We start from the raw sequence: 72,089 nt of genomic DNA on the forward strand, positions 1-72,089 counted from the left end.
CAAGACTCAAATTACTTTTTGCCTCCCAGGCAGGAAGTGACCTATACTCATCCTGCAGCATCTAGAACTGGCAGGTTGGGGTCTGGGTGGGCGGGTGACTCTCATTGCCCCATGCCAGGATGGGGAACACTGAAAGCAGTGGGTCTGCACGTCGTGCAGCTTCTGGGAATGACTTTCCTGCCAGAGACAGGTGGGCTTGATAAGTATGGGAATACTGCTTATTGGGGAGAAATTTTCTTTAAATAAATTGGAAAAAAAAAAAGGAAAAATTTGAAGTCAGTGTGTTTCTCTTGTCTGCAAGATGCCCCTGAGCTTTTGTGTCTGTTTGGCTGCAATCTCCTGGTTTCTTTGTTGTCGGAGCGCGTTTCACTCTCGTGTCAAAGTGTGTCAACTCCAACCTTTCCCTCCGCAATGCTGGCACCCCTCCAGCCCCCCAGCCACTGCCTCAGCCAGCCACAACACCCCCTGCACGGTCAGCAGGCACCTCCTCCCCCTCAGCACAGGCAGAAAGGTAATTAAAACTGTTTAGGTATTTTTGTTGTTGTTGTTGCTGTTCCTTTCTGAGGCTCAACAGCATAAATGTGACTTCTGCTCAATTAAGCCCTGCGATAAAAATAAAAGGAAAGAAGGTCTTAGAGCAGTTCTTTATTTCTCCACATTAAAACTGGAGTCTGAGATTTACTGAGACCCCCTCCCACCATCCTCATTGAAGGAAACCTTCAAATAAATCTTCAAATAGAGATGTCTCCAGCCGAAATGACCATTATTATCCACAAGCAGGCGTACATATATATATATACACATACACACACATATATATCAATGCATATATACACATGCACACATACCTATATATAAACCCCAAATCTGTTTGTGCCTATTCCTGCTAATGCTAAGGGTACATTCCTCCCCATTACAACAGCATTTGCACATTTATAGGAGGAATAAAGAAGGAAAAGAAAAAAGATGCATGATACATGTGGAGGAGCCTTTCCTCTGCCATTCAGAGAAAGAAGAACTAAAAGGATTATAAAAGTTCAGATTAAAATGATATAAAATCTAGCATTTGGCTCCAACACTAGTGCCTTGGTCCTCTGTAGCTAATCTGTATGCACTCTGTGACCTCCTCGCAGCGAACCCTGCTAAATATATTATTCCCACGGGGGCTTTCACTGCTGCTTGGTGTCAGAAATCAATATGTATGAGGCGCGTGGATGGGAATTTCTAATAGATCTGCCTGGCCCTGTGCTGCTTTTCAATATCTGCCTTGGACTATTAGTGCCGGCTCGGTGCCTGTGAAATAACCGAGATAATCTTTTAAGGTGCACTGTTAAGGTGGAACCTAAATGTTGCCGTTTCAATTAAAACAAAAAATATATATAGATAGATAAATCAGTCAGCATTGTGCATAACCTTGTGTGTAGCCCGATTATAAACAATGATGGGAATTAAAGTATTAAGGAGAGCATGCTAATGTCTAGATTTCTGAGGAAGAGCTTTAGTTTCTTTCTCATTTTTTTATTAACAGAAAATTGCATGGATTCACGGGAGGAGGGGGGAGGAATTAAAAGTGGAGGGAATGAGGGATGGCACATTGTCTGTGCAATCGCCTCCATGCCGGTGGAGCGGTGGAGGTGAAGGAGCGCGATCGCTGTGTTACTGCAGATAATGCACCCATTTTACCTCAGCAGCACCAGGCTGTGCCTCTGCAATGCTCTCCATTTTAGACGGGTTGGGTTTGTGCACGGTGGAGTTGTTGCCTGAGTGATCCTGCGTGGGTTTTTGGGGGGGTTGTTGGGTTTTCTCGATGATGCGGAGAGACTTTCTCAGTTATTTGCATTCTTGCCCCCGGCTGTGGCTTTCCCTGACTCTTCTGAGGGTGCTGAAGATGGGCAGGGGTGCACAGATTGAGGGGTGCCCCAGCAGCCCCCACCCCTAGGGCAGGGTGTCCCCCCATGCAGGCAGGCAGTGGAGTGAGGCTCAGGTCTGGGAGCCAGCTGAGGGAAGGCTGCATCCTGCTCTTTCATTCTCCTCCTCACTCTTTGTTTTCAGCTGAATGCACAGAGGAAGCTGCCTCAGCTCAGTGCACAGAGGTGCGGCCATAAAAGCAATAACTGGCTAAAGGACTGCTTGCTCTCCCTTTTTTTCCCCTTTTTATTAGGGGAAAGGTAATCACTAATCCATGCATCTGCTCCCCCAGCTTTACGGGCGGCCAGGCTGAGTTCAGCCCTGTGCTGGAGATGACAAGTGGAGAGTCACCACCCCAGAGGATCCGTTTTAGTCATGTTTAGCTCCGCTGCCCTTGCGAGGTTGTCACCCTACCAGAGGTTGAAGAACTGGTGCACAGCCCTGGTATTTTCCTTTCCCCCTCTCTCCTCCTTGCACACTTCACTTAGCATGGCCCAATCCACCTGACAACTCTCCAAAGTGCCCTCGGCTGTTTGTCTGGCTTGAGCTGGAGGCAGCGGGGGCAGGGCAGCAGCCCACCATTAAGGATGTGGGTCTGGGGAGAAGCATAGGGAGAAATCTCTAACCTAGGAGTGCTCACACTGTGTCAGGCCTGTCCATCAGGATGAAAGCAAAAGGGTCCAAAAGGAGGTTTTACGCATTCGAATTTCACAGCAACCCCTTGAAATGAGAGGAAGAAGGAATTGGATCCGTTTCGTTCTGTTTTACGTAATAACTGTGCTTTTCTCTACAGGTGCCATGACCCTGCAGGATGCAGCCCTGCTCCCAGAAAGAGAAAACCATCAGTGTTACTTGAGAAATATGAACATGGCTTTTCTGACACTTTTCTGCTTCAGATTCTGGTTAACCATTAGTGTGGTGCACAGACATAAAGTTAAAAAAAAAAACCAAAAACAAAAACCCCCAGACAAAAAAAATACTCTGTGTGGTTTTTGGAGCTTATTGTTTTGTTTGTTTTCTTTTCTTATGCTCAGCCATAAATAAGTCACAAATCTCTCTAGTCCCTGAAAAATTTTGCCTGAATATACTCCTGCCCCACGCACTGTATATAAATAGATTAGAGCAGCAAAGCTCAATTCTAGATTTAAAAATCCACCTGCAAAGATTGCAGGTATTTACACCCAGGGAGTGGCTTTCTAGCAGCTCCTCTGGAAAACAGGACCAGGCAGGGATATGTGCACATCTCAGCTCTGCTGCCTAAGGTCCTGGTCCAGCATGGACACAACAGTGTTGAAGGCCATGGGAACTGAATTCCAGGTGTGTAGTTTGGATTAATTATTCCTTGTATCTGGGAAAATACAAATGTTTATAAAGGGCTCCACCATGGCTGGTGGTTTTATCCCAGATGCTGAGATCCAGCTCACTCTGTGCCTCAGCTTCTCACAGTATTTATAATACAAACACTTCTAATCTAAGGAATGCAATTCCCAACAGTTTAATAGGGCTGAAGTTCCCTTCCCGCCTCCCCTTTCCCAACCCATCAATTAGGTAGGTATATGTGAAAACAAACAACCTATGTGTTTTCTGCATCTCTGAGGAGGTGTAATGGTGCAAAGTGCTGGTTATGTGCATTTACTAAGGGGAAAAGGGGAGCAGAGTGGGTCTTTGCAAACAGCAGGTTTGGTTTTTCCATGAATGCTGGAAAAGAGCAGCTTTCAGCAGCACAGTCAGTGCTGGAGAAGGAAAAGGCAGGGATTGCACGCATGCTACAGCTTTGCAGAGTGGCCATGGTTGTTGCCAACAGCAGGAGGGGTGAGAATGAGATCCAGAACCTAACCCTGATGCCCCACATGTGGCAGGCATCAGGCTGTAACCCAGAAAAATTCCCCTCCCTGAGTGTGAAAATCCCTCATCGCTGTTTTCCTGATCCATTTAGTCTCCTGTCTTTATATTAATGGCAGCAGAGTAAGCCATGGGAGTCCATTATGGTGCACAGCTGATAGTCACTTTTAGTTTGCTTTGCTTTAGTCCATGCTGACCACCAGAGCTCAACTACAGACCTGAGTCCATATTTAAACAAAAGGATTCCTTTAATACATTTTTAAAATCCAGGAGGTTGCACACCTCCAGTTCTCAAAGAGGCCTCCAAAGCAGCAAAAATCCATCTGGGGCTCCACCAAGCCAGTGAGTGACACATGAAGCACCCCTCCTTGGTCTTCTGTGTAACTCGTGGTGTAAAATATCACCAAGGTGTAAAATCACGTGTGCACGTATCAAAGCAGCGTGTGAGCCATTACTGACAAAATCACTGGAGCTGTTAGGGGCAGCAGGCTGCAGAAGATGGACCAGCTGCTCCTCAGCTTGCCACTATCCCATGCCGTGTTCACACCATGCAGCACCAGGACAAACGCTCGCTGAGGCAGAGCGCTGCTTGGTCTGACCTTTTGCCACGACCTCTGCCTTATTGCCTCACAAACCACATCTGCAAAGATGGGATTTGACAATAAGTGTCACGTCTCTTCCATCCTAAAGGCAAATAAATGTCCCTTTCGATCGTGGCTGTCACACGCCACTCATGGCTGAGTGACACCCCAGCCCAGCAAATTACTCCTACCCTGCCAGCTGCCAGCATCGGAAGTGCAGCTGGTTTGGAGACACTCCTGGATAAAGGCAGAACCAGCAGTAACCCCAGACTACAGGTCCACCCTGCAGTACTCATATGCAATGTAGATACACCATCAGCACCCAAGTAAAGAAATTGCTTTTGCAGTAAGCACGGCCTTTTTGAAGGGGGGCATTCCACAGCCACGCTGTGAAGGGAAACACAGTTAAATCAGCTCAGGAGAAACCAGCTGGTGGTTGTAAGGAAAGTCACACCAGTGCAGGCAGATCAGCCCCCTGGTGCTCTCTCTCTACACAGGTTGATAGTTCCGCACCTGGAGAGGTTTTTGGCCCTTTCCACTGCAGGGAGGGGCACAGGCACACTCCACCTGCAGCTCGGCTGGCAACCACAGCAACCAGTGCCCAAGGGTCTGGGAAGGGACTGGGAGAGGCTGCTGGTATGTGACCATGGCCTATGCAAAGACAGCAACTCCTGTTTGGATCCTGATCTGCCAATGAAGCTGGAAGTCAAGCCCATGTTGTAGATGAGGCATCAGTGTAGGAGGCAGCCACCCCCCAGAGCAACCCCGTTTATAGTGGCACAGATTTGGGCTTTCCTTGCATGTCCTGGGGGAAAAAAGCTACCACTTCCCGGTGGATGTTGAGATCCTTTTTCCACTCTGTTCCAAGGAGCTCCCACCACACCACTTGAACACCATGGCAGACCCCTGAATTGCTCCTCTGGTGTCCTACTGAGGTGCTGCCTATGCCTCTGTGGGCCAAGCACGAGCCAGAGTAAAAACAGGCTTGAAAGCTGTTTGTGACAGGTGTCCATTAGAGTATGAATGGAGAAAAATGTCATCCAAACCTGAAACAAAGAGCCCAGAGCAACTCCCGATAGTGCAGAGCCCTGGGGTCAGTGCAGGCATTGTGTCACACTGCTTCTGTCCTATGCCAGGCCCATGGCCTGAGCAGGGCATGTCCTGGAAATCTGGCCATGTGCCTTGCACTGCCAGACTCCTCAGACACTGGGAAGGGCGATGAGGAGCAGGTTCCTCCCATGAAGGGCTAGGGAGAGGCAAATGCAGTGTGGGAGGAGAGACCAGCAGGGGCTGCGGGCAGGGCCAAGAGCCCAGGTGCACCCATGGGGTCACGGCCATGCTTCTTCCTCTACACACACCCAGACAGCACCTGCTGGGCTTTTTCCCTCTCCTGTTTCCTCTCCTTGCAGTGCTGCCACCTCCCTCCAATGAAGAGGCGGGGGACAGCACATTTCCCAGCACAGCAAGTGATGCTTGCATTTGATAAGGGGTGCTCTCAGGGTTGTATTTTTAATATCTGTCTACCCCTCCAGAGTTGTAGCACCTTTATTTGTGGAAGTGCATGTTTTAAGCAGTGTTTCAGCACTCTTTTTCCTGGCTAAAGCAGCTAAAGCACCCTCACCCAAAGCTCTCGGTCCCTGCCACAGCTCCGGCAGCGCTGGCGATCCTGACCCGAGCCTGGGTTTCCCGTTAAAAACCTCCTGGGAACAGCTTCTCCCAGGCAGAGCCCGGAGGGAGCCGCAGGCACCGCGGCGCCGGGGCTGGGCTCCCCCTGCTCCCGGGCCTCTCGGGAGCCAAAGCAATTCATCTCAGCCTTTCTCGGCAAATTACTCTGTGACCACACAACGCGAGCCGGCCATTCAGGCTGAGCCCGGGCCGTGCATTATCCAGAGGGCGAATCCCGCTGAGCCTGGCATCGCAGCGGCGCTCCCGCAGCTCGCCTCGCCTCTCAGAAGGCAGCTCTCAAGAGCTGCTACTGTGGCAAAGGCAAAACTCCATCCAGTGGAAAGCAGGAAAATTTTACGTCTCCCAACTCCCCCCAAAAATGATGAGCGCAGGTGCTGCCACACTTGCATTCGCTCCCAGCTGCTCCAGCTGCAAGCTGGAGGTGCCTGCTGAAATATCCCAGGAAGGGGCTTCCTGCATGGCTACACTATTGGTGCATGGGTTTCCACCTCGCTCTGACCTGAGCAAGGCCAGATCTCATGGAGTTGCTCAGCTGCACTAATCAAGGTCTGTTTTCCCTCTTTTTCTCCCCATAAGGAAGTAGGGGTTATGGAGCCATTCAGTGGGAAGGGAAGGGAAGGGAAGGGAAGGGAAGGGAAGGGAAGGGAAGGGAAGGGAAGGGAAGGGAAGGGAAGGGAAGGGAAGGGAAGGGAAGGAGGGGAGAGAAAAAGGAATTGGAACAGAGCCAAATCACATGGCATGTCTTTAACGAAATAAAAAGTAGAGTTAGACTAACAAACCTAATCTCCAGCCCAGCACTGCCTAGGGGCAACAGCAGAGATGGTGTTTGGGCTGTGCCTGGTGTGCTTGGGCTGGCTGGGACACAGAGGCTGCTGCAGATGTACCCTACCTGCAGTCCTGTGCAGCAATGCATGCCCACATGCTGTGCCTGGTGTGCTTGGGCTGGCTGGGACACAGAGGCAGCTGCAGGCGTACCCTACCTGCAGTCCTGTGCAGCAATGCATGCCCACAGTTCTGACCCTGCTCCTCTGCCTGGGGATGTCCCTGGCCCCAGGCTCCAGGAGCAGAGATGCCCCATCTGTACAGACCAGAACAGCCCAGCAGAGCAGCCCCTGCCCTTCCCAGGCACGCCAGGAGCCAGCCAGGAGCTACATTTAGTGACCCCATAAGGCAGTCCTCCTGGGCATGCTTCAGCCCAGAGGGGCAGTTTCTCCTTTCAGCCCCTGGGCTGCACCAGGGATGCTCAGCTCCTGTGGTTACCTCAGGTGAAAGCAAAATTACCAACCCCTTCTCCCATCTCCTCTCCAGTTCCTGTAAGAGGTTTTGGCAGCCCAGTTAGGACACAGCCTTGAGCAGCCTGCTACTGTTTTCCGTGGCTATTGGCAGCTCTGGTACCCAGCTCAGTCATGACCTATGGGAATGTGGCAGTGGTGGCATTAGGCACAGGCATGTCCCTGGTAGGCTCAGATGGGGAAAGGCTTTGCTCCCTGAGACTGTCCTCTCCTGCAAAAGTGGCAAACACACAAGTGGTAACAAAAGCATTCAAGGGAAAGGCATTGTAAAAAGGGAATTCAGAAGACAAATATCATGTTCTGGGCTGAAAACAAAAAGCATTTCCCAGTGCAAGTTCCCCATTCCCATCTCCCCGCAGATGAAGCCTGCCACTTCCCAGCCACCTCCCCACTCATTTGCAGGCAGAAGTGGGGGAAAGCAAGCAACACTCTGCATTTAGAGTAATCTAAGAAAAATGCCAACCTGCCACAGCCAGACAAGATTGCTTTTTCATGGCTCTGGATTCCAGACTGTGCCAATTTGATGCTCAGAGCCTGAAGGACCACTGAGGCTTGGCACAGCTCAGTGCAGCCACTGCAGCAAGAGGAGATGCTCATCCAGCAGCCACAGCCAAGCACAACATCCCCAGGTGCCAAAAGCCACGAGTTTTGTCTCCTGCACCTGCAGAGGGGCAGGAGCAGACCCCAGTTCCACAGGTGTGGTAGTGGCAGCAGAACGCACTTGACACCCCCAAAAGAATAATGTGGGGGAAGAGCAAAGAAAAATTCTCCCTTTAGTGGAACAGACACCAGGAATTCCAACGCCCACTTTGCTTAAGGGAAAGATATTTGAAGGAGCAGCAACAATGCACAGGAGGAAGAACCACGGTGCTGTACATCCTACATCTTGTGCAGATTGCTGCCAAATTGGTGGAAAAGTGACACATCCCAGGCAGAACAAAAACTTTAAAATAATAATTAATGAATTATTACTGACAATTGGAAAAAAACCCCAGTGGCTTATACAAATGAACGCTGGCTTCTGGAGTTTCTAGCAACATAAATATTTAAACACCTCCCTTGTTTTAACATAAAGCAGAAGAGAAATGCAGCAATCGCAGTGGGAGCAGCGAAGTGTCAGAGCAGCAGCGTGGAGTGTTGGATCAAAACACGGCAGAGACTCGCACCCCATCAGCAGGGAGTGGGGAGGGGGACACCCCACCCCCCGGAATGACACTGCAAAGGGAACACCATCACTCCCAGCGCATTCCTATGAACAACAACCTTGGATATAACCTGCCTCTGTGCTCAGCACACCACACCAGGAAGCTGACAAACTGGGTTGCTGGTTTTTTTCAGTGGAGCCAGAGACAGAAATTGCAGCCTTCACAGTGCAAGTGCCAGGACAGCATCTCTTCTGCCTGCTCCTTGGGGCACAGTTTGGCATCTCTGGGAAGCATTTTGGCTGGCAGTGCCACAGCCAGCCACCTCCCTTGCCCAGCTTTTCCTTGCCATCATAAAAGTGGTATTTTATGCTAAGGGGATGCACATCCAAAAATCCCCGACCCACCCCTGCTGCTTCCAGCCTTGCTGGTAGAAAACCAGACTGAGTCTCCCCACACAGCACAGCAGAATTAACACCCTTCTCACTCCCTCCTTTAGCCCTAGCAAAGCTGGTGGCAACATCTGCAGTTTGCATCACCCAGAGTGCCTATTACAAGGTCCCATTTTTGGCAGTTCATAGCTTTACTCATACCTTTAATCCTGCATGCTGAAATCTTTTGGGCTCTGCCTCCAGCTCAATGCCTGCCTTGAGCTAGGTGTGCTCTCAAATTCCTAGCAAAACCAACTCAGCTGTTTCCAAGAAAATAATTAGAGAAAAAAATGGCTGAGACCTGGCTTTCTTTAATCTCTTTTCCAGAACCCTCACTGCGGCCAGAGAAAGTTTGGGATGTGCCAGTGATGGATCAAGCACATGTCTTACTCTCTGCCCCTCAGAAGTCCCCCTAGATTTTCTCAGCACCAGCATTTTAGGGCATATGTAACCTACATATCCACTGCTATCATTGCAATCTGCATCAGCTTCCTGACCCTGCCACACTGGGGATGTAAAAAGTCCAACATTGACTGCTTCAGCCCAGTGTCTGCTAGTGGAACCCAATGGCACAAGCAGAAGAGCAGCAGCCCACACACTTGCTGGGGCACCACTCCACACACCAAGCACCTACCTTGCAGGTGCTCCAGCCTCCAGGAGCTCAAGCCTACATGCAGTTGCAGCCACATCACCTTCCCAGGACACAAAGCACAGAGCTGGGGACTGCTGGCAGGAACCACAGCATCTGCCATATCTGCCTTCCTCTAGGGAAGAGAGGGGTTAAAAGAAGGAAATACAGGGGAAAGGGGAACAAAGAATGGGAAAGAAAGAGTGAGCAAATTAGCTTTTTCCTCTGCCTTGCTGGGGAGCTGCAGTTTTCTCTGGCTGCTGCAATTCTAGCTTATGTTATTGAAGTAAGATGTGCTGGGTCACAAGAGGAAAAAGAAAATCATCAGCTAATAATCCTGCTTGTCCTTCATCTCTGTGGTGAGACTGCCTCAGGATCATCCCCATCTTCTAAAAGTCACTCTTTCCAGCAGAACTAGGAAAAGCAGGGGCCAGAGCAGTGGTCCCCAAAGATCCCGGTCTAGGACAGCTGTGCCACTGGCAGGGTCACTGTACACGGGGGCTGGGTCCTGTCCAGTCCAGCTGTGCCATTCAGTGACACTTGATCTCACTGCTTGCATTCAAGGCCTGAAAGCTGACAAAACATGAGCCCTCCTTCTGCTCTTAAATTCCCATTTGCTCTTCGGTGAGATTAAGATTACCTGTGTGGCTGGGCCTCCAGCGGACTGAAAAATACAATTTTTATGCACAATGCTTGTGATACACTTTAGATGAACATATGGAAAGGATGACGATTTCTTTACAGAGAGGACTACATGTAGTTGTGTGCAGACATCAGGCCAACCTATTTTACCTTTGCTGCCTCTCTCTGCACAAGGTGCCATTCCATCCCAATGGCCTCCTTGCAGAGACCATGTAAAGGGTTATCAATTACTGCCAGCTTCCTCATCTACTGAGATGTCTTAAACAGCTACGACACGAGAATCCGTGTTCCTTCTGTGTACTACACTCAGTATTGCCCAGCTGTTTGAGCTTGAACTAACCACTGAAAAAAGAAAATACTCCACCACCTGCAGAGTCATTTCTGACCAGACATTTGCCAGGCACAGCAGGTCAGGGAGCATCAGAGCCCAGGAGCGTGAGAGGATGCTGGCCCTGGCCCCGTGTGTGCTGGGAGGTCGCCTGGCCACGCGTGCTCCAGCTGTGCCCGCGCCGGCACGCAGCCTGCAATGAGCATCACCCGGCCACAGCCACTGAGCCACACTGGAGGCAAATGCTCTGCTTAATTGGTCTCAGCTGGAAGCTGCCCTGTGCATGTCAGCGTGTTTAAGAAAGCAGGTCTACAGGAGAGAAGACACCAGAGTAACCAATTAAAGGAAAAAAAAACGATTTCACTTCCCCCTCTTTCCCAGCCCTAAGCCCTGGAAGTTTGTTTTATTTTTAAGAAGGAGTGTTTCTCACTGTTAATGAAATCAACTTGAGAATAAGGTTTTGCTGTTGATATTTCCAAGTCTAGTACTGACAGCATTTGTGGAGATAGTTACAGAGACCTGGTTAAGTCAAGTCAAGGTTTGCACCTTTATTTCTTCTTTTTTGTTATGTGTGGTTTTGGGCTTTTTTCTTAAAAAAGTGGAAAGAAGTTACACCAGGAAACTCTTCAACCAGTTCAAATCCAAGTTTATTAGCCTGTAAAAGTCTGTTTCCACACAGTAATCATAATAAATGAATGAATGTTTATGGAGCGTAGCATAAAAATATATGGAGTCAGCCATAGGTTGGAGTTTATGATTGCTCACAAAAATTAATCAGCAGATCACATGGTATTGCATCAGAAAGGCAAATCAGTCCTAGGAATGCAAACAATCAGGATAAAAAGGCAAAACAAGTAAGAGCAGAGTATCAGAAAGCAATAATTAGTTCACAGTTCCTAGTGTGGGTGACAAATTTTGCTAGATCAGGTTATTTAATCACTGACTCTCCAACAAAAAGTTGAAAACCAGTTGTAATAATTTTGCATTAATCTCGGTCAACATATCAGCTGCTCAAATTCACGATCAATCTCTAGATATGACCATTAAAATGTAGGCTTGTAAGAAGATACTAGGTATACTCAACAGCCCTGCTCCTTCTCCTGCAGCCTGGTGGCCACCAACCCTCACAGCTATAAACCAAAAGCTAACATGAGACAAGTGGGTTGAGATGTTCTAGTCCCTGTCTGGACATGTAAAAACCTTCTCTCTTCCTAAAAACCTCCAGCATGCTACAGGCTGCTCAGTTCTGGGGAAGTTCACCTCTCTGCTGGGCATAGCAAGCCTGACCCCCTGCATGGGAAGGGTGTTGGACACCTGCCATAAATCTGTGTGTGTCACACACACCAGGGAGAGGGCACTGGGAACATCCCCCATGGCTCCTGTCTGCTTTAGTGCTGATGTTCTGTAGGATTGTGACCAATTGCCAAGCTGAGGTATGGACTCTGCTCACAAGCTACATCCAATGCAGAGAGACCCCTGTTAGGAGATTTGAGAAAGCACCAGGAGTTTCTGACCTAGACTAACTCTTCTGTCTCTACCCAAAGGAAAATGTCTAGCCAAAAAGAGATGTATTTCTTCTAATGCTTTGGCCTTTCCTGAAGAAGTGCAGAGGGTTAGTCTTATTAACTCCATAAAGAGAGCAGACTTAAAAGAGCAAGGGAAGAAAGGTAGTTTCTTCTCAAATGTAGGATGCTTATACACATCATAAACCAAGCTGGGGAGAACTGCACCGAATAATTAATCCAGGCTCTGGCTGACATCATGACACCTGCAGATCCTTCTACCAGAATTCTGAATTATTTTCTATCAGAGATCCTTGACTCTGCAAGTCAAGGCTATATAGGCCAATCAACCCACTGCCACAGCATCTTCTGTTATAGGGAAGTCATATTACACTAAGAAGCACCTTCAGAGTTGGTTGGGAAATTAACCCATTAAGGCTGACTTCTAAAACCTGTTTTTCAGGAATGGGTGGTAGCATGACAAATTCTTCCTGATTATTACATTACCAATAATGTGACAATCCTTTAATATCATCTGAGAACTTAGAAAAGCTGAGAAAATCTTCCAGAACATCACAGCTTCTTTAGGCAATCTAGACCATTGCCTTGCAAGAATAACATTTTGCTACCTGCATTTCCTTTATTCTGTCTGCCTAGAGCAAAACGGCTCTGCTGAAGCACCCAGTGACCCAGCTGAGTGTATCCACCCTAAAAACCAAACATCAAACCAAGACAAACCTACAGGAGGAGCAGATCCTGCAGCACTTCATCTTTCCTCAGATAGATACAGTGGTTTCAAAGATCATTGTAGGTTCTGCAGTTATTACTGAGAAGAAGAATAATTCCTTTCCTTTATAGATTTTGGGGCCATCTATCCATGCTCAGTGCACACTGGTAACTGAGTAGATCCTTACAGTGAAGTAAGATCAAACTTATAACCAAGCCTCCTATATAATATCCTCCAATTCCACAAGCTATCTGGTAAAGCCCCTGGGAACATGGGGAAGACTGGAGCCTCCCAGAAGGCACACTGCCCTGTATCACTAGACTGTTCATAATTTCAGACTTGTTCCTTGGAAATATATAAGAGAGCATTGACATGGCTAGTGGCAAAACCAAATTGAGCCCAACATAGCCTAGAAAAACTGAGTTTCCACACAAAAGGGTATTTTCCTTTCTTTAATAGGCTCAGTAATAAGTTTGTCAGCTTTGGCTTTGAAGAATTACCTGCTTCTTGACCGGGTTTTTACTTCTAGTTGCTTAGTTTTGTTGTTTGGGGTTTTGTTTGTTTGTTTGTTTGTTTGTTTGTTTGTTTTTAATTAAAAAACAAAAGCTATAAAAAACCTAGAAGTAGTTTTAAACTGCAAGGCTCATATCTGGGGCAAGTATTTCTTCAGAGCTGAGGGACGTTTTTCATTCAGACCAGTATAAAACAACACTTGAGGGGAAAAAATGTTGAAAGAGAAAGCATTAAAAGAATAGGAACTCAGAGACCTCTTCCTGCTTCCAAATCGACCGTCTCATGAAATGAGTGTATTTCCTCCCTGTGAATTCTATATTTAATCCAGAGAGATCACTGAGTATGCCTGAGCAACCTGGCAGCCCTTTTCCTCCTCTTCAAACAGACCTCAAGATTCACTCTTGTCTAATGAGTGGTCTACGTCTCCCAAGAACATATATCCTTATGGATTTTGATGAGAGCAGGCAGGATCAGTGGAAAATCCACTTCTATTCCTTTTTCTTTTGTTGCTTTCTTGAAAAAACAAAAGGATACACCAAGGCTCCCCCTGGAAAATCAGCTGGCATTGAAAGCATCTCACAGACTAAAGGACCTACCTCATTTTTCAAACTCGTTCAAAATTCTGTTTTGGCACCTAAGAGCTGACTTTCTGTTGATTAAAGGAATATTCACAGAAAAATGACGTTCCAAATTTCACCAAAATCAGATGATGTGCCTGTCACAAACCTTCCCACCTATCTGAAGTTGCTTCAATGCTGGCAAGTAGTATGGGGAAACAAAATGTCAAGAGGAAAACATTTCCTTAGCTATGTATTTGAGTTTTGAGACAGGTAGAGAGCTGAACTTTGAACTGAGAAGCAGTAAAACAGAAAGGAAGATAATGTTCTCATTCTCTCACAAACCATATTTGTAATTCCAAGTACTTCAACAGCAATGGGATGATCTATCATCAGGACTACTGTTTGTTGCAAGAGCTACAGATGAGATTTCACCTTTGCAGGCTTCTCCATACAAAGCTAACTGCTAATTTATCACACCACCCTCACTAGTCCACTCTTTTTATACAACACAGGTCTGCACTAATGGGTTTAAGGCTTTCTGTAATCAGTCTTGCTCTTACTTCACTAACCTTTCATAGCCTCAAAATCTCAAAGTAACATTCCTAGTCGAAGAAAAGGCAGTATTTTTTTCTGCTATTTTGAAAAATCCAGAGTACGATGTTACCTTCAGTTATACAACTTATGGGGTTTCCATCAATTGCCAATTGAGAAGGAATAAGCTCGGTGGCTATTGTACCATCACTTCATAAGCATTCATTCCCACACGCAAGACTGAGGTCAGCATTTGGACCTTCTCGCTCATTTTGAGGGTTCTTTTGTAAAAGAGGTTTTCTTTGTTTAAGATCCCACAAACAGGACCTGTTTATGGAAAAAGAGAGATATTTTGAATACTAAAGTCCTTTATTCAACAACACAGAAATATCACAAAAAACAACTTTACTGGGCAAATTGAATGTTTTTATACAGTTTTGTACATGCCCCATAAGTGATTATTTTTTCATAAATACACTGTTTTCCAAAACTGTTTTTTCCATAATTGCACAAGCATACATACACCTTACACAAATATCTATTAGAAAATTTAATAGATAACTGCACAGTTCAGAAATAGGAGAACACTGTGAAAGGAGTACATTTCTGTGGCCCATGTTTCTGAAAATACCCTCCTAGTTCCCTGCAATTGTGAAAATGGAGTACTTTCTAACATAGGAGCTGTCTTTAGTTCACAAAGAATACAGTAGAGCTCAGCGTGAAACTGCCAAATTTAATAAAAACAAAATCTGAAACATTTAGCTGTTACATGAGAACCCACTGTTTGATATCACTATGCATCTAACCATGATCAAAGACCTACTACTGCTTTTTGCTGAATGCATTCGACCCTGAATGGTATGTTCATTTAACTACTTTCTTTCTTCATTATTTGATTACAGATTTAGCCCGTTTAAAGACTTTACATTCTTCAACATTAATTGTAGGACTTACATACCAGGGGGTCTGTACAAAAGGGAGTATTTTCTCTCATAGGGAGGGTCTGTTATTAATTGACAGAACGGGTATACGTGCCTCCCTTTCAAGCTTACTATTTTTCATAAGTTTATCTGGGGTATGCCAAAAATGCTTCCACTAGGCTTAGCACTCACTCACTCACATCTAGAAGACAGAGTTCTGCTTTTTTTTTTTGCCCACACCCTTTATTTTTTTTTTACTTTTCACTGTGAGAATGAAGAATGGAGAATAATACAAATTTTCACACTGGAAAATAGTATTGGACCTTGTGAAAAGCACAAATTTGGTAATTAGAACTTGACAATAATCCGATTGACAAATATGTATATAAATGGGGAGGGTGGGGAGGGCAGTGGGGAGAGACAGGCCAGAAAATGGATTTCCTTCTTCAAACATCACTAATTAAAATGCTCTATGCACACTACATCATACTAAATACTGTTTCAGCAGAATCGAAAAACCTGATGGTGCAAAGGAACACATCTGAAATGAAAACTGTAAGGGTAAATCAAAGAAAAATCACCTCTGGTTCATTTTCAATAATTAACAGGTATGCTTGTTTGTGTGTTTAACAATTTTGGATTGACATGTAAAACACCACAATTACAATATACAGATCCAGCAGTTCTTTAAAACAAAATAACAAAATGAAAAAAAGGAACCACAACAAGACATGCAACATTAGGGTATTAGACAGTAAGTACATTGCTATGAGTATCTTTGTACACCTAATGTAGCCTGAACTTAACTTTGCCTCTGCTTCTGTAAGAGCAATGAGAGTTTTCCAAAGAGCAAGGCAAGCTTACCAACCAGATGTGCAAATAAGGCTTCAGTTTGTAAGTCAATCAGCACTTTGGTAGAGAAGACCTTGCAGAGCTCATATTGGTCTAATGATCAGTAACAGAGGCCCCTAACCAAAAAGTCTCCAACACAAAGAAAAAAATCCATACATGGCTGCCCTACAAACAGACACAAAGCTCACTGAATGGGCATTGGATGAGTATACAAACTGTATACTCAAACTGAGGATCTCACAAACTGTAAGAGGGGCACCATGACAGAAGCATTTTAAGCGTGACATTCCACCTCTGAAGCCATGTATGTGATGTCGTACGACACAAGGACACAGACACATCCACTGACCCTAAGCTGAGGATGCAGGTGTAAGCCCAGCCCAACTGTGCCCTCCAGTTACCCTGGTTCACCCACGCTCTGCCTGGTCCTGCTGACACACACATGTGACTTCAGGAGGTTTCTCTGCCTCCATCCCCTGGTCTTCACTTTCTGGGCTGTTCCCGACACCTACCAGCCCTCACTTGCCAAAGCTGGCATCTTCCCCACCTGCACAGGTCCCACACTGGAGCATTCCCAACCCATCCCTCGTGCTTCACCAAGTAAGTGGGACCAGGGGCCAAAGGGTGAAGTACTTAGCAAAAACCTGAAGAAAGTGCTGAAACAGTAGGAGATTTACATGTGCTGTGCAACATTAACTGGTTATATCCATGCCCAGCACCTTGTTTGTGAAACTACTGGTAGGTCTCTCTCGTATAAAATTATAAATCTATCAAATACATGGCACAACAGCATTCACTTACTTTGGTGGCATGGCCTTCTCACTCGTGAGTGGTATGACAAAGCCAAGTGATAAAAAGTAATGATCGACTGATAGCAAATATCTCTAAGTAAAGAATAGTCCTTATTTTTTATGGCATGTCAGCTATATCCCTCTGTGTGCTGCCTTTCCATGGAGTAGACATTTCTTCCATACAGCTAGAACAGGAAGAACAGCAAAGCATTTTTGTAAGGGCTTAAGGGACCAGTCATTCAGCAAAGCCGAGATCAGTGAACCAAGAAACGTGTGGGGAGAAGTGGTCTTTTTTTAAAAGCATTAAAAAAAAACTTTTTATACTGCAGAAATATTCAGGCTCTCAAATGAGCACAAGTGCAAGTGAGACCTAAACCAGTCCAACTGTCAAAACTCACTTAACTGTGAAGAGCTCCACCAGAACCAAAAATATGGCATTCCACTTTATAAACTATTTACTCCATTGACTGAAAATGTTACATAAGATCTTGTAGGTGAAGGGTAATTAAGCTGAGTCATCATTTTTCCTAAGGTCCCATACTCTGGTTTGTATCCTAGAAGAACCTTTATTTAAATGACTAGTTTTGCACATTTGCCTATGCTGGGCACAGTGAAAAATGAGTCAGACACCAGACAGCATTTTTGGAGAGATACCCCTCTGTAAAGCTCCTTTGGAAGCAATGCAAATGCACAAACCACTATTCTAATATAGTGCTTGAAAGATTAATTTTAAGTGTTACGTCTGCCCCTCTCACAACACCACAACAGAAGGTAATTGCTAGATGCATCACAATCTTTTTATCTTGGAAAACTTGGCATCAAGTCTCTATGGAAGGATGCATGGTAAAACAGTGCTGCTGTTGCTGCTGCTGCTGCTAAACAACTAGCAAAATAATAGTTAAAGCCAGAATTTATTGCTCCGGATTCAATTTGCAGAACCACACTGTTGTGTACAAACTGTTTATCTCCATTGATGCTCAGACATGATTGTCTCCTTGTGTCTAAACACACAAAATACAAGCGGCTATCTGTACAGTTTACAGTACTGAAACACATATATTTGAAAATGAAGTATAGATATGTTACTTTTCAAAGATACATGACTTTATAGCAGGGGTTTACCCAAACTTTTTTTTTTTACAGCCACTTTAAAAATAGACAACAACTTCACTAGTATAGCTAAGTTACATCAAAGAAAGAATCGGTGTACTGAATGTGAAGAAGCTGGCCAATTCCCCAGGCTCACAGGTTTTTGTCTTTTGCTTTTGAGGAAACCCCTATACATAAATGAAAATAGTATCTGAGTATATTCTTCAATGGTGGACTAAGCAGTTTCTTAAAACAAGACTTTAGCTTGCCATTCACTTCGGACTGCCTTGAAAATAAGATACACTACTGCTTAAAAGAACCATCGGAATGCTTCAGCGCTGGGAACAGGTGTTCTCTAAAAAAAAAGCAAGAAAACAAGTTAAGCTTTCTTTTGTGGCATTGGCATACTCGAGTTCTAGTTGTTCTTTTCCTTTACATTTTAGGCATACTTTCAGTTATCTAGGAACAACACGATGCCTCCCATTGCTTGACAATTAATAGAAACATCCTTCTCCAAACACACACCATTTTAGGATCACACGCAATACATCCTACTCAGTATGTAACACACCTAACACGCTGACTTCTCCTTAGTTTGTTAACAAGGTAGTCATGAAAATGTAAACATTTCTAGAAAAAATATCTGGAAAACAGACAATACTTTTAGAATAACCACAGGGTTGTACAATGGTTCCTGCCTTGAGCCGGCATACTGGCCATGCAGTTATGGCTTGGTGGGTTTTTGGGTTAAACAGACGCTTTGGCAAGACCATGCTCAAGACAGGGGAGTAGCAAAGGCCCTGCTCTGTCACTCAGAAAGTGTGCTGTGTCTGCAGACACCTCAGGAGGAGAGGTGGCATTTTCAAACCTCACCTTGTTCCACATTTAGGTTGCAATGCAGAAAGAACTGAAAACACATCCATTACTTCGTTCCAGTGGGGGAATCACTGTGCTGATTTAGGGGTGCTGCCCAGGACCGCCCCTGTCCTTTCTTTCACACACGTGCAGGACCTTGGCTTACACAGAAACAGTCCTGTGTAAAGAGAGCTACTGCCCCTCTCCTTCCCCCACCTGCTGCACCCTGAAAATGATACCCACTTGCACCCAGGTGCCTCCATACACATTTGAGTAGCAGCAAATTCCCTTCACAGCTTTAAAGTACAAACTACATGGAGGCTGAAGGGACTGAGCCTGCAAGGGCTGTGTCATTTCTGTGAGGAACTTCTCATCCTCAATTTCCTTCAGTCAAAAGATGATGAAAGCACCCTTGAACCCATGCATCTGGACCCCCATCTCTCTCCTCCAGAATTAATGACTGCCCTGTCCAGGGAGGGGAGAGTGACACTAACCCTAACATGACACTCTATCAGTCTGTCCCAGCTTACAAGTATTTGTTTCATTAAGAACTACCCACAAAACAGTAGTGTTACATCTGAAAAAAAAAATCTCCTAAAAGCAAAACTCTTGAAATTTTCAAATGAATATTTGTAACAAAGTTCTCACAGATGTTGCTGGTGCACATTTAAGTACATGTCTCTTTCTGAAAGAGTTCTTTCTTTTTTTTGTTTCAGGGAAGACCTTTTTAATGTTTTCCTAGTTTTGCCATAAAAATCCAACAGACCATGGATCCTGCAGTGTACACGTGCATTGTACTTAATGTCACAATATTACTTTCTGAATTCCAGGGAACTGCTCATTAGTATAGCATGTATTTTTTGTTGAATAATTAGCCAAGTTTAAGATAAACAGGCTCAAGCAGTACACAGCTTCTCTTTTTGTAAAAGCTGTATGAAAGGGGAGCTGTTATTGTTATGTTTATTGCTTCAGCACTTGGAAATACCAGAGATCAAAATAATTCTGCTGTATTATCAGAACTCTGACCTGTTGTCAATTCAATATCCACTCCCCCTCCACAAATGTTACACTTCAATAAATCATCTGAAAATTAACTTCCAAGGACAATGAGCTGATGTGTTGAATACAACCACCTTGACTAGTGTGAGTCCTCTTTGTGTTGATGGCGCAAAAGTAGGAATTGCTCATATCCATCCTTACCAGTCCCCGCTCTGCCCATTTACATGAGGTGAGCATGAGCACAAGTAGTGACAGAGCACGGCAGCCCTCACACCCAGGCACACTGAGGAGAGTTAATGCAATTTCTACACCATCCACAGCAGTCTGTGTGGGCTGTAAGATGGCTGCTGAGAGCGAGGTTTACAGATTTATAATTTATAAAGAGCTTGGCTGCAGAGGAGGCTGGAGTTCAGAATGGCAGGAAACAATCATATGACGAAATTGACCTCAAAAGAACAGTCAAACATGCAAACATATTAAACTCAATACATTGTCTTCACTCGAAAACTAAATGTAATATTCTGCTGTGGGTCCATCTGCCTGAACACAAAACCCCAGCTAGACAGAGAGATTTAAAGACATAGTGACTGAGACGGCTTTTATTTATTTTCTTGCCACATCAGGTTGAGTTACTGTCAGACGTTGTCATATCAGCTGGAAGTAAAGGTGTAATGTCTGATTAAAAGGTCATTCAGACCTTTAAATGCACAGAACAGTATTTTTGAAGGGCAAGGCTGTGGTTTAATATCTGTGCTTTTGAAAAACTGCAAGATAAGGAATTTTTGCATCTCTGTACCAAGTTCTAATTAAAGATATACATTTACAATTAAATATCCATTGTGCTAACTACCAATTTGGGAATGAATTACTAATCCACCCTTAAACAAAAAAAAAAGAAAAAAAAAAAAAAAAAAAAGAAATCTTTTAAAACTGAACAGCTAGATCAAGTTAAATCCTAACCAGTATATGCAATGAAATCCATAGATTTCACCACTCCAAGGATCAAGGTTATTTGCAGACAAAGAGAGACCCTGCAGCCCATTTAGAGGTTCAGCACACCAACACACAAGTTTAAGTGCAATGACCATCTACGGCTTGGCTGTGTAAACCCAGCACTCCCAGCTGAGGCATCACACTCTTGGCAAGATTACAGCGCATTTCTGGATCCCTGTGCTGCCGGTGGGGAATGGTTATCCTGAGTGACAGGAAAGACCGATCCCCCTGGAAGCCTGAGGAGGGGTGGTGAGGAGCAGAACCAGAGTTGATCAGTGTGGTTTTGCTGTAAAAGCCTTCACTGCTCATGCCAGTGCAAATGCTGACAAACTGCAGCCTTGCTCTCAGGAGGATGCTCAGAAACCTGCAGCCCTGGCTTCTCCATGCACGTAATGCCATAAAGCATGGCACTGGAGAGGATTTATCCCCACATAAACCCGGGATGAAATGTCCTCCACACTTTCAAACTTTCTATTCTGCTCCCTATGTGCCAGCTTTCACTGCAGAAGAAGTAGCTCGAATATTTGAAATCTGAAAATCTAATTATTGCCTAGAAAAATGAGTTTCATATAGGGAACCAAGCATTTTTGGAAAAAAGAGGTAAAAAACAGGCAATGGAAACCAACAGAAAATCTCCTCAATTAAGCAGAAAAATGATACCTATGTATCTGTCTGGATGCTCCTCAGGGAAATGTAAAAGCAGACCCTGGCTGTACACAACACATAAAAAACGGCATGCTGGCAGGAGCTGTAAATTCCTCACCAAAGTCCGTTTCATCACTTGTATTTTCACAGCAACAGCATTCAGTAAAGAATGATGCCTCCCACTGCCCTCTGAGGTGACCAACTGAAGGAGGCATGGGATGCCAGACAGCGGGATTTGCTCATCCAAGGCCTGCCTGCTTGCCCAGCCCAGCCCTTGGTGAGCTCAAGCCTACCCCACCTGCCAGAGAATCCTCTCTCCTCGGCTCTCTGAGTCTTACATCCACCTGAAAGGTGTGATACAGATACAAGGAATCAGGAAAGTTGGCCGCACTTGCTTGGAGTGCTGCTGCTGCTAGGGTGCAGGAAAAATTCAGAGCTATCCAAGACTCACTGTAAGTCACCTGTATTACTATTTTCTACAAGGCTAGGGAATCATTTGAGGTGAACTGCATTCAGAAATAAAATAGAATAATAAAATATATCAGAGCACTACACGATTATGACCTAATACTTTACCAATGTTAAAGATATTGCATTATGTAAGAATCCTTTGATGTTTGATCCATGAGCAAAAATCCTGCTCTCATTGAAGTAAACTCATATGTTGGCTAGAGCAAGTTATTAGCCAGATGTGGCACTCCTCACTCCTCTTGAGGAGCCCTGGAAACAATCCAGCTCAACAGAGGCTCTTTGGGAAGTCTACAGCACCTGAGCTATGTCCAACACAATCTTGACTGCCTGGTGGTCTTTACAGAGACCTATCCAACCACAGAAAAACACAGTGCATTAATGAATCAGAAATTCACATGGCAAATGACATGAAACTAGTGGATTTCTCAAAGCAGAGGGACTGATGCTAGCAACACAGGGAAAAGTGAGCTTATCAAGACCTGCAGGAAACCCAACATGATCTTCTCAAGCTGGAGAACAATCCCTCCTTGAAATGCCTTGCACAAGAGGAGCAGTTTGGCCCGGTAAGTTATATACACATATATACACACATGTATATGTGTGTGTCTATGTATATCTCAATACATCTATATATATTGAGAAAGAGATATATGGTCAGATATAGAGAAATCTGGTGCTCTGTGGTGGCCAAAACAATTCAGCTGAAAAGTCCTGGCCACTGCATGAAATACAATTTGAATCCATCAGCAGCCTGGCCCAACAAACACTGACCACCACTGGCCATAAACCAGTGCCTGTATGCTTTCCTTACACTTGTGTGAATGCAGGCTATGCACCTCATCAGTCTCACAGAGCCCACAAGACTGCCAGCAGGAAAGGAAACTGGCCTTTACTTCATGTCACACCTTGTATTTCTAGTGCCACAAGCTAATTCAGGTGTCTGACAGTCACCCTGGAAATGACACCAGCATTGCTCATACATAAACAATACAGACTCTGGTGCAAATCAAAACTCACTTTGCCTCCCCAGTTTTCCTCTCTGGGAAGACTCTTCCCCACACAAGAGCTGGGCTCAGAGCACACAGGGCGGTACAGGCACAGTCTCATTGCTGGAATGGAGCTGTCTTACACTGTGATGGGCTAAAGCCCAGCAGAGGGATATGGTCTCCTGACCTGCAGGGCACTGTAAGATTATAGAATGATTTGGATCAGAAGGGCCCTTATAGATCACCTCCAACTCTCCTGCTATGGGCAGGGACACCACTCACTGCACCAGGTGTCTCAGATCCCCATCCAACTCAGCTTTGAACACTGTCAGGGATGAGGCATCCACAGCTTCCCTGGACAGCCTGTTCCAGTGCCTCACCACCCTCAACATAAGGCATTTCTTCCTAATATGTAATCTAAACCTACCTTCCTTCAGTCTAAAGCCATTTCTCCTTTTCCTACCACTACATGCCCCTGTAGAAAGTCCCTCTCCAGTTTTTTTGAAGGCTCCCTCTAGGTACTGGAAAGATAACCATCTCCTGAACTACAGAGCATCAGCATCTCCTGACACACAGGATGGCAGGTGGAAGATGTCATCTGTCCTGCACCAGCCTGTTCTGCCACTGGCAAATGCAGTCTGGACAGCATCTCCACTCCTTACTTGCCTAAATGCTAAGCCACCCTGAGAGGAAAGCAGCCTTTCAAAGTATCTGCGGCCCACTTTGTTCCGCTCATAAATATACATTACCTACAGCAATGACTTTGGGGAAAACCTCATGATGCTCAGATCCAGCTCACACAGTCTCCTTGAATGTTTTTCTTCAGGCAAGGAGGCTTAGGGGCAAGAAACTAGTGTGTGAACTGCATCCCCTAGAAATGCAGAAGGAAAAAGCAGAACCCAGCATGTGGCACGTTTCTCCCAGCTGCTCTGCTGCCTGTCCTGGAGGCATGCCAGGGACCCACCACGCTGACCCAGCACCGAAGGGCCAGCTGTGGCTGCAGCAGGATGCGGGGATGAGGCTTTGGCACATGTGCACACCAGCTGGCCCAGGGGAGCTCACACTCCTGGCATCCGCCCACCCAGCCACAGGCCCACGGGAGGGATGTGCTGGCCCTGCTCTGGACGAGGTGTGAAACAGTCCACGAAGCTGCCGCTCCCCACAGCTGCCAAAATCCCTGGCTGCCCACCAACGCTATGCTCCTGCTTGCTGCACAAGTTATCAGGCAGTAACAGATGTCCTCTAATAACAAGCTTATTATTGGACTTAGCAGATAAAAAGGGACATGTACGCTGGGGCAGAAGTTTGGTGGTGAGCTTTCTTCCACAGCCCACCTTAAAACATCTCTTCCCATACCTGAGCTACAGGCCTGTCTCCCTTCATACCAAGGATGAGATTTAACATTCATTTTAAAAGTCAGCTTTATTTCCTCCAAGAGGACATGCATCTGCGTGCTGGCAGTTATTTTTCCACTTGCACTGCATATCTCTCAGGCTGTATTGGAGACAAACCAGATTTAGAACATACCAGATTAGGAAAACTCATTTGACTTTCTCTGCCGCCCGCTCCACTGAGTGAAAAGTAAACCTTTGCTACAGGACACTGCAAGTAGAAATTTTTAAAATGTACTCCTAAGTCAGGGTCATGGTTTGAAAACCCAGCTCTTCTCAAATAGCTCAGAGGTAACCTCAGGAGATTTCAGTGGAGTCAGCTGGGGAATAAAGCATTTGTGCCAACGGCCACGGAGACCTGCCACTGTACAGCCGGATCCTGCCACTTGGACTTGACATCAGCAGCAGGCCATAGCTCCCCAGCCAAATCAATAGGATTAGTCAGAGAAGTAATGTGTTTCTCCATGGGAGAAAAAAGGAGCAAAACTATCCCTCATTTACATTCACTGCACACCACAGTTTATTTTATATATTAACTTTTTTTTTCACTATATAGATGAGATCAAATTTGGGAGAATAGGGTCCTGATCTGAAAAAATGTGTAATGCCATTGGGGAAAACAGACGGCAACCACAGATCAGAAATCGTAAGGAATCCGGACTAATGCTGTCAAAGCGAAAACAGCTAGTCCCAGGAAATGTTAGTGATGGAGCCCCACTCCGTGCCAGTGAGCATCACCTTCATCTAAGGAGAGCAGCTCCCATGCTCCACCATGGGCCTCAGCACCCCCAGGGGCCAGCCAGAGTCACTAAAGAACTGCAGGGGTGCACAGAGGGTACCAGCACATGGCACACGGATGGAGGCAGAGCCCTGGAAGGAACACACCTCCTCTGCCCATCCCTTGCCAGGCTGGTGTAGCTGCCTGTGGATGCCTTCCAGCACACTCCTTCCCTTGTGCCAGCACAGCCCTTTTGGCCAGCGAGCCGAGGGATGGAGCCAAGTCTCCACCTCTGCCGTCTCGCTCGCTCCCGAGGGGAGCAGGCTTGGCCGCGGGCTTCCCCGAGCCTGGCATGCCACAGGCAGGCTGGCAGCGGGGCCAGCGGGCCGGAACTCCTCCTGTCACCTGTCACCTGTCACCTGCCACCCTGCCCTGGGCTCCAGCTGGCCACACTGGCTCGGCCGGGCTCCTCATGGCTTCCTGCCAAAGGAACACTCCAGAGGTTTGGCTTTTCGGGTGAGGGTTAGGGTTAGACATCTCGCTGTCAAAGGGATTCACGTTTCCTTCCTGATTTCTACATCTCTCTCGAGCAGTTCATGCAGTTCATTCACTTTTTCAGCTAGCCCTGTACCTGAGGCTGGAGCTGCTAAGTCTGCTGGAGTGCCTACTCAGCTTATGTGACTAATTTCGCCTTTTTCCATTTATTATTTGCATTCCAGCAGCATATGAAGGCCTCGTGCAAGGATGAGGGATTGTTTCTGCTGGTTCTGCCTGCCTGGCCTCTCGATCAGTAGGTCTGGCCTGTCTCCTGCTTTTTCAGGGAAGGGCTCATATAAGCTTTAGGAGTGTTACTTCAGAGCCAAAGATGACACTAAGGAGGTCAGAAAAGATGTCACTCAGTGCTCCCATACTGACTGTGGGAATTAATATCAATAGTCAAATGCCTTATTAGCAGAAAGCTCTGTTACTGACAAAAGTTTTAGAGAGAAATTCTTGGATACAGGTTTGTTACCACCATGCAACATAAAACCCAAGACTCTACAATGCACAGGACACTAAAAATGAAATATCCACACCAGTGCTCAGCTTCTGCTTTTGCTAGGACCTGTCTGGTTACTTCTGCTGACTTCTCTGGCAGACATTATCAACTAGAAGTGTGCCTGCCTACTGCAATGGATGTACCACGTGCACACACCTCCCCCTCTCTCACACATACACTGCCATTCACCTTCTCCCTAATCAAATCACTGTGAAGACCATCCATCAGCCCCTATCATTTATCCTTCCCAGACACACCAGCTCACAAAACAGAATTATTCTTGTTAACATTCATTCCATTAATGAGAAATCCCTGCTGGTTCATCATCCAGTGGTACAAGCCTTTGCACTCACAGGCTGACATCTCTATCATCCTCCAAACTGCTGCCCTGGGGTACAGTAATCTCTTACAGACTGGTCTCCAAGCAGAGGAGAGGCACGTTTCTTAGTACCAAACCTAAATTTAAATCTCTTTCCCTTTGAGCTGCTGGGGATTCAGTATCTTTTTCTCCTGCATGGAACCTAAAATCAGCTATGATGCCTCATTGGTTAGCTAACTGCTTCTGTCCTTTGGGATTTTTCATATGCTGTTGATAAAAGAGCCAGTGAAAAATATATCCATTAAATTCTTGGTCTCTGCTTGCTTATTTCTTTTTCTGCAAAGCTTGCAAAAAAAAAAAAAAAAAAAAGGAAGGAGAAATACAGAAATACATCACTTAAATGCAGCACTTGATACCTGAGCTGAGGAAGTATAACCAGCCAATGCCTAAGACCCATCACAGGTGCCAGCTTGGCTCTCTTGTAGCCAAGCATCAAGGTGAGCACCATGCATTGTATGACCTGATGCAGGAAGAGGAGCAGCAACACTCTCATACACCAGGTCACCACAATTCCTGACTGGTGAGGGAGACATTAATACATTGTAAATGGTTTTGAATCCCATTCTTTCCCAAGTGTGTCTTCTGAAATTTGCAAGGATGACAATTAAGACCCATCTCAGTAATTATTTTCATGACGCGGTGACCTCCACTGGACTTTGACCTCCAATTTACTCTACATCAGCTTCCAAGCAACCAGCCAAGCATTTTACCACCTCCCAGAGCTCAGATGAACTGGTGATGTAGAGGGAATGGATTTTACATCATTACTAAGATGGTGTAACTGAGTCCTCCCTCACCCCCTGCCATGTGGGTCACACAACCCTTCCAAATGTATTTTTCTCCTGTTTTGTTTGCTTTAAAATTAAAAGCCTTTTTTTACTAGTACTACTCGCTTTGGAGATCACATATTTAAAAATGTATATCCTCTGTATATTCCTTGCCTCTCCTTTTCTGTTTCCAGCATCTTTGATTACTCTCACTCTGCCCTCCTTGTAGCTTCTACACAGACACTTCTCTTCCAAGCCTGTAACTGCCAAGGCTGCTGCACCCAATCTCCAATCTCCCATCACAGTTAGGATGTGTAGGACAGATGTCACTGAACTGCACTTGTTGTGGGGTATTTTTTTCATTACAATGGGGCAATTTCTTTCTGTTAACATTGTGCCAGACTGATACGCTGTCAGCATGCTCCAGCTTTCCTAGGAAACACAGTACACACCACCAAGGAAACCTTTAAGACCAAGAAGTCCTCGTGCAAGAAATCATCATTTTCAGCCTCTCCTTTGCAAGCTTCCCCTCTCTCTTTCATATCTGTTGGCTTTTCTGTGTGTATGCTTTTCTCATTTTCTTACCCCTTGAACAACTTGTTTGGAAGACAAGACTCCACCCATACCAAAAGCTCGCCCTGATATCGAAATTCTCTCCACAAACTCCAGGCAATTTTTCAAAATTAATTTAAAAAACTGGCTTATGATATCCACAAGCCCTGCTTACCCTCATCAAGGTTCCCTTCAGCTCTGTGAAATCTTGGCCTTCCCCTGCAGAAGTTTTGGGAAGATGGTTACTGGTGAGCTCTTCAATTGCCTCACCTGAATACTAATTTATTACTCATAGCAGCAAATACACCTCATGCTCTTCTCAGCAAGGGGAATGTCACTGCATCTTCAGCCCTACCACTGCACCCTTCAGTGCTCAGTCTGTCCCATGGTAACTGAGTCACCCCTGTGGAGGAGCAGGCACCCCCTCACTGAGGCTTCAGACATTAAAACCAACCCTCAGCCACTATGGATTTCTCCTCTGTTTGAGCACTCTGCAGCTCTTCTTTCCTTCTCTTCTGCCCTCATCTTAAGGGATATGCATCCTGAACTCCCTTGGATTTACCCCATTTTCTAGTATTTATTAAGTTCTTCTCTCCACCTCAAATTTTAATACTGCTTCTCCACCTCCTAAACCAGTGAATAATCTCTCTCATCTCTGTCTCAGATCGCTTCTTAGTCAAATATATAGAAAGATAACTTCTAGTCAAATGAAGTCTGATACCAGCTAGGGGGGATCCTACGTAGAAGTACAACAGACACCATGACCACAGCAGTCTGAAACAGAAAAGAATACTGTCCTGAGAAAAGAGAGGTGCAAAGTTCTAGATGACCAACACTTCAGAGAGTAAGATAAAGAAAAATACTGAGTAGAGCAGGGAAAAAATAAGATCTTATGGTGGGTATGGGAAAGGCACTTGATGAGTATGCTGCCTGACAAGAACACAGTATCCTGCATGACCCAGGCTGCCTTTATTCCTTTTATGTTCTCATATCTCACTTGGCACTGCTGTCTGGTTAAAGAGGAAGGAACAGAGAAACTCTGGAAAACTGCAGAAGAATTAAACAGGCTTCACGCATACCTGGCTATGGATTTTTATGGTGTTAATTAAGAGGATGCTGAAGAGTTCCAGGGAGAAGAAAATATTTCCCATAATGTCTGAGAGTAGAAGTTAACAAGCCTGCAGGGATCTTTTTAGCCCCTGCAGAGCTAAGGCTTCAACATTATTAAATGGCTGTCGCATCTAAAGTACAGTGCAACATAACTCAACACACAACAGAAAGCACAGGATGCCAAAATGGGGGATGACTTTAGATTACACTACAGAGTAACTCAATTTCAGGACAGGTGTTTGCATGTGACTGAACAAGATAGGACTGTAGAAAACAACTGAAGTACCCAAAAGAAGAGAGAAGGCAGACAAGCAGTCAGGGCTCTCAAATAGCAGAAAAGGTGTCAAAGGAAGCCGCATGCTTCAAGACATTGTGGTTCAGTACAATCATCCAAGCAGATGAGCTATCAAAACCACAGACACTACAGAAGCACAGAAATGCTTTCCCTGGGTGGTGGCACTCCTCAGGAGACATGGCATCTGCTGCCAGTTTTCAAGCACATATTTGGTGGCTTAGGAATGATTAGCCACCAGTAACAAGGCTACAGTAACACAAGTTACTTACTGCTCCCAACTCGCTTGGGTACATCCAAAAAGCTTATCCTTATGCAAGCAGCAGCCATTTCCCATTGCAACCAGTGATCAAAAGGATTATGCTGTATTTGATGAGTCTTTAAGGTGTACATTCTAGGTTTGCCTGCTTAGAATTATTTCACCAAGCCTAACCCTTAAAATAAATGCATGTTAAGAGTTGGAAGACTACTAATTTTCTTTTTAACAATACAAATTTTTAGGATCTTTGGAAAAGACCTGTTATTAGTCATTGCCATACATAAATGCATGACACAGCACACAGAAATTAACATCAACCTTTTTTTCAACTTTTTAGGGCACTTTTTTTTTAAAACCCAAAAAGCAGTACCAGGATGTTGTTTTCTGACCAAAAAAAAAAAAAAAGTTTCTGTTCCTTTTCTTTCCCCAGTACCAAAGGATTGCTTGCTGACATCCTAACCCATTCTCCAGGTGAGCAAGGTCTTCCCTGACTTCAGTAAATGTGTTAAGTGTGCACTTAGCAAACAGAATTGCATTGAAAGTGACCCCAAGATCCGATAATACAAAGATACATGAATGAGCAGACAAAATTGAGACTGTTCCTTACTGTTGCCCACCCCTAATCAGTGGCATGAAGCATGACATTCACATATCTACCAACTTAAACAAAGTCTCCTTATATGAATCAGGCATGATGTGTATAGTCTACAACAATTTGTACAAACACAGAATTGGCAAAGATTTTCCAAACATCCTGTAGCTGGCATAGGACTCCAAGTCATGATCGTTTTATGTACCCCTAACTGAAATATCTAGTTCAAAGTGACTGAGATGATTTGGAGAAAAAAAAAAAAAGAAGAAAAAAGACACTTATTATGCTAATTACTGCTCAAAAAAATCCCAAACTACCCTCATTCATCATCTTTCTCATGACACATGTAGCTTGACCAGCCTGAACAGTGCATAGAGATTTCATTATGTCAGCTTAAAAAAATAGATTAAACAGTCACAACACTGAAATCCAGAGTCTGGCACAGAATCTTGATGTTCCAAGTGTATAACCTATACTAGTACTTAGAAAACCATGCAAAGAACCACTGAGCGCAATCAAAATTCAGAACCACTGCAACCAGTTAACCTCTCTTACCATACAGACAATTTCACTAGCAAACAATCATAGTTCAATGATTTAAAGCAAGCCATTTTCAATGCAAGTAGAAAGCAGTATTTGTATGAAAGAAGCTGTTAAGTCCCTGAATAGCCTACAACTTTGCAGAATTTCTTCAAATGCTGTTCAGCTCAGTCCCAAATCTCACCAAGAGATTTTCTTAGGCAGGAGTAACTTCATTTTTGCCCCCCCCCCGCCCTTAACAACAATATGCACAGTGTATCAAGCAGCCATATATACTCTAAACTGAACAGTAATGTCATGGGGTTTGGGCACTTTCTCTGCTTTGCAAGTATCAGATGAGGAAAGGGAAATAACAACATATGAAATGGTAAGACAGGCACCATCCAACTACATTTCAGAGGAAATCACCTGCACTCAGTCATCTGTCAGAACTGCAAGGAGACTAAAAGTTTGTCTCCTCTGGGCTCTAAACATATTTCTCCACCCCATGACTCCCACCAACTGCAGCACATTCCTGCCCTGCAAGACGTGAACCTAACGCAGAAGATTAACTCCCTGCAAAGAGATTTCTGAGCAACAGAGATCAGGGACTGGTGATAAAAGATGTAGCTGCCCTGGTCTCCACTGGAGGTGGCAGTACGAGGCCTGGTGTTGTCCCCAAGAACCTCCAGAGGTCAAAAGGAAAACTCATCATAGAACGTATGCTTATCCCAGACATGCAGTATCTGAATGAAAGTGATAAAACTTCATGGAAAAATGTCCAACAAAGGTCACATCTAGCCCTGTCTCTCATTTCCTCCCCTCCCTACTCACACTGTCACAGCAGGATCATGCACCACGTTGGAAGCCCCAAATATGACTACCACAGTCACCCAGTGAGGGCTCTTTTATGGTGCTAGCAGCCAGTTCCAGCACCAGGCACATTCCCTGCAGGCTCAGACCTGGGAACAGAAGAACAAGAGAAGCCTGGCAGAGCACCAGGGTCACAAACGAGGAAAGAGAGGGAAAAACAGCTCTCAGGGCTGATCAGGGCTTTGCAGCCAACGCCAATGTAAATTGTGCTCGGGGCAGATGGCAGTTCTTGCTCCAGCTGTAAACGCTCGGGAACAAGGACTGCTTTTTTGCCCTTTTGCAAAGTGTTTAACACATGCACACAGGGAGCCTCCGCCAGATGGAGGGCTACGAGACAGTGGCAGGCAGGAGACACAGCCTGTGATACAGTAGCACTGCTGATGTTTAGGGATAAACAGCAACATGAGCTACAAGGTGGTCTTTCTTTCCACCTTCCAGTTAGCCCGCTGGATTGTGCTAGCTGCCTGCTTCTTATCAGACTTTACAGTTCCCCCTCACCACTGCTCAATTCCATCATGCCGTCACTTAACTTGTGCATGTAATTTAAAGCCAGATAGACAGCGGGGAAATTGCTTCCTCTGAGGCCCCTACTAATTGACCCCTATCCACAGAGCTCAGCAGTCTTCCCTTAACAGCGCTTGCATGCGCTACTGCAACACGAAGTGCAGGTTCAGAGGTTGCCAGCGCAGCCTCTCTCCCCCGTGGCAATGCCATATGGTGTTAAGACTTTCAGGATCAGACGCCATTCCTGCTGAAATCAATCATCACAACCTATCCCTGGAGAAGGCCATCTCAAAATCCCACTGGCTTGAAGCGCAGCTCAGCCAAGTGCCTCGGATTTGGAGGCTGGTATTGACTCAATCGGGTTGGTATGCAAACGCTCACTTTAATAGCGCACATATCAATTAGCTGGGCTGCTACAAAGGGAGCAAGTGGTGCCCACTACGATGACAGCATGCCTAAACAGCTGATATTTCACATTTGGCAGGAGTCTTCAGCTCCTGCCAACGCAAGTCAGCCTCTCTGCCTGAACTTGCTGTCACGCTAATGAAAATGAGCAGTGGGGCAACTGAGATTCACACACTGAATGGGGCTAGCTTAAAAGAGAGAAGGATGTGAACTACCACCAGGCACCTAATCTTCGTAACCAGCAGCTGAAGTTACAGGCATGTGCACCAATCAGAGGAACATAAGTAGTCTCTATGGGTAAATAAAGATTATGTCTCTTTAAACTGATTGTAAATCTGAATGAACACAGAATATACATACACAAGTAGGCAGCGTGCAACGTGACGTCAATCTGATTTTTATAGATTTATTATTGCTGTACATAAAATTTCCTAGTAATAATAACATTCTATGAAAAATACTAGAGCATTGGGACACTTTTAATGTGAAAACAGTACAAGAAAAGTAGGAAAAAAATAATTCAAGTGTTTAAAAAAGAAAAGCTGGGCGAGAAGCATTCCATGAAAAATGCAAGGGTCAGGAACTGGAAAGCATTCACGTGATCTGTATTCACCTCCACATACTATCTTTGAGAGTTATATCCTATGCCTTCATTGCACCAGTAGAAAAGATTTAAAGGAAAAAGAGAGAAATGGTTTCTGTGGGGTCAGCCAGTTCACGGTTTATTGGTATTTTTCTAATTTTTCATTTGTTTTTAAACATGGTTCCACCCCCTGCTGTAAATCACCCCTGCACTTTGCAGCCACTGTCAAGCACAATTCACGAATCATCTAAGTGTGTAGTGGAAGGTGAGCCCCTCAATCCTCGATGCATACCCATGGCTGTGTACCAACCGAGGTGCCAGGGGACCATCCATGCAGAGTGATGGATTCCCCAGGGGCACAGGCCAAGAGTCACTCCAGGCACTCACTCTGCAGGGAGGGTGCCCTTGCCCAGCCCCAACACCTCCACTGCTCGTGGAGGCCCTGTCACCCTCTGACACCCTTCCAGCTGGTGGCCCTACAGCCAGAGCACTGCTGCACCACCTGTGCTGTAGACAGCCCTTCTGTCACTTTATTAATTTTAATTCTTTATAATGAAGAAAGAAAGCATAAGCAAAACACCATGTAAATAAGTTATTCTTCCTCTCCCACTGACAAACCATATCTCTGTAAAGAAATTAGCCACATTCTGTGACAAAACTTTGTGATGGGCCATGACCTGCAGAGAAGTGATGCCTTACTGACATCTCCACAGCTGGAAAGATAAACCTGTTTCCTTTGAGTCACAGTATAGCAGCAGAGGAGCTTTTGTGTTTATGTATCTGATGGAGCACAAACAGGAGAGAGTAAGTGGGGGAAAGAGAGAATGAAGAAAAGAAATGAAGGCAGGTGGTTATGAGAGCACACAAGTGGCTAATTAAACCATGGGTTTTACTAGTCACAGTGGTTAAACAATTTTAACGGGAGGCATTCTCATAGCACTCCTGAAAAGTTTTTAACACTACTAAACACCTTTGTCGGGAGCAAGGAACTTCTGGAAAAGTGCTCAGAGATGCACACAAAGCCATAGGAAGATCTGATAATGTACAAATGTGTTTCTTCCAGAGATAGCTCACTTTCTGCACAAATCGATAAACCATCAGAACCTATCATTTATCACAAACATTAAATCCCAGCAGCACCCTGGTCTGCAAGCCTAATGAGGGAACTTGGCACACAAAGGCACTCTCAGTGCTGGCTAGTGTGAGGGGAATTCTCCATGCCTCTGGTTCAGGGAGTCTCTTTTAAGCCATACTCAGCATTAACAGACCAGGTGTTAACTATCCTTTTTGCAAACTTGCTGCAAACCAAAGGCACATTATTTAGAAAAACCAAGAGCTGAAAACCCAGTCTAGTTTCTATCCCCTGGGAAGTCCATCCTGGTTTTTGTGTTAGCGATGCTGGGTCACCATTCACAAAAAAAAAAGAGCTAAAAGGATGCCGAGCTATGAATTAAACTTTCAGCAAGGACAGTTCACTCTTGCAAGAAGGAATTAATTAGTTGTTTTGATGAGGCTGGTTAGGAAAGAGTTAATACTATCAGCCAAATGTCAGTGAACCCCCAAATGTTGCTTTTGTCCCATGGCAGTGTCAATACCAACACTATTAGCTCAATTTATTTAACACAGAACGAATTAATTGGCTCTAAGTGTTGCTTTTTCCCTGGAATCCCTCATCCCATCTCTTCTTGGAGAGAGCTCCTGCGAGCAATGAGCAAGGGAATAAACCGCTATGCAAACACACACAGGCACACGCACACACATACACAGAGAGAGGGGGAAGTTGCAATTTCTCACTTAGTTGCTGATTTCTGTGACTACAAATCTTGGTGTCACCCGCCACACACTACTCCTCTGTACTAAATCCATCATCCTTGACACCTTCAGACGCATCTGAGATGTGTGTCGAACCAGCAACACTATAATTTTTATAATGACAAGGAATTAAGTATGATTACTAGTCTTTCCTCTCACTTGTTCCCTTCCCCTAACGATACCATCCAATTGCCATTTTCCTCACGGTTGTGTATTTTGGTTCCCATTGTCTGTCACACCCAATACAATAACCGAAATGTCTGTGACACGGGATCTGCCTGTCTCTCCTAGGTCTAGCAAATCTGAAAACCTGTTGTTACAGCTTTGGGGAACACAATACATTGTCAGTTCTGAGGAAACGTTGTAAAAATAACCGTACATACAGTTCAGCCAGAAATCAGTTCAGTCATACCTGTGCTATTCTTCCATTGTGTTTAATACACCATGAGCAGGTTATTTCATAAAACACATTGCCAAAGAGATCACTTGGGTGCGTTTCTCCTACTACTGGGCTCCGTGGCCTGTCGTCTGTCTGGGACACATTGCTACCAGCCAACCTGGAGAAGAACTTGCCATTGCTTTCCCTAAACTTCTGACAGTGAGAACCTGGTGTTCAGCTAAAACTTTCCCTTTCCCACCTCCCCGCTCCTACAAACCGCCCCGAATTGTCATGATTGCCATTAATTAAAAAAAAAAAAAGAAGAAAAAAAAAAAGGAAGTGAGAGAAATTAAAAAAAAAAAAAAAGAAGAAAAACAAAAAGGAACCAGAGAGCCAGCAGTCTTATGGAAAAAGCACAGCAGGTAAACCAGGTTAGCATCGTTCCGTAACGGCCACGAGCTGGCGGGGCGGGGGCCGCGCCCCCCGGCCGTCCCTCCTCGGCCCGGGGCCGGGGGCCAGCGGCCGGCTCGGCGGGCGCCGCGGGAGGCGGCGTTTCTCTTCCCTGCGGGGCGGAGAGGGGCGGGCGGCGGGGCCGCGCCGCGGGGAGCCGCGCCCGCGGCTGGGGCTCCCTCAGAGCCTGAAGGAGGCCTCGGAGAAGGGATGCTGCATCTTGAAGCTAGACAAGAAGCACTGGAGGGGCGGGGGCAGGGGGTTGAGGAGGGACGGCGGGAGGCTGGGGAAAAAGAAATCATCTCCTCTGACCTCTAACGAAGTGCCCGGTTTTTTCTTAAGCTCTTCGCATTTCCTAAATTTGCAGATCTGGTGTCCCGTTTTGCGGTTCCTGCAACTGCTGCAGACTCCACAGTTGATGAGCCGCTTGCAGGGTACGCACACCCCGCAGCGTTTCCGCTTCTTCTTGGCGGGGTTGCCCGCCCCGGCCCCGGCCCCAGCGCCGGTGCCACCGGCCCCTCCGCCTCCGCCGCCACCGCCGCCGCCTCCGCCGCCCCCGCGCCGCGGCGGCGGCGCCCAGGGCGGAGGCGGGCGAGGCCGAGGCGTGGCTCTGCGGGCAGTCCGCCAGGTTGGCGATCTGGAAGGCGCTGTCTGTGACGGCGGCCGAGGCCGCGGCGGGGGAGTGCAGGGCCGTCATGACGATGACCCCGGGGGAAGGGAGAGGCCGCCCAGCGCCGGGATGGCCGAGAAGGTGCCGACGCGGTCGGGGAGGTTCATGATCTCGGCTTCGGTGGCGCCGCACTTGAGCTTGTTCATGCATTCGCCGGCCAGCGGCCGGCAGTGCTCGGGGGCGAGGGTGGAGAGGAAGTTGCCGTTGGCCATGGGCAGGGCGGGCTGCTCGGCCGGCGGGCAGCCGGGCTTGCCCAGCCGCTGCGAGTCGCTCCGGTGGTGCATGCCGCCCCTGCCGGCGTGCAGCGAGGAGGCGGCGGCGGCGGCCGCGGAGGCGGCGGCGGCGGCGGCGGCGGCGGCGGAGGAGGAGGAGGAGGAGGGTTTCCTCGCGCCGCCCGCCGCGCCGCCGCCGCCGCCGCTGCCCCAGAGCATGGCGGTGGCGGCGGCGGCCGTGGCGGTGTCGCAGTTCCAGGGGGACATGCCGATGCGGGCGGCGGCGGCGGCGGCCGCGCTGGGGAAGATGGGGGTGGTGATGCGGGCGATTTTGGCCGCCTGGGGGAAGGCGCCGCCGTTGGTCTTGTAGAAGGTGGCGAAGGAGCGGTACCTCTCCATCTCCGAGTTGTAATCCACAAGGCTGTTGAGGGCCCCCTCGGGCAGGTGGCTGTCCTTGGGCAGCCCCGGCGCCTCGGGGTTGGGGCCGCTCTCCACGCACACGTTGGTGTTCATGGTGGCCGGGGCGGGGGGCGGCGGGAAAGGACGGGACGGGGGGGGCTGGGGGCCGGGGGGAGAGGGACGGGGCGGGGGGTCGCTTAATCCTCCTCCTCCTCCGGACGCATCCCCGCGGTCGGTGCTCGGCCGGGCAGCCGCTCCTCCGGCATCCTCACGGGAGCTGCCGCAGCTGAAACACAAAAAGTCATTTCCGAGCGGGTGCGCGCGCGGGGGGCGCTGACGGCCGCCCACGGCCACCCCGGGGGAGGAGGGAGCACACGCGGGTGGGGGGCACAGGTCGCCGAACCCGCGGGCAGAGGGCTCGCAGCGCCGGCCCGGGTGGAGCAAACCCGGTCCCGGGACAACGCTGGGGGGCCGGGGACACGACACGGGGGCAGGGAGCTGCCCACCTACCAGCACCGAGAAAAATGAAAAGGCAGGGAGAAAGAGCGGGGGGGAAATAAATAAAAGGAATTAGAAAAAAAAGAAAAAAGAGGGAGGTGGGGGAGGGAGCCGCCAGCTGCCACGGTGTCCTTCTGAGCCCGGCGGTCATTAGCTGCCTGCCGGCACAGCTGGCTCCGCCGGGCGCTGGTTGCGGCGGCACCGGCTTCCCCGAACCCCCCGGCACCTCCGGGTACGGGGGGGCTGCCTGCAGGCCGCGGGGGGCACGGGGCTAGGTTAAAAAAAATACTTAAGCAATTTCACAGCTTGTGATCCCGGCGCCTGCAGCTGTACTAACGACGGAGTATTTATCCCAGCCTCTCGGGGAGGATTCCCCGTCACCGCCGCCGGGGGCTGCGCAGGGAGGGCTGGGGACACACACACCGAGACGGGGACAGCCCCTCCGTGGGCGCCGCGGGGCAGGGGGCTTCGCCGAGAGACAGCCCGGGAACGCTCGGGAGGGCACGTCCTGTACCTGCTGAACTAACCCTCATCGGGGGAAAGATAGCTTTCTGCTCCAGGCTGGGAAAGTTTAGAAGGGGGCTAAGGACACGGCGTCCGTTTTATTTCCTACCGCCCCCTTGCTCCCCGAGGGAGCTGAAGGGGGGTATTTTAGTTCATGGCAATGAAGAAGGTAAATTATGGCAGCCTGAGCGAACTAAAGCAAAACATAAGCATAACTTAAAAAGCCCTCAGTTTATGAACACTGCCTCTTTGTTTTCCAGATGCTCTACCTGAATAGTTCAGATATTTCCAGCATCTTTTCTGATGCAGGGCTATCAGAAACGCTCACTCGTGAGGCACTCGTGGGGCTACGTCTAGTTTCCAGACTCTGGTATGTTTAGTTCAAAATGGTTATCAATTACGGTAATTACGATCATAATTAGATTAATGAACCGTTTGCAGCCCAACCTACCGAGTGCAAAAACTTCGTCTTCTCCCAACGTCGTGCACTGAAAGCGGGCTTTATGTAAACAAATCCAGATGAAGGGAGCGTAAATCTACAGAAGGAACCTCACCCCCGGCTGCACTGGGGACTGGCGGGCGTCCTTCCGTCGGAAAAAAAAAAAAAAAAAAAAAAAAGAAAAAAGACCCCGAGCTCGCAGGAGCTACCTCTGTGTTTCCACGTCAGGGAAAAACCCAGACTCGCTGCCTTCAGAGGTCTAGTGGCAATACAAAGGCTGCCCCGGAAAGCTCTAGGCTAAGCGTCGTCTTGTGGAGGGATGCGAAGGATTTGCTTACAGCAAAAAAAAAAAAAACCAAACCTCTCCCGTTTCCAGAAAGGAAAACCTAGCTGCATGTCCTCGATAACAACTGCTCAATAAAACTAGTTTTGCCAGCCATGTGTACGAAAGCCACGCATCTGGTAAGGAATAAAATGTTAGCGTTCAGCCCTTTATGCCAGAAGTCATATGCATTTTCTTGCCCTATTTCCCCCAGCATTAAACTGGCTTCTCTCCACAAAACCTTCCCTCGCTGGCTACCTTTTCTCTCCCCGCGATTCCCTCTCAGGCATTATTGCCACCAGCAGCGAGAAAATGATGGTGCCCACCAACCGGGTCATTATTGTTTAATCGATGCATCTCCGGAGCATGAAAAGGGTACCCGAGACGCAGTTATTGATTTCCCTCCCCCTCTAACTATCGCCCTCTTTTCCACGAATGAAATAAATAAATAGAAATTGCTAGCCGGGCTTTGCGATTCTGTCCCTGCTTAAGCTAAATGTGACCGTACATGTTCAATATTGCATGTCTGCTCTGCCAAAGACAGAGAGATCAAAGGTCATATTTAAGATTCAGGAGGAGGGGCGGGTGCAGATTAATTAATAAATTAATATAGCGACGCTTTTTATTGCCCAAGTCTAACATTAATCTACTTTTACGATCCCAGATAACAAGAACAACAGAAAAAAAAGAGCACCCGACAAACCTACAAAATTAAAAAAAACAAAACAATCCATCCCTCTAAAAAAACCCCACAACTAAAATCCGAAACCACACACACACAAAAACCAAAAAACAAAAGAAAAAAAACCCCGCGAAGAATAAGGGGGGAAAAGATGAGGGGGGAAAGCAAACCAGTCACTTACCAGGCTCTTTATTTGGGGGGGCTTGAGTGTGCAGACGCTACCAGCCTGTCTGCCTTTAATTAGTTGCACATCAGTCCCTAACACAAAGAAGAAGAAGAAGAAGAAAATATCCAGATGTGCCTTGGCAGCTCCTCAATTACAACTTTGATACTTGTAAACAAACTGCGAGGGGCGGTGGGGAACGTGGGGGGGGGGGGGGGATAAATTAAGCCGCCGATCCACTAAACAAATACCTGTAAGTGGCTTTTTTTCCCCCCTCTCTCTCTTTCTAGCTCGTTGCAGAGAAAGGAGGAGGAGGGGGGAGCAGGGGAGGCGGCGGGGGGCGAGGAAGGAGCAGGCACAGAGGGAGGGCCGGCGGGAGGCAGTGTGTGTGTGTGTGTGTGCGTGCGTGTGTGTGTGTGCGTGTGCGCGGTGGTCTCCTCTGCCGGCGCGCTGCTCGCCGCCCGTCTCCCGGCGCCCGCCCTCGCACACAGCGCCGGGAGTGCGTGTGCGTGTGGCGGTGCGGGGGGGGGGAGGGCGGGGGGCGGGCGGGAGGCGATCGCCGCCGAGGTGAGGGAGCGCGCCGGGAGGACGCAGGGATGCGGACACCCGCCGCTGCCGCCAAGCGCTGGCGGGGCGGCCGCCGAGCGGCGCGCACGGGCCGCGGCGCAGCGCGGGGCCGCCCCCGCCGCCGCCCCCTGCGCTCCCCTCCCGCGGCGGGGGCGCTGCGGCCGCGGCCGCCCGGTGCGGGCTGCCGGCGGGGCGGGGCCGCGCCGCGCCGCAGAGGGGAGGGGAGGGGGCGGCGGGGAGGGCGCGCCCCCCGCGCTGCGCCCTGTCACCCTCCCCGCGGGCGGGCGCGGAACTGCCGGCAAACTTTGTGCCCCGGGAAGTTTGCGGAGGGGAGCGGCGGTGCCTCCGCCCGGCCCGGCCCCTGGAGCGGCAGGCCGGTGCCCCGGTCAGCGCACGGCCACGCTGCATGTCATTTTTCACGCGCGTTCACAGATCTCTAATGACTACCAACCCCCGACGCTATGATTTTATTTCAGACGCGTGAGGTGCTGCAGATCTCAGGCACATTCAGGCGAAATAGAGCCAGCTGAATGGTGGATGTTAGACAAGTGTCTCGGCACTCACTAGAAGTTCTTTGCCAACATTTGCCCTTTGCAGGTGCCAGAGCCCAAGAGGTGCATGGCACCTGTCCGGGCACCTGTCCGGGCAGGCCACGCGAACCCCACACCTGAACTGCCAACATTAAAATACATTTCTTAACAAGCTGCTGACATACAGGTACTGCATGCAAACACACTACAGTTCCTTAAAGAATTTCAGCAAACTATTAAAAAAACCCCAGCCAAGCCCACCTGCCTTCCCCGGAGTTCTTGCAAGCACAAAAAAGGCCTATATTCACTGAATAAATTATGCATCGCAAGTTCTTCATCCAGTCCCTCTTGGTATCTCCAGAGTGAGCGCTGGTACTTACAGAGCCATTGCTGCAGCCTGGTGCTGCCAGCATGGGCACTAAGCAGTTAAGAGATGGATGTTTCTGCCAAGAAAATAATTTTAACCGTTTGTAAATTACAGAAAAAGAAGGGAAAATTGCACTGTTTCATTGGTTTTATATATAAGTAAATGAAGTGCAGACTGAAGTTTTATTTCCCTCTGCTCCAAGCTGAATTCAAGCTCGGGATATTCAACTCTACAGCATTACCCAAGGGAGAGCACTGCAGGAACCTCTTCTCAGGAGCAGCAAGACAAGCTGGATTGGAGCAGCAGGGTTTGGCAGGAACCAGCAGCCTCGTGGCCAATGCTCCATGAAGCAAGACTGACTGGTACAGATGAGGGACAGTTTTGGTCAATCAGGGAGGTTGCAGATCTGCAAGAAGTCATGCCCCTGGCATTTATGTTATGGATTTGTACGCTTCATTTGGAAGCAGTATAGTTTATCTAGATAATTAGCTGCTTCTAACCATACGATATGCATTTTAAAATACCCCCGAACATGGATTTACATAATAAAGCATAAGCTCCCAACAAGCTAGCATCATCCCTTATGACAGTTCGGCTGCCTTTTTCAAAGTCTTTCTCTGTTTTGATACATTTTAACACAAACTTATGGGGCGGGGGGGAAATACAAATGAGGGGAAACGGTGTTTCAGTAATGTCACAAAGTGACAAAAAACAAGAGCTTTTCCTGTTGAGGTTCATTCCCTACCACTCTTCTCCCAAATTAGTTGTCAAAAGCCATATGCAATACTCCAAACACTGAGGACGTTTTTCAAACACAGACTTCTCCTGAACTCCAAACTTCCTTTAATCACAACCTGTGTCTCACTTAAGTAATCCTTTCCGAGTTAATTTATTACTCTTGAAGGAGTTACATTTTTAATAAGCTAAAAGAGGAAAGGGGGGAAACTCTGATAATCTTTTCTCATGCATAAGGAAGACCATTTCATGTATTTTTTAATTGTCATGTGGATTAAATTGCAGTGCTATATATAACCTTTCTACTCCAGCCTGTAAAGTTGCACACTTTTTTGGTGCTGGGGAAGAAGTGTGCTATCCAGTTCAGATGTTTTGGGTTTTTTTTTTCTGAAACCTTTTGTTTAGTAGAGTTTGGGGACTTTTGTTTGTTTGAGGATTTTTTTGGGGGAAGAGGGGAATTTCTGGTTTTGGTTTTGGATACAAATCTGTTTTATCGTGCATCCTGCCCTCAGCCTGGGAGTTGAGGAGGACTGTTATGTTCAGAAGTCTATTGGTGAGGTAGCTACAACTGTCTCATGATGGAGTCCTAAGAAAGCAATTCCAGATGATCTTTTTCACCATAATCTGTGATTTCATGGGAGAGACAGAAAGCTGAAAATTACAGGCTCTGATTTTTGTTCAGAAACCATTCCTATTTCCTTTTTCGCAGGAATGCAGCTGGAGCAGTATGCTGTGACATGGAAACATGGGAGCTGCCCTGCCTTTGTAAATATTGATGTTGTTCTGAAAGAAAGTTTCAAAAAAAAATAGAAACAAACTTAAATTCACATTCAGTTCTTATTCATTCTGTTACTGACTCTAGTGTGTGTCTACAAAGTGACCACTGTAAACCTACCCAGATCCATCAAGTATTATAAGCATTTTACCAGAAATAGAAAAAGGATGTGAAGCAAGCCCTTGGGGAATCCAGCAGTTCATTAGACTGTGAGCTGGAGTTTTGGGTTTTTTTCCCTAATATAATTACTCTTTCCTTTCTTGTGCTCTCTTCCTAGGTCTCTTGAAGCTCATGGATCCAGTGTCAGGGGTAGACTCTGACCCTGTTGCTGTGTTTGGGTTCTCCCTTCTGCTGGGGCCAAGAGCTCTAAACCAGACATGCTGCAACTCTGGTTCTCCTCTGGGTGGTCCACGTGGCACATATCCTAAGCAGGCTAACCTTGGGGTGTGGGCTTTTGTTACAGAAGAATTGTGGATGGGGACTGGAAAAGTAGCTGCCTCTGTTCCCCTCCATTTCTCATGAGGCAATCTCCTGCCTTGAAATGGAAATGGTAGGTTTTCATTCAGGGCCATGTCCTTTTACCTGCCTGCAGCTTTGTGCTGCACCCCTTGATGAAAATGGAAATAGTGTCTCAGCTGTTTACCACTCTCAGGAAGAAACACATTTCTGGCACAGGCTTTCTTCTAGCACCAATCCTGTGGGCACTCTGAATGTACGGTCCTCTCCTTCTTAGATGAGGGTAAATTAAAAAAGAGATGCAGAAGTTTTCTCAAAATTCCCAAACCAAATTCTTTTCTACTTCATCAGTGCAAGAAACACGTGGAAATGTCTTGTACACCATCCACAGCTATAACAGCAGACCTGCACCCCATTGCCTGCAATCCCTCATAACTATTTAACATCCTTTGAGCTACAAATTATTTCATGGACTGTCAGGGACCTGGGCTCCAACCTAACCTGAAAGCTGTCTGTTTGCACTGCCATGATACCAAAACCAGCTCCTCTTGAGCTGCAGTTCATCTCTGTGACTTACAGCAGTGTTTCCTTCCTTCCTTCCTTCCTTCCTTCCTTCCTTCCTTCCTTCCTTCCTTCCTTCCTTCCTTCCTTCCTTCCTTCCTTCCTTCCTTCCTTCCTTCCTTCCTTCCTTCCTTCCTTCCTTCCTTCCTTCCTTCCTTCCTTCCTTCCTTCCTTCCTTCCTTCCTTCCTTCCTTCCTTCCTTCCTTCCTTCCTTCCTTCCTTCCTTCCTTCCTTCCTTCCTTCCTTCCTTCCTTCCTTCCTTCCTTCCTTCCTTCCTTCCTTCCTTCCTTCCTTCCTTCCTTCCTTCCTTCCTTCCTTCCTTCCTTCCTTCCTTCCTTCCTTCCTTCCTTCCTTCCTTCCTTCCTTCCTTCCTTCCTTCCTTCCTTCCTTCCTTCCTTCCTTCCTTCCTTCCTTCCTTCCTTCCTTCCTTCCTTCCTTCCTTCCTTCCTTCCTTCCTTCCTTCCTCCCTCCCTTCCTCCCTTCCTTCCTTCCTTCCAGCACCATACCATTTGTCCTTCTCATAGTTGCAGCCACACACACCCTATTCACCTCACTTATACCTGCCCCTATTGATTTCCACACATGCAGCCCATCCCAGCTCCCTGGCAAAGGGGGATGCTTCACTGCTTGCCAGCTACCATGGAATTCTTGCATCAGTAAAGGGAAAGGCCAGGCACAAACTAGTTTTTGTGTGCTGCAAGAAAAGACACCTGAAAACTGCTGAAAAGTGCTATCTGTCAGCAAAAATCAGGGTAAACCCATCCATTAGAATTCCTTGCTTTCATCCAATATTACTGAAAACTACTCTTCTTTAGTTTGAAAGGAAATGCAGTGATTACCCCCTATTATAGACACCTACAAATATTTACTAAAATAATGTAGCAGAGGGATTTTTTTGAAAGTTATCACAGCTTAAACATTCCCATTACTTTGAATATGGTTTGATTCTGCTTCAGGTACAGATGCTTTCCTGATGCTTCCTAGGCAGGAATCCAGATTGCTGATCCCCAATTATGCTGACCCCCAGAGCTTGATCCATCACTGATGCAAGTCAACAATGCAGCTCTGCATTTGATAGGATGCTGCCAGATGAGAAACAGCAGTGCCCAGGAAAAACAAAACACACAGGGATCCTTATTGTCTTGATATTGGGACTCTGACAGGCCAGAGATGGAGAGCTCTGAAGCCTGGGTCCAAAGAGCTGGCTACTAGAACTACCTGGATTTGCTTGGATCAACTCAGTATCTCCAGGTGCCTCTCCCCTGTGACTGACAGCCCATGTCAGTCCTACAGTTTCATTTCTTTATGGTTCTTAGGAACCACCATTATTGGAAGGGGACTTGAGTGGCTTTTACCCTGTGAATGCTGTATGAATCTAAATGTCAAGCCAGAGATGTCATGCCAGCAACTAACAAGGGGCTTGAGAATAAGCATTCCCTGGCCAGTACACAGTAAGCATGGGCTCATTCACCTAATCAGCTTTTGGGCTCCTCAGTGCTAAGGCTGCATTCTGGTTTTTTCAAATGGCATTGCCAACACTCTTCTGGGGCAGCTACTCAGAAAGTGTATTTGTTCTTTCAGGGCTTGCATGCCCCCCCTCCAAAAAAAAAAAAACCAACCAACTGTGAGAAAGATTTGAATCACTGATGCTAGTTCAGGATGCCTGATAGTTTTTCTTTCCTTTTGGGTCGTATTTTCAGATACTTCTTCATTTGTCAAGTTTTACCTTTTTGATCTAAAAGTTCCCTATTTGAGAAGTATGCAGTCCATAAAATCATTTACCTGGTTTCCAGAGTTCATTCTTAACTAACACATTTTCTGTGCTAAAATAATAACCATCTGAGAACTACTTTTCTAAGGAGCTGTAATGCCTTTGCACTTAGAAGCAAAAAGTTTGAAATTTGGTCATCATGAACATACCTCATTTGGCCAAATTACACATATTTCTGAGTTATAAGAAAGAAATCTTAGTTCACACACAAGAGAATTGCTAGAATTGCAATAGGGAAAAATTCTCTGAAGTGTCCAATTCTGGCTGATCTTTGAATAAGATTCCTTCTATAGATACATTACCTGCACTGGAACTGCTAAGTAGTGTGACAGTAGCAAAAGGTCAGCATCACCCATAGAGTATTCAAATTTAGTGATCTCTTTTATCAGATTATCAAAGCAAGGAAGATATCCCACAGAATGGAGACCATCTCATTGATGGTTGAGAAGCACAGAGATATCACAGAGAGAACCTATACAAATAGGGAATTTGAAATTTCAGTTTTGGAATATGGTTGTGTGGAGCTGGGGCAATTGTGTGAATGAAGAAAGACTGATGCTGAGAATGGACCAGGGACTAAATGAGGAAACAATCCTGGGGGGAGACTAGTATGCAATCACACATATGCACAGAACTGGCACAGTAAGGATTTCATGGATAAGCTCAACTCAGGCATCTTCTAGATTTCCAGCACTTTGGTCTGTGACCTTTGCAAACATTCTGGAGGTTCTACCTCCTTGGCCTGGCTGCCTTTTAAATTTTGGTACTTGTCTTGGAAGTGACAGGTTTTGCTTTACCCCTGTATGTAAGTTTTTGATGAGCTACTTTCACTTCCACATTTAGTAAACTGGGGAGAGTAAAGACAATTAAAAAGCAGAATTTTGTCAATTTAACACCATCTTCAGATGAATGACAGCTGTCTCATGTCAGGTTTTCATATCACTGTGATCAAACACCTCTGGTAAAACACAGCAATGAAAAACCAAGCTCATACCACTGAGCTGTGACTTTGGCCCTGGGATGCCCCGATAGCTACATCAAACTATTCCAGGTTCTGTTGGTCTAGAAGAACATCTGAAAACAAAGTAGTAAGTACATCAAACTTTTTCAGTACCTCATAAAACAACAAAAGAAAAAGCAGTGTAATTTCAGGTAATTTCTATAGGAAGGAAAATTTTAGTGGGGTTTTTCTCTAGAGAAAAGTCTTTTCTCTGTAGTTGTGATGTTCCACAGCTCTGGCTACCTTCTCATTGAAATAGCCTGAGATTCTGCTTTTATCTCAGTTCTCACACTCTGACAAAAGACATGTATATTTTACTATCCAGTTTTGTTAATGCTTTGCTCCCCTCATCTGTTGTCACACTTTCACTGTTAAGACTAGTCTGAAATAAGCTTATGTTTTTAAATACTTGATTTCACATACTGCTACTATTTATAGTTAAGACTTCCTTGGGAAGAATGACAATCACTCACGACTCAAAAATGGTCTCAGTGCCAGAAGCACTTTGTATCCTTCTATAGGCCATCATTCTGACTTACAATAAGCACCAGCAGGCAGTGGATGGCCATTTCCCTTACTGTTCCCTGAGGTCATGTTAATCATCCTTTGGCTTTACTGTCAGAAGGCATAAAAATGGGACTCCACTGCTGCACAGTGTAGGACTGATGGATGACCCCGGAGGAGTACTGTTGATCCTCTGCTGATGTCCCCAGAACCTGCTTCTTTCTCTGATTTCTGAGGTATTCTACAGATGAATAGAGGTGCAGAGGCCAGCTGGCTTCTCCACACATCAGGTGGTTTAGAAGGTGCTGCAAGTAGCTGGATGCTGACAGCACAGTGTCTGACATTTAGATGACTGCAAGTAAGGCAGGGCATTCAGAAGCAGGCATTGTCTCACAGAGAAGGTGGTTGCTGAGGTTTAGATAATACCAGTTTCCATCATTTTACCACTGTTACCGCAGTTCCCTGAGTGCTTTTCAATATTCACCTACTTACAGCTGTGGACCCAGAGGCTCAAGAAAGAGGATGCTGGGAAAAGGAAATGATATTCCAGATGCCAATGTGTGGTCAGAAGAATACACTACAATCCCAAAAATGGCAGCAAAATGTGAGCAAGAATGAACACAGTGAAAAGCAAACACAAAAAAAACCCCCCACAAACTGGTAAGAGTCGAAGAAATATGGATAAAAAAAGTATTGTGATGATTTAACAGGAAAATCAAGGCAGAACAAGACACAGAAGACACCACAAGGGACATGAGCAAACTTTCTTGTTTCAACAAGATAGCTATCCTTTCTCACGCATGTGCAAGCCTGTCCAAATGTGCTGTCACACAAATATTTTAAGCTGCTCTCTCCTGCCAGCAGGAGTTGTTCTCATGGCAGCCGGTGCTGTGCTGCCGAGATGAGCCCCCAGAGAAAGCCCTGCGCCTCTCCCTGGCGCTGGAGCGCCGGGTGTGATTCCCTGCCACTCCCGGCACTCCGGCCGACGTGCTCGGAATGGCAGGCACGTTTCCCTGAGTGCTCCAAGCCTTCCTGGGTGTAACTTTAGCCCCCTGGAGGAGTCACATACCTGCTTTACACTGCGTCTGCAGAACAGGAGAAACAAAGCCCTGAGCGCAGAAATCTTGTTAAAACATGCTATAGGCGGACCAGGAGATTTTATCAGCCAATTGAACAAGGACCAATATACCTGCACTCCTGAACATTTGTTTGTTATCACTGCTCTGCTGAATCTGCTTGATTCCAAGTTGCAAAAGCGTTACTCCAGGCAGATGACAGAAATGCCCATTGCTAACTAATGTTATTATTTTATTACTCTTGGTTCTTAATGGGCCAAGACATTTTAGGTGATAATTGAGATCAAGTAACAGTGTTATTCCTTTTATACCTGGACTGTCTTTTGCCACAAAATAAATGTTCACTCAATATTTTTGTATGTAAGTCTGTCTATCGATCTATCTATAACACCCATGCAAATACTTTAGGGTAGAACTCCACTCAGTATGTGGAGTTTTCCTTAACACTTCTCAAGCCCATTTACTATTCAGGTTTGATGTTACACAAAGCAATAAACTGACCAAAACCAATTGGCCTTATAGATATGAAGTGAACATTAAGGTTTTAATCAACAATGTTGTCAAAGTATCTAGAAGAAATTAGTTTATCATGCATAGCAAAGATGGGTTTCTTGAGACTTCTAATGAAAGCTGATATAGCCATTATCCGATTACTGTAACATACACTCAATCATTAATACAAAAGTCCTCTTTAATGATCTTCATTTTATGCCCATAGCCATCCTAGGAGGAAGCCAGGAGGTGGGAAGGGGAAAGTAGTGCTTCTTGTTTTTGTTTATGCCAATTCTAATGGGGTTGTGACACTGAAGAATGCTAATTTGAGACTGATGTGTATTTCTTGGCCCTGATCACAAGATGTGGGTCAGACTTATGAGAGGTCAGCAGTATTTGATGTCCTGAGGGCAAGATGATGCTATTCAAGATTAATATAGAGGCTCTGCTGTACTTCCCCAGTGCCAGGGATTGCCACTTGGCCCATTAAGACAGTGTAAATCCATGTTCTCCACTGCAGCTCTGCCAAACCAAGCCCTGCTATGAGAAGGGAGCTGTGCCCCGGCATCTACATGGAAGTGATGATCCTGCTCTTCAGGAGAAAAACCATGGAGAAAGTAAAGATGCATAAGGGGTCTGGTAATTGTTTCTCAAGTTTGTTATTGCAAACTGTACACTGTTGTGATTTTGCTGCTGGCTTCTGCTAATAATTTGTTCTCAGGTTTTAAAGAATAGATCCCAAAATATATTTGTTGGCATCTGGCTCAATCAAAACAGAAGAAGTCACAATAAAGAAACTATCTTTCAAAAAAGGTGAGGACTCTGTTCTCTGAATGTAGATTTCTTCCAAATGACTTTGGATTTTGCAGATTGTTGTCATTATACAGCTATTTATAAAGAAGTATTATTGCTGTCTTTGTCATCAAAAAAGCCATGAGAACACAGCCTGTCACCTAGGATTAGTACTGCCACAAAGTAAATGTTCTCTCAACATTTCTGTAGATGTTTTAACAGGTCTCTAATGTTTCATATTAGAGAACCTGAACCCCATTATTATTGCAAATTAAAATTATTTAATAGTGCTGCCTGTGAAAGAGTGTTGTTTTTACAGTTGTCAAATGTCTCAAACATTGATAATTTTGTTTAACAATACATTATTTTCCTTTAGTTCTTCTAGGCATACTGTAAGTATTATCTTATGATTCTTTAAATGTCTGTTATTGTAAAAGTAGTAGTATGCCTAAAATAGGTATTGATTTTGCATCCATAAAAGCAAGATACTGAGAAAGCCAATTATCTGTTTACCTCAGAAATATTAATGTCTTTATGCACCATGCAATGCACGCTGCAAGTTGTAACCCTTTGGACACACCATGCATCTTTTATGTCTCGCGTAAACCTGTAGGTTAAATGGTAGAATAGTCTTGTTCTGAATCAGGAAATAAAAGTATCATTCTAAATATCTTGACTTTAATGATTGGAACATTTTAGCCTTTCTTTTTGTTAAAGCCTCAGAATTAGCTTTTTGTTGCTCACCCTCCCCCACATAATTCCTTCTCCTTTCTGGAGATTCTCAGCTGCGAAAACCCACCACTGTCAAATCTGCTGCAAACTGTGGACAAAAGAGAAAGTTCAATGAAACAGGAACACTCGAGCTTTCTGTTTGTGCCATGCTGTGACTGTAAAACAATGGAGTTGCAGCATACACGCAGAGTATGTAAAAGAAATGAATCTTTAAGAAATGTATGTTTTCACACATTGACAGGGGTACTAAACTCCCGTGTTTGCCTACCATATGAAATTTGTCACTGTGTGTAATTCTATCTACATTCCTGTGGTTCACTTCCTGCTGCAGCCATGACAAATGTCCTTTTATATTTAGGAATTTTAGGGTCATTCATCTTTCATTTCTGTTATCAAATCTGTATTTCAAATATCTGTCTCTGCATCCTGCTCATTCCAGTGTGATGTATGAATCTACAGACAATAACCCCATGCTTAAACCCACAGAAGTGTCCAGATTTGAGTTCACTGTTCTCTTTGTCTCATATTCTTCCCTGACCACTGCATCCCACAGCAATCCCTTCAGCATCATCAGTTCACCTAAATTTCCTCTGCTTTTGATCCAACTCAACAAACCCATCCATTTTTCCTAGCAAAACACTGGAAGTTTATGAATGATTTCTGTTTCCAACAAATATGTGTATGTACATATGTACATTTACATTTATACAGTGGCCATTTGCTTGTGCTATGATCCTTGGGGAGACCAAACCTGAGCTGCCAATAATGTAACCTACTTTAGAGTACAGGTCACAGATAAGTTTGACTGGCATCTTAATGATTCTTATCTCTCTCTCTCTTGACTCAGATTTATATGTTAGGAGGCGAAGACAGGTGAAATGAGTCCAACCCATACTGCTGAAATGTCCATTTGCAATAGGAAAGCTCATGCATCAAGTGATGTAAGACGTGCAGGGAAACAAGGTTTCCAAAATGCAATCTAAGACTGATCCAGAGAAGATGCAAAACTGAAATACTGATCAGATTTTTGGCAGATTTAATTTAATAAGCAATACAATTATTAAGGTGGTAAGCAATGAAAAGGGGAAGAGAGAAGAAGATATGAGCATTAGTAGGACAGTCATATGTTAACAGCAACTATGCTCAGTGGGGCAGTAGTGAATCAAAGTGGTTTTGGTTACTACTAGGTCTGGTTCATGTATGATCCCTTTAACTATAAATAAGATCATCTCTCAAATTACCTATCAAGTTAGGTTCCTTTGGCAAGGTGTTTCCTTCAGGTATTGCAGTGAAAAGTTTGTTCTGAAGAGGGATTTAAAAGGCAGATGCAGCTGGAATGGATTAGAGATCCTTATGGAAAGAAAGAAAATGAATCTTGTCATGGGAAGGAAAGGTGGACATGACTTGACTAACTGGTCTTCCTTCTGTCTACTAGAGACATCACATCCATGAATTTAGAAGAGCCTGCTCCAGTTGTGAGATTTGACCATATTAGCCATTTCCAGGAATTTCTAGTTTGCAGTCTTACTCTCTTCCTCCATCAAACACCTGTTAACATTTCCCTCAAAGTAAATCTTGCCACCAACATGAATATATTAAGAGTAATGTATAGTATAGTTATTATAGTAATATAATGTATAGTAATATAATGTATAGTTATTGAAAGTACTCCAGCCTAGCCTGGACACTTCAGGAACTTTCACAATCCATTCACGGACAGTCACACTGTGTTGTACTTTCCATCAACTCTCACATGTTCCTCAATCACAATATTTAGAAGGAAGAAAGGGAAAGAGATAACATGCAGAAATATATGTTAGTCATAAAAAGCAGACAGGCTCCAGAAAAATAACCCAAAGAACTAGTTTTCCTATTGTAACAGTTTCCTCTGGTTCAATTGCATTTTTTCTGTTTGCTGTTTATTTTCTATGTAGCTTTTCAGTTTTTGCAGTTCAGGTCATTCAACAAGTCAAGAGTTCCTCCTTACTGTGTTTCCACTCACTGAACTAAAAAAAAAATATTATACTTTAAATTTCATATATACCATCATATTTAGGAAATTTCTCTTCTCTCAAAGTAACTTAAATGACAGGATGTTTCCTCCCTGTTTTATGTGATTCTAATTGATTATATATTTTGCCAATAATGTAATTAAAAAGACAAAAATCACAGTTATTCCAGAGTGAGAAGGTGTCCTAGAGCTTTACATCGTCCTGATTTGAGGTGCTGAAGAAGTCAATGATATAATTAAGAAGATTCTGCAGTCTTCTAAACAGTCCAAGGTTATTCTCCCCAGACTGGTGTTTTTTTCCTTGCCTTTCCACACCCTGTACTTGCCCATACACGCCACGGAGAAAACGGAACCCTCACAGACGGTTTCTACTGTGCTCCCAGCAATCTCTGTTAGCTGGACAAAGGATACTGAGGGTGGCTCTAATTTACTCTTTCCCTTTTATCTGGTGTAAAGGAGCAAAAGGGCTGAAACTCTCACCTTTTCTCTCTTTGTTAAGGATAATCTATTCAGAGCTCTCAGAACAGAAGCCTCTACTACTGTATGTGTGTTGTATAAGGGGAAGAGTGTCACCTCTTGCATTGCTGGGAAGTCCAAACACACTTAAGTCAAAGACAACCAAGTTTTGAACCTCACTTCAGTCTCCATCTTGGAAGAGGAATTGCCTTAAGAGGTACTATTAAAGACTGCCCAATAAAGGATTTATGAAGATCATTGTTGTACACTGGGTATATCTTTTAAAAGGGCTTTCTAAATTGCTAGGAAGAGTCTTAGAATACACAGGAATATGCATACACACACATCTCTCATAACACTAATTCCTCTGGTCCTTTTTACCCAAAAGGATTTATCTGTAGGCTGTGAAATAGTCCTAGCAGGCAGGGAAGTCTGCTGGCTCAATAACAGCGATAAAAGTTAGATATTATAATGCTTCCATTTCATTAGGAAGCTATCTGTGTCCTGGCTGTGGCTGGTTGTGACCCAGGAAAAGTGGATATAAGGCCTGACACAGTATAGAAAACATAAGCTCTGTATTAATGATCACAGGCTGTTTCTCTCACAAGGACAGTTCTCTCAGTTCCAGTCGTACATTGTTTGACTTGGCAGTAGTAGGAAAGGGAATAGATGATTCAGTTGCTGTAATTTGCAAAAAGCATCAACAATTTTAACCCGCATTTTTCCCTTCAGTCATACTCTCATCTCAGTTAAAGCTTCTTGTTTGATGTTTCCCTTCATTCTGACCACCCTTTAAAGCACTTGAGATGAAGTCAGATAGATAAGAAGAATGTGATATCCTCTGTAAGGCTCTAACAGCCTTAGCATGCATCAGTAAAGGGAATGGATTACTTCCACATTCAACCTAAACTCATTTTTGCCCTCAAGTGCCATATGCATATGTCAGACTAAGGACTAGGAGGATCTAGTGACATTATTGTGCAGCTACGGTTTGGGGTGCCATTTAGACCAGCCACAGCAGATAATTAGACAGATAAAGGTTTTGATTTAGGTGTTGTGTGTACAGTCCATTAGCCCATCTAACTTAGTCTCCCTGGTATAATTTTGGTGAGAGAGGTGACAAATGCAGTGTTTCTCCTCAAGTTCTAGGTTGAGAATCATATCTTAAAGCCTAGCTACTTTTTCCACATATAGAAGCTATATTAATGTTCAGTCATATTGCTCAAGAAGAAAACAATACATCTAGCTAATCCCACGTATTCACTTTGCATTATACCTTGCTTCCCGTTTATAATAAATTTCTCTCCCTCTGCAATAAATTGATTAATTTTTTTTCTTTTCAGTTTTTCTGATTCCAAACCTCTTGCTAAGCTTGATTTGCTGCTTCAGTAGGGCCACCTAAACTGTGCCATGTGTATTATACCTCAGGGTAGATCATTAATTCTTACCCCTTTGATTTAGCTGCCCTCCCAGTCAGATTCCTGCATCATTTTATCTCCCTCAATTTTTTTCTGCCAGTTTGAAACTCAGCTTTAGTTCTGCCTTCTTAAACATTAGAAGAAAGTACATTTCTTTTTCTTTGACCTCATTTTCTTACCTGACAACACTCAGCTTTTTTACTGATGTCTCCCCAAATCATGTTTTTTTCCATTTAGTACTAAGGTTAGCATTCCTGTGTTTCAGCAAAAGCAGCTATTTGTGTTCTTATGATGTTCAGAGTCATCCTATGTGTCTGCCTTTGCAATTCTGAGTTCAGTGCCAAAACAATTTGGGAATTTGTATTAAAGCTAGAAAGCCTTTCTACTATCTTGATAGCTTAGCTGTATTTGCTGTCACAGTATTAATACGAGCCAGTTGTTTCTGCATTCCTCAGTACATTTCTGTGTAATCTCTTGTGCTCTGTATCATTGCTGGTCACTGCTTTCTAATCAAACATTTTCATATGCAATGATACATTCATCAAATAGCTGGTAACGTTTCTGTTACTATGCAAAAATTCAGGCTAAGTTTTCTTAAGTAACTTTCAGGCTAAATTTACAGTTGAACCATTTTCATATTCAATTCAAAATTAACCTTCTTCACATTTTACTCATTTAGTCCAAGTTCACATTCATACTCTCCTCAGAGTCATGTCCAACACTTCACAACATTAGCAGTCCTTTCAGCTGTTAAGGAATGAAAGTTAAGGTAATGTATCTTTCTTTTAACAAATACTGCCACCAAAGCTTAATTGTTAATGCTCTTCGTCTTAGATGGTCCACAATTGCTTGTATCAGTAGTTTTAGTTCCATGTAATACTCAACAAACCACCACATCCACTGCAGATTCATCAAAAAACCCATCTGATTTAACAAAAGTGGAAGCTGGCTTTGCAGCCTTGGAGATCAAAGTACACTAATGTATTTACAGGAGCTGAACATGAAACCGTACAATCTTCAACCATATTTAGTGGTGTAAGGTGTATAACTCTTTTGCAGGTCAGTCCTTCAGTGCCAGTACCCATTTAGTCCTCTTGAGTCCAGGGAGCAGATCATGTGCTAGCTATGGTTATGATTTTGTTTCATTTTGTATATACTTATTCATCTTCAACCCTTATCAATGCACCCAAACCACATCAAATTGTATCAGTCTTTAGTTACTACTAAACGGAACCACCACAATACTGACCTCCTCCATTTTCACAACCACCATCTGCTTTTTAAATTAATATATAGAACAGAATAATTTTTCAATAATAAAAACTCACAACTTCATCTACCATATAGCTTAAGAGCTCATTTTCACTGAAGCACTTTTCAACCCTACTCACTATGCACTGTAGAAATTTGTGCCTGGGAAGATTTTGTTCTCCTTTAAGAGTTTGTCTTCTGAGTATGGCTTCAGTGCACAGACAAAACAGACTGTGATAAGGACCCAGAGCTGATAAATGCAAAAGGGTTTCATAGAACGGCAAATATCTCAACTTGCCATTTGATCTAACCAGAGTGAGAGAGGAGCAGCGCAAAAGCTTCATGATAAAGGCCTTCAGGGAGAGCAGCACAGGAAGATGAAATGGCATTTAGTTGTTTTGACTGGATGAGACGGTAGTGCCAGACCAGGCAATGGGCAGGTTACCGTGAATGCTGAGACCAGTACAGAGCAGGCAGAAGTTACTAGGTTTTGGCACATGTGATGTGACAGATGGAGTGACACCGCCCTCCAGCCCCTGGTAGGGTACCTTTCCTGTTCTGCCTCCCTTTCTGTCCCCGACACTTCCTCCTGGGTGTGCTTGGCCATGCTGTGATCACCAGTGCTCAGAACCTCAGCTGAAAACTGCGGCTCATGGGAGAACGTTCCCTGCATTATCTTAGGCTTTGCATTACTGTAATGCACTAAGAGCTTTCATTTTACTTGTTTTGGCTGGAGAGTGGGTGTGGATTAACAGTGCATAATACTGATTTATTCCAAAGCTGTTGTGTGATCTCCAGCTTTACAATTCAGCTATTGATAAGAATTTACCGAAGGCCTTGCACCCCTGCAGCTGGGACTAAATTTTCAGAAGATTTCTTCTCCCTTGTAAGCACCTAAATAAATGTCAAGATTTTCCCAGAGCTCTACATGTTCAGTGCTGTGTGGACTGCCACTATGAGATTGGTTCTTGAAAGAGTCCTGTGAAGTGGGGATTGTGCTACTTACTATTTGTGGTGCTTTTTAAAATGAGACTTAAAATCATTCCCAGTTTTTTCAGTCATTAGAGATCATAAGGGGCTATGTACCACGAAAATAATTACATCTCTGCCTGCCTCCCTCTCTGCAACTCTCTGTACAGATGATACTTCTTTCCTAACAGAGACTGGCTCACTCATCTGTGATGCTGAATCCCTGCAATTCATAAATGGCTCACCAGAGGCAGTGGGGAAGACTGGATCCACAACACAGCTGGCAGAGGTGCTTGAAGCAGTGGCTTCATTTCCACAATTGATGCTTTACTTTGGGATCCATGCTAATGAAGGATGCAGAGTCTCTATAGGTTATTATTTATGCCATCATGTCAGTCATATTGCTCAAATACATTCAAATAAATCAGTTTTTCTAAAATTTGAACCAATTCCTCAATTATTAAGTAGTCTGCATTCAAACTTTTTACAGTATTGCTTGGTTCAAAGTTTGAAGGAAGAATTTCATTATGTAGGAATGCCACATTAATTTTACATTTAATGGTGATATTTCACTGCTTCCAAAACTTTTCACACTATCTCATTTCTTGTAGTCATTCCCATTTCTTGTAGCCATTCCCATGTCATGTTTTTATCTGCCAAGATGACATGTTCAAAGAGCTTTAGCAAAGCTTGTACAGAAAACTTGTATGAAAAATCAGATGTTGAATAGCACTTCCCAAATGTGAAAGAGATAGAGTGTTTTAGAGGCCAATTAATTATGGAATAATTCCTAAAAATTATGGCAGTAATTAATGAGTGAGTAACATGCAGTATTTAGAAGTGAACAGCAGTTAGCAAACACTATGCATCGCTTTTTGTCTGTAATACAAGAAACAGTCCTGTAGCCATTTATCGATTATGAGTATTAACAGATTCCTGTAGTTAATTATGTGTCTTGTGCTTATATCATCGAGTTCTAATCTAAAATGTGATGATATTTAAAAAATAGCACTTTCTTTCTTGCATGCATGCACAGGAGAAAGAAATAAGTTTCTGTAAGAATTTGCTTGGGTTGAGAAACCAGCTGTGATTAATTCAGAGACAGTGGCAGAACCACACCGGCTCAGAGAAATAAATTAAGCACATCAGGAACAGTGCATGATATAACAGGAGGGCTCAGGTGGCTTTCCTCTTACTTATTCCCGGGGGTGCAGTCCTGCCTGAATCCCTTCTTGTAGCCCCTGTGAGGTACCCTTTAGGCTTTGTCTAGCAGCCCATACACAGCCCTGAGAACAGAATGAGTGAGACCTGTTCCCTCAGTATATTGTGAGAAAGGTCTCCCTGGCTTCTGCACACATCTCTGATCTGGCTCTGATCTGGCACTGAAAAGAACTTTGCAATTTGTGTACTGCCAATGACATTTTTTCTAACTTGTTCAATCAAGCCTACCAGCCAACATTGCTGACCTGCAAGGCCTATTTAGTACATCTCCATCAGCTCCTTCTTGTTTTAGATCATCAGGGAAGACCTTCAGCGAAGGGACCATTTCTTTCTCTATGTTTGTATAGCACTTAGGACAGGAGACAACCAGTATTAATTTGCAAGTCTTTGAAATAAGTTTACTTCATCTGAAAAAGAAGAAAAAAAAGAGGGGGTGATGAAAACAAAAAGAACGGAGACATGATGACTAGAGCCCAAACATATCTGGAGAACTGGACAAGGAAAAGTAGCATTTTGACTTTTAAATGGAAGAAAGCTTATTGTTTACATCATTAGCAACATACAGAAAAACTTCTGGAGAACATTTTTACATAAAGTGTCACTATGCTTTAAAACTCAAGGTTGTTTTATCATTGCCTTTGAAAGATCCCAAAGAGAATCAGCTTATTGAAATGCATTAAGACTGGTGACTTTCCATTAACTGCTTTCAATAGGATGAAAAAGTAACAGAAAAAAGGAAGCCTTTTGTGAGGAAGTTTACACCTTATCAATACAGGCTGGGAGATGAACAGACTGAGAGCAGCCCTGCCAAGAAGGATTTGGGTGTGCTGGTGGATGACAGCAATGAGCACTCACAGCCCAGGGAGCCAAACCTGTCCTGAGCTGCATCCAGAGCAGCGTGGGCAGCAGGGGAGGGAGGGAATTCTGCCCCTCTGCTCTGCTCTGCTCTGCTCTGCTCTGCTCTGCTCTGCTCTGCTCTGCTCTGCTCTGCTCTGCTCTGGTGAGACCCCACGTGCAGGGCTGCATCAGCTCTGGGGTGCCCAGCACAGGAAGGACACGGACCTGCTGGAGTGAGTCCAGAGGAGGTCACCAAAATGATGACATGGATGGAGAACCTCTCCTACACAGAAAGGCTGAGACAACTGGGTGTGTTCAGCCTAGAGAAGGGAAGGCTACAGGGAGGCCTCATTGCAGCCTCCTAATATCCACAAGAATCGGGGAGTCTACAAGAAAGATGGGGAGAGACTATTTACAGGGGCATGTAGTGACAGAACAACAGGGAATTTTCCAACCTAAAGAGAGTAGGTTTAGATTAGATAGTAGGAAGAAATTGCTTACTGTGAGGGTGGCAAGGCACTAGAAAAGATTGCTCGAAGAAGCTGTGGATGTCCCATCCCTGGAAGTGTTCAAGGCCAGGTTGGATGGAGATCTGGTATTGGAACTACATGATCCTTCCAACTCAAAGCATTCTACGATTCAGTGAGAAATTTTGGTTATGACTTCCATAATTTCTTAGATCTCCCTTTTTCAAATTGGGAGGATCAGAATTTGGCTGACAGTACTGAGGACTTCTCTAACATATCCTGAAATTTCTGTCCTGTCAAGAAAGGCATCTTACTACAGAATTGCTTTTAGACTTGAATGACTGACTCTTGAAGGTTCTCAATTCACAGCAGCCTTCCAGGCAACAAGCTCTCATCCCTAGGGCACTTGTGTTTTGCTGTTGCTTCATGGCTACAGTTTAGTGGTCTTGGAACTGGACAGGCAGTGCTTGGCACCCCACTCCACATGGAAAAGGATCCAGTTCTCAGCTACAGTGGAACTGCAACAGTGCCCCTGAAGTCAAATATGTAGGTCCCTGACACTCTGGATGGGTAATTTTATGTAACCAAGACTAGTTAGTTGGACTGTTGAAGACACATTAATCACGTGTGTTTGCACATCATTCAAAGAAAACTATGTGATTCATGCAGCATTGTCAAAATATTTACAAGATGACTGCTAATGAATTTAAATTCCCATGTGTTTTTTTCTGAAGCTTATTAATAATATTTGGCAGGAGGCGTCAGTGTGAACCCAAAAGAAGGCTCATCTTTCCTCACAAGTCATTCTTGAAGAGCAGAAGCTTCAAATATGAATTATTGACAGGTTGAGATTAATCTGTCAGAAGAGCATTAAGAATTTATTGCTGATTGCTGTTAAAAAAAACAAACAGCTACTTTTAGATGCCTAAATTACTTATTTTGTCAAAGAAGAAGAAAAAAGACAAATGCTGCTTGTAAAAAACAACCATGGGACTGAATTTCTTTTTCCTCATTTTGTTAGGGGGAAGAGGGGGTTAAACTGCCATCCACTAAAAGCAGCGATTTTATGCTGAGGTCTCCAAGTCAGTGAATTTACATTTCGTAAGAACACCCTGAGGGGCTTTCAGTTACTTTGCTTAAAAGGTAGACAGGTACATTTACAGCAGCACACGAAGAGCTCCATGTGCTAGCATGGCCACAGACTGGCTTTCTGGAACATGTGTGCTCAGGGTGACTTAGTTCCAAGCAGGTAATGCACCAGGACACTTTTATGTTTTGGCTGGGAATACAGATCAGTAAAGAATGTGACTGTAATTACCAGTAATGAGGGTATAAATTTCTGATCCCGGCTTTGTTGGCTGAAGTTTGCTAGTGTTTCTAAACATTTACATTTTACAATTGCCTTATTTATAGCCTGGAATTTGGTGCACTAGTTTTTCATGCATGTGAAATGCTTTTTATTGCATATGGAAGGAAACTACCACCTTCATAAGCTAACTGCTTGTAAAAATATTACAGCCTATTTAGTTTAAAATATTTTAATTATTTAATAATAGATTATTGGAGATTTTTAGTTGGATGGAACACACCAATTCTATTTATTCTTTTTTTTAATTTCAAATAAATAAAGCCCCTGTATCATTGTGTTCAAGTTCATACAATTACTACAAAGAAATAATTTGTAAATAAAAAACAGTATCTCCCATATTATTCCAAAAAATAAAGCTATATCTGCAATGTGAAGTTATAATAGGAAATGTGACATTAGTTCACCTGTAGCTTACAGCACACAATATGCAAAACTGCAGTTTTCACTTCTATTCCAAAGCCATTCAAGTAAATTACCTGTGCAAATTATTCCATCCACTTCCTCATGTGGATCAGGTGAACTGGGTTTTGGGCCAGGCTGCCATTCACAGCAGGACATTTGGAAGAGTGCCTTTTTTTGATGGGTCAGCTTTCCAAGACAAGACACTTGGAAGGTGTTGACACTTTGAAGGCATATTACTGGGCTTGGACAACAGGACACGGAACAAAGATCTCCTACAAGTATTATAATAGTGAACTAATTAATATCTGAATATTACAAATCTCCCCTGCACCTGGAAAACTATGTGGGACTTACTGTCCTTAATGCCCTTTTTTTTCAGCGCTCATCATACTTGCATCACAGTCTGGGACTAGGCTGCGCAGTCACTCAGTAATAATACATTTCAAATCTGTGCCCTTCTGCAGTTAGAGCAGTGCCTGTCTTCAATAATTTCTTACAACATTTTAAGAATAGCTCAAGTCGACTGAACTCAATGCTTTAGGGGGTCACCTTGCCTCACCAGTCAAGTCCTAAATCAAATTACCCAATTAATATGAACATTTGGTGTGGGCTTGGCTTTCCTCCACAATGAATCAGGCCCGTTGTAGAGTCCTGTTTTCTGAGCCAGAAGATAAAATTTCCAGGCCTTATTTCAGTTTTAGCTCTTGATTTCAGAAGAGCTGCACAGATTTATAAGCATATCAGGGAGAGCAGCATTTTCCTCTTCGTATTTTTCTTTGAAAACAACTTCAATGAAAATGTCTAAAGGTGAGTCTTTGATTCTGTGTTTAAGTGGTTTATGATGAAGATGTCAGTGATACACTATTCTCTTGGAAATACTTCCTGTGGTTGGTCATGAAGAGAGGAAGAAGAAGAAAAAGATGAGATCATAGCTCTTGTATGAGTTCTACCCGGACCAGTCTCTTACAACAGCAGGGTCCAAGATGAGCCTGCTTGCCTCTTCCCACCTGCTTCAAACAACAAATAACATGAAATGAGGCAAGAAGGAAGCAGACTACAGTCCTGCTTCCCTAGACTTTGATACATAATTGATTGAGAATGGAAGAGGGTGCTCTTGACCTGAAAATACTGCTGAAAGCCCAAGTGTGCATTGTTCATGCAACACTATTTTCATTAGCATACTACACAACTCAATATATAGCAGCAACCAGAAGCTGACTTCAACCCTCTCCTGTCTTCAAAGTGAAGGTAACTTTTGGCTTGTACTACACAGATCACAACAGCAGCTACTCCTCATAGAAGAGGATCTACCACCATCTTCAGAGTGTGGAGATGACATGAGCACAGATGAAGACTTGTTGGTAGGCAGGGCTTCTCATTCTGCTCACCCAAACACATAAAACCTTCCCCCTGACTGCTGGTAAGGCCTGCATATCAACCACACATGACTAGGTCTAGCATCTACTGGACTACAGCCTGTTTCATGCTGGGTTTACCTGATGGACAATGCACTTGAGAAGCAACCAGGAATATAAGAAATTTATTTCAGGGACAGGAGGGAAAGCTCAGTTTCAGAGCTGACTTTTACTACAGCTTTGAAGGAAAACCTTTTTAAAAGTGAAAATGTTAACAGGGACATTTGGACCCATATCCACCACAGGAGTAATAACAAGGTGACCAACTTGCTTGCTTAGAAGTGGAAAAAGTGAGTTTAAATTATGTCCTGCTTTACCCCTACAGGAGCTCTGGCCTCTGTGGTGGATACCAGGAATCTAACCTCTGACTTACAGAGTAACTCTTTGGACCAGAGAATGGTGAACCATTCCCACCACAAAACATCTCTGACAAGGCTCAGAGAAATTGGAGAGGCAGATAAATAGGCAGACGTGCAGTACAAATCACCTCTGCACCCAGGCTGGACATATATGGGGGCATCACTATTTCCCAGGGAGTAATTTTCTCTTCTCTTTTCTTTTTCCCTAATAATTCCAGTCTAACCCTGGAAAGTTTTCCCTGAGAAATTTTCATTGAAACAAACACTTCCATGAAACATTTTGTATTTTTGTAAAATGCTGTATTTTGACAGAAGAATGTTTTCTAGGAGGGTTTTGTTTTGTTTTTTTTCCAAACAATTGTCATGACAAGGCTCTAATGCGTTCTAGGTGTGGTTTTGACAGTCCAGATAAAAGAGAGAAGCATCAGCTCAAATACAACATCAAATATTTAGGCCCGATTCTGTAAGACCCCACTGCTCATACTGACACTGTGACTGCCAGTCTCAGTACAACACCTCAGATCACTACTCTGCCATTCTTACCATGTAAAAACAGAGAGTTTTTCTCAAAACACACCACCCCTCTATGCCACTTTTACTAGTAAAAACCTCATTCTCAAAGTACCAAGCTAAGGTTCAATGTAAAATTAAAATATAAAGAATGGAGAGCTAATGTTCCTGACCACGTGGACTACTCAGAGATACCACATCCTATTAATAATAGATTTCCGTGGTATCAGCAGCTCTGTTCCCCCAAAACTTAAGCCACAAGTCTGAGGACGTTTAGAAGGGATGACCTTTCATGCAGTAAAGAACTTTTCAATGTAATAGTGGAAACAGAAATCCTTTGCTTTCCTCAAATCTCGACAGCAGCTTTTCATCCTGTGTTCAATCAGGCTCAGCAAAAATATTTAAAAGGAGAAGAAAGGCTTTGTTTTCACATGGCCCGAAAGCTGCTTCTCCCTCCTCCTCCTACCCTGTACTTCTAACAGACTTTTATACTCCATAATATCAAGGAAACTTTATTAGACTTGGAATCACCATGATTTTCTAGATAGATTCTACATTTAGAAAAACCTATCGTGTCCAGCTTCATACATTTATGTGGATGTAGCCTTCTTGAAAAGTCAGATTATTGTTTAAGGCTTTATTTCCATGTGGTTCACACCAGCAGAAGTATGATCAGAGTGTAATTTTAATGTTCTGAGCATTTTTTTAAAGGGGCAGAAACAGCCATATATAGGCTTTCCCTGGACTTCAAGTTGACTTTTGATTAGCTTTTTGTGCAGGTATTCCAGGTGTTGCCATTAGACACTCTTGCTTTCTAATTATATAGTCCACAATTACTATCACCTTCCATTTAATTTTTGACACGACATGATCTATTTGTAGAGGTATTTCGGGTACTCCAGGCACTAGAACTCCAGCTAGGTATGATGTGACATAAATCGCGTGTTACAAATTATATGTTCAGGTCTCAGGAGCTCAGCTTCATTCCTCAGTCTCCCAGGGGGGCTGGCAAATGTAACAGCAACAGTCACTTCCTTGCTCAGGGAGGAAAGGGTATGGAGGCTGCTGGCCCTCTTCTGCAACAAAAGAGGGGTGGAAAGATGCAGGCTGTGATTTGATGCGCTGGCTGCTGCTGGAGAACAACAAAGGGCCTTGAGAAGGCCCTTCAGCTTGAAATATAAAAAGGAAAAGTCAATTCTTCCAACCTTGGTGTTGAGCTGAGTAATAAAAGGCATCCATGACCCTCAGGAGTCTTTCTGGCTGTGGTGATTGCAGGTACATGGGCAGGCAGTGATGTGGATCTCTCCTCTTCCTAGGATTTCAGCGTGAGTTGGCCACATGGAAATTTCCAATGTCATTTCTACACAAACATTCAAAGTACTGCCTTCCTTGTTAATTCTGACCAAACACAATATGCTCAGATGACAGGGAATTTGTCTTGCTGTTTTGGCCTCTAAATACTATCTGGTCTGAAGGCAAAACACTGCTATTGCTTACACAGGCCCCTTACCCACCTTCATGAAACCAGACTACCAATGAAGTTGGTATGTCTTCCCATGTGGAAAGAAACAGCAAGTGCTGTGCTAAAGTACAGCCATGTACTGCTTGAACTTCAACATAAATACCAATATTTAGTACCCTGTAGGCACTAAAAAATACCTACACTGGTTGGCAGAAAGACTTTTGATGATCACATATCAAATCAGAGAAAAACACAGACAGCAAAATGAAAACAACTGAAATGAGAATTTCTGGATATCTTCTTCAGAAAAAGTTGAAAGCAGGTCATATCCTGGGATAGACCAATATATTTAAATATATAATGCTGTGCAGTGGTATTTCTACTACAGAATATGACAAAGAGCGCAAGAATTTTTTTCCTCCAATGATATCACATTTCACATTATTTATGCTTTTGCTGACTGAAAAAGTTTAACTGGGAAAACAACCATGTACAGAAGTACACCTTATTTGTATTTTGAAATAAAGTTAGAACAATTTTGAATTTAAATTACTGAAGGCTAGGCTAGAGCTGACCATGCCTTGTGCACAAAGAATCAGAGAAATATTTCTGGCTTTCCCTCCCTTCCTTTTTAATTTCTAGAGGCTTCTAATGTTTCCAAAAGAGAATCTGGCCCATCTTGAAAATTAAAGCCTGGGATAAACTAGGTTGTAGCAGAGCACTAAGGATTACACCTACACTGGAGATGTACTAAAATGAATGTGTTGTGCACAGTTTGACTGGGAAGGAGGTGTGAAGCATAGCATATAAGAAGCAAAACATATGAAAGACCATGGCAATGATAGTGGGAGAGTTTAATTATCTAGACCTCAGAGTAGATTAAGGGGAGGAAGCAAAGCTTGATCTGGTAGAGGACTGCTTTCTAATTTAATGTGTACATAAACTGACAAAGAAGGGAAGAATGCCAGATGTGGTATTAAGCAACACAGGGAATATGATTTAGGACATTAAGGTACAAAACCAAAAAAAGAAAGGTAGAAGGTGCAGTGGCTGCTAAACTAAAAGAGCTTCTGCAGCAGCATTCTCTATGCCAGCTACAAGGTGTACATACCCTCCTAAACAGAGGGCATAGGTACAAGCTGCCATGGCTACACATCCTTGCTGGAGCAATAGTTGGTCCTACAAAAAAACCCCTCACCCCACTACACAGCTCTGCTCCAGTGCAAAGTGCTGGTACAAACAGTGGGCCCTCCCAGCCCAGTGGCAAACCTGGTCTCTCAAGCAGGCTACAGAGACCTCCTAGATAAACTATGGTTGTTTTACATCACCTCTGCCCTCTCTTGGGCTGCTGAATAATCTGCAAAAACAGGTGAGCAATGCCTGCAGGCTTGGGGGCCTGTTTATGTTTTAGCTGCCTCTCAAAGATCACAGAGCTGTCAGGAGTCACCTCAGTTGCACACCAGAAATATCCCTCCCAAGGCAACTCCCTCTGCGCACTCCTTGCATATGGGGAACCTCCCAGCAGGTCTCTGGTGTGTAACACATTAATGTGTGAAAGGAAGAAGTTTAGCAGAAGGGGACTTGAGCTTGAAATGACTGTGGGATGGAACATAACACAGTAAATCAAACACAGCCATGTAATCAAACACAAAAATGTCCAGAGGTGTCACAAAAAACCTAGCATAGACATACAGCAGTTATAATCTTCTAGGAAGAAAAAGGGATTTACTTCAGAACCAGGCCAGATATTTTTCTTCATGAGGAAATACAAGCTTTCTTCCAAAACGTGTTCTGGCAAGTTTCATGTTTCCATGTGATCACCCTACAAAACATTGTTTCGAGCCCTTAACACGAGGCAGCATCACCACTGTGTTGTGCTAAAAAGCCTTGGGTAATTCATGAGCTATTTCACATCCAAGGCCTGATTCTGGTCTTGCAGCAGACTCAGTAAAAGTAGCACCACTTCCACTTCAGTATATCCAGATCCAGAGAAGTTTGCCACCCAGGCCCCTACCAGGGTTTCAGTTTCCTCTATTGCACTGTTATTATATTACTTAGCAGGTCTGCCAATGACATTGCATTCAAAATGGAGCAATTATAAACAGTAGCAGGAAACGCTGGAGTAGCAAATGCTTTTTAAAAAATGGCAAGGATGCGAAGAAACTCAATGGAGATCTTTCATCTGATATATGAAAAGCAGATAACCAGGGGTGGAATCAGTGAGGCCATGAAAGGGAATGAGTGAGAAGTCAGTGACAGATGAGACTGATGCTGCACTGAGCCTGAATTAATATCCTTTGCCCGAGTATTTACAGAAGAAGTTGAAGGTCACATCCCAGAAACAGGGATCCATTTTCATGAGGGGAAAAAATGAAATGTTAAAAGGCTTTATCATCCAATCTGGACAGGTAGTTAGTTAATTAGAACTATTAAAAGTTGACAGGACCTGAGACTTAGATTAACTACATCTCTGAATTTGGAAGGAAATAGCAAGGGAAATTGGCAAACCTTTAGTAATACTGCTTGATAGCTTCCTGAGGATGGTGTATCTGGAGGTGCCTAGAAAGTAACTACTCCAACTTTACCTTTTAAAAATATTAGTATCTAAAACCAAAACAAAACAATTTTTTTTTCTTTTTTAAGTCAAGGGAGGATTTAGGAGTCCATTCACCAGTAATCCCAGCTGCAGCCACAGAAGGATATTGGAAACATTAATACAGGATGGGGTTATGCAACATGCAGAAATGGCCAGCTGGGGAAGGAGAGGCAGCCAGATTCATGTCATGTCTGTCAAATGTCCAGCAAGTCCTCTCAATACATTTCTCAACAGAGTGTCAAAAGTGAAGTAATGGGCATAATTTATCCAGATGGAAGAGATTCATTTGTTGCTGCACCCGACATAGCGAGAGTGTTCTGTAGAATCAGTAAAGCACAGCACAGAAAAAGCATAGCAGCAAATGCCTTCCAAATTATCTGTGGGACAAGAAGCAAGGTGTCAGCAAAACAGCACAGTTCAGGGTGACTAGAGGGACAGGAACAAGGCAGTTCTCCCAAATTTAAGCACCCTACCCATTTTTATTCAACTTTTATATAAATGGCCCGCAGGGGATATAATTTTTAAAGTGGAATTTTTTGCTGATAGCATGTAAGTGTAAAATCGTGCACAGAGCAAGCAAATATAAAATTATTTGAATAAATTAGGCTTATGGACAGATAAAGGGCACATCCAGTTCAGTGCAGCAGAGTAAGACATAATGACTGCAAGGCACCAAATATAATCATAGGCAGGAAAAAGGAAGGAGAAGAGGGAATACTGTCCAGAGGAAAGGATATAAGGTAATTACTGATCAAATACTAAATGAATGCTTAGAATAACTGGGAAAAAAACAAAGGCAAATTCTTCATGCTTAAAAAGACAAACAATTTCTTCATACTACACACTGAGCTGTCTCTTCAGTAAAGCTGAATTGAGACATCTTTTCCAGCACTCTAATAATGCTGAGATAAAAATTCAAGAGTTTGTAAGTAAAGAACTGCATTGTCTCAATAAAGATGCAACATGATAAGACTTATAAAATACATTGTCCCCTCCCCCCAGCAAACAAACATGCAAAATTACTTTCTTGCATTTTGAATGTTAATTTGGGGTCTATTTCTGTAAAAAAAGAAAAAAACATGCATAAATAAATTGAAAGGTAGTTATTACCGGTGAAAACAGCCTTTTCACTGCAAAGGTTATGACATTAACCCAGGGAAAAATTCATGAATATTCACAATCACCATTTGTCATTAAGAATCATAAAATTAAATGTGGAGTAGGGCTTTAGAAAACTCCTCCAGCCTACTAAATTCCCTCTTCACTACTTGCTATTATGCTAGCATATATCACAACTTTTTTTTTTTTGCATGCATGCATTTTAGCACATTCCTGCAAGTTTTCCTTATCCGTCTCTACATGGAAAAGAGAATGAAGATAGAAATCACAAAGACCTGTAGAAACCTGCTAAAAAATGAACAACTAAAAATTCAGCCAAGGATGTCTTCAGGTGTTTGTAACAAAAGAAAAGAATTCCCTCAAAGAAACACAAATATTAAAAGTGGACAAAATTACTGGGTTTGCTCTTAAATACCTCAGAAACTATTTTGTTTGCACATTTGCACCTGTGAGATTTACTACAACCACCAGGTGCTATGTAATGTGTGTGCAAACACAACAGAGAGCCTTTTGCAAAGAAATAAAAGGGCTAGAAACCTGATTGGGGGAAAAACCTTACAAGGCAGATGTTTCTCAACCAGGAGCAGCCACTGGCAGGTAGAAGAACTGAATAAAAAAGATGAAATTAGGTGAGACGCTTCAAATACAAACTTAATAGGAAAATGGCTTGCCAATATTTCACAAAGCAAAGAAATGGCAGAGGTGCAGAGCACAAAACTGAGGGTCTGCTTACTGAGCAAGAGCAAATTCTGTGGAAGGTGGCTCTAATGCTGGAGGGAAGTGTTGAGAAGCCACAGCAAAAAATGAAGAGCCACAGTGAAAGCAGAAACCATCCACATTCAGAGAGCAAAGTGGTCACCAGCGAGGAGCAAGAAGTCCATGTGTGGGTACATGCACAGAGACACACAATAGCTCCGAAAACATTTAGGAAAGCTCCACTGTTTATCTGACATATCCATTCACCCTCATACCACAAAACCCAACGTGCCGGTGGAGGCCTGGCTGTCAATCAGCAAGGAGAATAGCTGTCCCCAGTGCTAAAACATCCCAGGCCATTTGCATATTTACTGTGCTCAGTGATTAACACACTGAGGGTGACAGAGCCAGGATAATCCACAGAAAGGAAACAGCTACAGAGAGATAGGGAAGGGTACCAAGGCATTCAGACTGGGACAGGAAATAAGGAGTGCCTTCCTATTATCTGTCTCTATGTTTTAGAAATAAGGAAAAGCACAAAGAAGGGAGTTTAAATTCTGGAAGCCTGAGCTGTCTCATATGAGCTGAGACTGGTTGTCTGGGCTCAGCCCCTCCAGGGGCCACAGCAGCCCACGTTTGTTCACCAGGGGCAGGGGTAGCTCCCTGCTATGGTGCCCTGGAGAGCAGCTGGAGCCCTGGAGTCACTGGCTGCAGGCTGCTCTCTAACATGGCCAATAAAGGCCATCCTGATGATATAACATCTGTCCCCAGTGGCTGCAGAGGCTCAGCTCCGCTGGGTAATTTTGCACTGTTAGCTGCATGTTACCTAGTCCCACCATCACCGTCCCCTGCTCCAACCTCAGAATACCTGGGCTGTCTGGCAGGCACATTTCCAAAATGCCTGAACAGCCCCCTTTCCCCAGAGAGAGCGAGCAGTGCAACCAGCTGTCAATTTCTCACCCTACTTCCACATATTGCTGATGATAAGGCTCACCTTCAGTAGCTTGCACTCCTGTTGCATTCACATCTTCCCTCTGGCCTACTAATATATACAGCCACTTGTGCTTATTGGCATGGTGACTGTGCTTATGTCAGTCATGCTTCTTTGTATTCTCCCTGCCTAGCCACTTGCTGTTGTGCAAAGGATGTGTGCATCAGGCTCAACACCTGCTAGAAATCTCTGAGCTCTCTGTGCCTTTCCACCCTTTCCAAGCACTCTGTCCTCACATCAAGTATTTTGCATTCTTTTTCCAATCTGATCCTCATTTTTATTACTTTCCCCACTCTTATTTTCCAGCTATCCAGCTTTCCTGGTATCTCTTTCTTTGTTACATTTGCTGTATCACTGCATTTGAATGGCAGCCACTCAGAGCCACATTAATGGACAAAAATTTTAAAAATGCCTAAAAAATCCTAGTTCTCCTTCCTTTTTCCATACTTCCCCTTGCTTCCCAGAAAAAATAAAATGCTAAGACCCTGCAAGAGCAAAAAGTGAAAGACAAGCAAACTGGAATTGTTGTCTGGCCTGTCTGACTCATCAACATGATGAGCACTGAAAGCACTTCATACAGTGGTAACTGGGGGTCCTTGCTGCTGCCATTGGAGCAATAATACCCTGTCCCCTCCAAGGCGCCTTCTTGATCCCTCTCCCTGGGACCAGCATGCATGCAATGGTACAAATAAGCCCAAATCCTGCTCCAAAACTGGATTCAGCTTAAAACCAAACCTGACTAAAACCAAACCTGCCACCTATTTCCAGCTATAATTCAACTCTTACTGTGGTATAGGACTAACCACGAATGTATTCTCAGTCGTAGATAACCAGATATGGGTATTTCGGTAACAAAAGTCTGGCAAAACCTCGGCAAAGCTTAAATGCCCTGCAGAGATATCCCAGATTTTGGCAGTGTTTAAGATGGTAAGGTTTCTGGGGTTCAGGGCAGAAATCTTAGGTTACTTAGAGGAAGACTCCAATTGAAAACATAGCCCCTGCTGTATAAAGCAGATGATTTGGGATGAAGCAACATCAGGCAAACATTTGGGCTAACTGCAGTAGGAAATTAAAGTACACTTTAAACCCTTACCACTTGTTTTGTCCCCTGAATTCTGTGTTCCTTTTTTTCCTGTATTCATTTAGATCCTAAATGGCACAGTGCTACTGGTATGAGTTTACACAGTATATATCATTATGGTATTTAGTACTATTAATGTTTAAACATCTTATTAATTCCCAAATAGAATTTGCCTTGCCCAACAAAAACTAGAAGCGCACGGCAGATATATCTATGTAAATCTTCCCCCTTCACAACCATTCTGAATTGCCCAGAGAACAACATGGAGACACAATTCACAACACAGGGTTCAAAGCTTAACTTTCAGGAATTCACTTTGCACTGCTCCTATCACCTTGAGAAGAGCTGCACCAGGCCACCTGCCACCATTCATCATTTCCTTTTTTCTGAAAGATTTTTCTTTGCTCCGTTCACTTGCTGCGTTATTTCCCAGAGGACTGCTCCTGGATTGACTGGGCTTTAATTGCTCAGCCCTGCCAGGCTAAGGGTGGAATTTCACCTTCTCTTCTCCCTCTCCCTTGCCCTCTGGAGCTGCTACAGCTCTCGGTGATTTCTGGGGAGCAGTGATTAGCAATTCACTAAGTTTGTCCCTTTATTGCTGTCCTGGAGTGACTTTATGATGCTGAATTGGATGTGTCCACATGCCTTCATGTGGATACACATGATGCAGGCCAGCTGGTTTGCATTTATTCCCTCTATCCCCTCGATGCTTTCAAAGAGGTGTCTTCCTGAGATCTGTATTATTTTCGAATCTTCATTTTAAAAGTATAGTGTTGCTATGACTTTCCTCATCACTTCTTTCTTCCTCTTCCTCACTTATTAATGGACATGCTCTTTGTAAGCATCTATCTTCCTGCTGATGCATTTGTGCAGTCAGTTCTCATTCCCCAGACCAGCTTTAACCAACTTTACTGCTTCCCTCCATCCTCATCCACATAGCTTTTTCCAGGCTGTACTCTTGCTTTCATCTGCCTGCTTCTCTGTTGACAAAAGGGTACCTTATGCCCTCATATACAGAAGTCATCCTTCATGTGTCTACAACAGGTAGAAATTTGCTGCCACATGAATCTTTGGCACAGAGCCATCAGGAAAGCAGGTAAGGTGAACAAGGAGGCTCTGCATTATCACAAGCCCTGATACCTCAAGAGCATCCATCAGAAGTTGCCTGCATCCTTTCTATTAATCATTCCTCAGACTCCTCACAATGAGGCTGAGTTGGAGGCAAGGGCTCTGCAATGGGTAAAAGGAGCTCATGTGAAGAGGGGCTGAGCTATCTTGTTTTTGCCTCTTTCCTGTCTTGTTAGAACAGCTCAGCACTGCCAAGAGGCCAAAACCCTGGGCAAAGTTTCCTTGCACTTCCCTCTTTCTGATTAGTTCCAGTTATCACTCCTTACTCTTGCTCAGTGGATATTCATTTCACCTGCGCTCACCTGTCCCTGTGCTGTGCCCTGGACTCTTCTACCCCAGAACACACAGATTGCTCAGCCAGTTCCTTTTATTCTCCCAGTGCTACAGGCACAGCATGTCCCACATGACCAAGCAGGTCCAAATCAAAGGTACACCAGCAGTATTTTATGTTCTCACATGGTCTCAAACTATGCAGCCTCTAGTTGGAAACACAACTCAAAACATAACTTTGGCAGTGTTTCCTCAGAGGGAATTAGTTTCAGTGAC

General features: G+C 44.5%; 1 protein-coding gene and 1 long non-coding RNA gene across 2 annotated transcripts; both read right to left on the bottom strand.

The window, feature by feature from the left end:
- Nucleotides 1-10,997: 10,997 nt before the first annotated feature.
- CXXC4 (CXXC finger protein 4) lies at nucleotides 10,998-36,941 on the bottom strand. Its single transcript, XM_030947105.1, is given in 4 exon segments — nucleotides 10,998-18,320; nucleotides 35,851-36,097; nucleotides 36,099-36,243; nucleotides 36,246-36,941. Coding segments are annotated over 4 exon segments (1,125 nt in total). The 5' UTR covers nucleotides 36,934-36,941; the 3' UTR covers nucleotides 10,998-18,275.
- A 68-nt stretch (nucleotides 36,942-37,009) lies between these two features.
- On the bottom strand, nucleotides 37,010-39,731 carry LOC115903015. The gene is made up of 3 exons (XR_004060674.1): nucleotides 39,679-39,731; nucleotides 39,446-39,522; nucleotides 37,010-37,105 (listed from the first exon to the last, which is right to left on the bottom strand). It is a non-coding gene; the product is annotated as an uncharacterized LOC115903015 (long non-coding RNA).
- Between the last annotated feature and the right edge of the window lie 32,358 nt (nucleotides 39,732-72,089).

Source organism: Camarhynchus parvulus, chromosome 4 (genome assembly GCF_901933205.1).
Source record: "Camarhynchus parvulus chromosome 4, STF_HiC, whole genome shotgun sequence".
Classification (NCBI taxonomy): domain Eukaryota; kingdom Metazoa; phylum Chordata; class Aves; order Passeriformes; family Thraupidae; genus Camarhynchus; species Camarhynchus parvulus.